We start from the raw sequence: 72089 nt of genomic DNA, 5'->3' as shown, positions 1-72089 counted from the left end.
AGGAAGTTGTATACTTAAGCTCAGATAGTATTATGAAAGATGATAGGGAACATGTATATATTTGATGACTTGTACTCTATAGATTTTTTAAATTCAATTTCAATGTTAGGCCTCTTGAATCATGAATAAGGCTAAAAGTGAGTACTCTAATTATTTTAAAATAAGATATTGATAAATCTATAGCATCATGCAATGGTACACATCTCATACATATATGAACTAGAAAATATATTATTGAGGTCCAAGAAATTTTTGGATCAAATGTGTGGATGAAAGTATACATATCGCGTACTGATGTGTCCATCTAAGTCTAGGTTGCCATTTACTACGATAACGAGTGAGTTTTTCATAATGTTGGTTGTTATTATGACTATTAATAAGAGCGAGGGATCGAGCCAATGTTATGTTGGTTTGTACTTTCCTTATCATATTCTTATCCATGTCCATAATTATACATTTTTGTTTCTCATGTTTGAAGGAATGAGGTTTTAAAAACATTGATTCTTGATAAGGATAGTTGCTCCACATATAAAACTTCTAATGTATTTTATATGGAAGTCTTAGATAATTTAATTTAAATAATCATGAATTTTTGTTAATTTACTTCTCATGACATCCATTTATACCATATGCATTTTTTTTTATCATTTGCTTTACTCTATATGCAGATTTGATATCAATGACAATAATTAGATAGCTCTATTGCATACATGATGATTCGGAAAATGTGTCCATTACAAGTTATTTTTTTAAGAAAGGTTTTCCCATAAAATTAACACTTATTTATAAAAATTGTGATATATGACCCCTGCATTGCACAAGTATTTTACTAGTTAAAATTAAAAAAAACGGCTGTTAATATAAGAGAGGCCAGATGTTTTGACATTTGACCTATAGTTTGGGCTGTGATGTAATGTCACATGTTCGAACCTAGGCCCCCTCACTTTTAAAGTAATGGACATTTTTCAGTTTTAACAATAAGAAGAGATTGTCATGATTTTAAATATTTTAAAGAAATAAATCAAAAACAAATTTATATTTTACACGCCCCTATAGTTTAATGACCAAATTAAACTATTTTAACCTTGAAAGTATTGAGAGCAATGTTAACATAAAAAATTAATACACCAATTGAAAAATTGAACCATATTAAAATATTAGACTATTTTCTAGAATATTATTGAACTATATATATATTGTCAGTGCTGAAAGAAGTTTTTTTAAAATTCAAAATTGTTTAAATCTTATTTAAGACTATCAAAATACTTGAAAAGTTATATGAAGATAAATAAATTACAACATATATTAGGCATCTCTAAACATTTCGTCTTAAACCGCCAAATCTTGTTCCCACGGCTTTGAGAAATAATATACAATAATCAAACTAGAAACTAAAACTGATGCACTCTAAAATAAGATCACACAAAAAGTGCACTGATCGAAGTTGTAATACAAAAATATATTAAGGTAATTGATAAATAGCAATTTTATATATTTTTATCTTTTTAATTTAGACTTTTAAATATTTATTTAAGGCTAATTAAGTTTAATCAGATATTATTTGATTTTATTAGCCAATATTCAGTTTTAAAATTTTAACTATCTAAATTTATGATTTTAAAATATAAATGATATCTTTAATATTTGTACACAAGTGCTATTTAATTTTATTTTATTTGTGCAGATTTTTTAGATTCAATTTAGAAGATATTGATAGAGATTATTTTGGATAAGAAAAATATGGGCATGCTTGGAAATCAAATTAAAAATTAAATCTTTAAAATTTTATTTAAATTTATTTTGAGTTATTTAGTGTAGTTTTTAATTAGGGTTATTTAGAGTAATTTTATCATTTTATTATTAGCTTTTATTTGGCCGTATAGAATTGCATCACTTTTGTATTTATAAAGGAAGCAATGCACAAAACAAAAAAAAGAACGGAGTTAGCATATAACAGAGCCTACGGACGGGATAGCTCTTCAAGCATGGCTTCTCTTTTTCTTGCAGTATGCTGTTTGATTTTTAGTTTTATAGAGAGCTAAATTTTTAGTGTAATCAATCATAAATTATGATCTTAAATTTTAATTAAAGTCTTTAATATTCAGGAAAGATTTTATTTTAGGTTTATTTCAATTTTCTCTTCTTCTCTGTACCTCTGAATTTTATGTTTTAACTATTATTGTTGATTAGAGTAGCTTTAGTACATAATTTTTGGGTTATAAGTTTTATCTGAGGTTTTACTTGCTATAATCGATTGATATAGTAACATAAGAGTAATTTGACTTCGCTTGAGTGATTACTCCTGCTTTGTTTTTTGTGTGGCTAACATAAAACAGTTGTTAGGTTATAGGTTAAGGGAGATTTTAATTAATCTATAACTTAATTTTTTGTTTAATTCTTGAATAATAATTTGACAAATAAATAATAAAGTTAGAATAATAAAGTTAAATAAAATTGATTTATTTTGTGGATGAGGAAGATTAAGTTTAGGTGATTGGGATCGTGATTGATTGCATTACTTGTTCTTGGTAATTTTCTTAGTTGAATTTCCTTTATTTATTTACTTCTAATTTAGTTTTTAATTTCATAATAAAAAACCCACCACTTTTTAGCTTTTCATAATCATAATTTAAATAATTACTCTATTGACTCTTAGGGAGACAACTTAGGTTGCGCTTTACTGCAAAATTTAGTTTTTATTAATTTTGCTACTATTTGACAGTAGTGTCAAAATTTTGGTGCCGTTGCTAGGGAGTCAAAGGTGTTAACATTTTGAATTTGGTTGTTAATTTTTTTTCTTTTTCTCATTTTTTTGAATTTTCTAGAATTTTTTTGGGTTCTAATTTCATTTTTTCAATTTTTAGGTTATTTTTCATTCTTTCCTAGATTTAATTTTTTTTATTTTTTTCCTTACTTTTTTTAGGTAGTTTCTTTTTTTTATTTTAGTGAGGATAGGGTCCACCAAAAAAAATTCATTATTTTGATCATATACTTGAGAGGACTTTGTGTTTCCTTTTATTTTTCTTTAGTTTGAGTGATTTTATTTTGGCTGTAAAGATGGCTTGGAATGGTTATCACTTTGATACTAATTTTTCTCCATCCATGCTTTATCATGATACTCATAATTTCGAAAGGAAAATTGATAAGTTGACATATATTGTTAAACAAATGCTTGCTGAACAGGCAATGGTACAACCACTTGAATTGGCCCCTTACCATCCTCATTATTACCCCTTTAAGAGTTCCCCGACATATAATGAGCAATGGTCACACTACCATCCGCACCATCACTTCCACACCTATCCTTACGAGAGTACCCCAGCTTTTGTCCAATAATACCCCTATATGCAGCTTAATGATTTGTTTGAGACTACACAACCTCTACAACCTATAAGCCAACCTATACCAACACTTGAGTCTAATGAAGGGAGTAGTTTTAAAGTTATAAAAAAGCAGATATTAAAGAATGGCATGCAATTTCAGCATCCTCAATAGAGCAGTCAACAATTTCAACATAAATGTCCTGAGACTCAAAAAATAGTAAACCAAATATGCTCCCCACTAGAACAAGTACAGGAAGACTCTTCATTTGATAATGATATAAATGAGGACATTATTGTTGAATTTCCTAACAATGATAAGTCCAAAATCACTAAACCATGTTCTAGTGGTACTGATGAATTAGGTGCACACAAGAGTGGCGTTGAGACTGATATATCCTCTCCTAATTCTATTGACCCTTCTTGGTCTAAAGAATTTATTAAATATGTTAGCAATCTTGCACTACCTGATATTATTGTTTCTGATGGCATTATATATTTTACAAATGATGATGCTTGTGATAACATTGATTTAGAGTGCTCTGAGACAATTGAGTCCAAGAATGTTGAGACATGCATTGATTGTGTTAATATTGATGAATGTTTACATTATTCTTCCTTTAACTTATCTGCTTCTATTATTAAGCTTGCAATTGTTAGTAGAACTAAATTTTCTAATTGTTTGGGAGATGATATGATAGAAAAATTACCTATAATTGAGAACAAATGTGAGGGTGACTACGAGATTAAAGCGAATATAGGTAGTAAGAGTTCTCAAGAGGGTGATATGCTTAAAGAGCACATGTTATCTTGCATTAATGATGATCTTAGTAAGGAAAGTCGATATGATTATCTTTCATTCATGAACGAGCAATGTGATGAGACATGGGATGATTTGATTACTGGGTTGCTTAATGTGGTGAATTATGAAAACAATATGCATTGTACATCTAATGGCTTACATAATTGTGATGCTTGTGTTGAAATAGATAAATTCATAAACTCTGATGATTCTTTGGATCCTATTGTTTGCATTAACTCTATTGAGTGTAATGATCCACTTAACTGTATTGATTCTACTGAGGCTATTAGCCCATCTATTTATGCTAAGCCTCCTGATTATGATGATACTTGTGAGATCATACAGTCGATTGGTTGCTTAAATAGCATTAATTTTGTGATCCCTATGGCCTTTTGTGATGGTATTGATAATACCAAGAGTCATGGGATTATTAATTATATTATGCATTTTGACTCTAATGGTCCTTGTATAGAGGATTTTGCTATTTCTATTGAGTTTCATGAGTAGGTACCTGTGATTAAGAAAATTCTTTCTACTACAATGAGGCCATTTTCAATGGAGATATTGTCATGCAACCTTCAACCAGATAAAGGAAAACCATTGCCTAAAGGAGCTTTTGATGAGCTTTGAGAGAAAAATATTTTGAACAAGCATCTATTCTCCATTAAAGATAAGAATTTTAACTTTAAAAGTTTATAGAGATTTAAATTATCTGGTTGTTTCTTTTCCTTTCACTTTTACCTTGCATTTTATATTTTATTCTTGGATTAATTGAATTATTCTAAATTGAGTTGCATTGAAAACAATGCAAGATTTAAGTGTGGGGGAAGGGATTTGTCTTTATTTTGAATTTTTTTAAAAAAAATAGTTGGTGTTTTCTTGCTTTTTTTAATACTTTTAGTGTCTTTTTTTTTCATGTGTGTGAAGTTGCGAGTTTAAGACAATTTTAGTTTGGATGCATTTGAGCATGATAAGTAATTGATCTTATATTTAAAAATTCAAGTTAAGTGGTAATGAATTTAGTTTCAATGGATTAATGTGGTAGTCTTTAGCTTGTGAGGTTTGGGCCTAATATTATTCTCTTCTTGTGTGTATTCTCCTATCACTACTCTCACTCTAGAACTTGTCTTAATTCTTAGTTGAGACTATAATTGCATATGCTTCGAATGAAGATGATTTAAGTATTCTTTTCTTTTAACCTACTTAGCCAAATAGCCATCTCATGCAATTTATCCCTTGTTAGCCCCTTTGAGCCTAGACCTTTTTTTTTTTAAATTTTAGTCAACTGAAAATATAACCTATAAAAATCTTTTCCCTTCATTTTTCTTACCCCACTTTAGGTGATGAAAAGTGTATCATTATATTTTTTGGAATGAAAAGATATGCTCGAAGAGAGATTTGGGTTATTTTGAAATAGAGAGAGAGAGAGAGAGCCAAAAAGCAAAGAGAGAAAAAAAAGAAGAAAGGAAGGGAAAAAAGAAAAGAAAAGAAAGAGCATAAAAGGTAGAAAGTAAAGAAAAAAATAAAAAAATAAAAATGTGCATGAAGCAAAGAAAAAAAAAGTAGAAAAAAACAGAGAGAAATAAACCCAAATCAATTTATTTTGTCTCTTTCATTCTATATTTTTTATTTTAAACATGCTTTTCATTTTTTTAAAGTTTATTAGCCTTCATTTTCCTATACTATACCTTTACCTAAACCTCATTACAACATAAACTAAAGTCCTATTGATTCTTGCATTGCATATGACATAGATAGTGGAGACCTAGATGATAAACAAGCCTATGGTAGTGAGGTTTTGATAGGAAAACTTGAGTGAAACACTTACCTATATACATTTAAGAGTTGAAAGTTAAACACTTTACCTTTATGAGGAGCTATTGCTTAATTTATTCTTACCAAATGAAATTGTCATGATACTTATTATTTTAGATATAAGAGATATTGATTAGAGTGTTAAAATGTTGAAGAGCTATGATTGTTTCTTATTATTTATTGCTTCCACATTTCTTTTCTTGAAATTTGAGATTTAAGTTTTGTCCAGGAGTACAAAAATCTAAGTGTGGGGAAATTGATAAATAACAATTTTATATATTTTTATCCTTTTAATTTAGACTTTTAAATATTTATTTAAGGCTAATTAAGTTTAATTAGATATTATTTGATTTTATTAGCCAATATTTAGTTTTGAAATTTTAACTATCTAAATTTATAATTTTAATATATAAATGATATCTTTAATATTTGTGCACAGGTGCTATTTAATTTTATTTTATTTGTGCAGATTTTTTAGATTCAATTTGGAAGATATTGATAGAGATTATTTTGGATAAGAAGAATATAGACATGCTTGAAGATCAAATTAAAAATTAAATCCATCAAAGATGGGAATTTAAACTTTAAGAGCTTATGGAGATTTAAATTATCTGGTTGTCTCTTCTTTTTTCACTTTTACCTTACATTTTATATTTTATTCTTGAATTAACTAGATTATTCTAAATTAGGTTTCAGTGAGGACAATGCAAGATTTAAGTGTAGGGCAAGGGATTTATCTTTATTTTGAAAAAAAAATTTAAAAAACTAGGTGTTTTCTTGCATTTTTTTGAAATACTTTTAGTGTCTTTGTGTGTGTGTGTGTGTGAAGTTGTGAGTTTAAGGCAATTTTAGTTTGAATACATTTGAGCATAATAAATAATTGATCTTATATTTGAAATTCAAGTTAAGTGACAATGAATTTGGTTTCAATGAATTAATGTAATAGTTTTTAGCTTGTGAGGATTTGGGCCTAATATTGTTCTCTTCTTGTGTGTATTCTCCTATCACTACTCTTACTCTAAAACTTGTCTTGATTTTTAATTGAGATTATAATTGCATATGCTTTGCATGAAGATGATTTAGGCATTCTTTTTTTTTAGCCTACTTAGCCAAATAGCCATCCCATACAATTTATCCTTTGTTAGCCCTTTTGAGCCTAAATCTTTTCTTTAAAATTTTAGCCAACTGAAAACATAACTTATAAAAATCTTTTTCCTTCATTTTTCTCACCCTACTTCAGGTAATGAAAAGTGTATCATAATATTTGTTAGAATGAAAAAATATGCTTGAAGGGAGATTTGGCTTATTTTGAAAAAAAAAAAAAGAGGGAGCCAAAAGGCAAAGAAAGAAAGAAAAAAGAAAAGAAAGAGCCAAAAAGGCAAAAAGCAATAAAAAAATAGAGAAAAAGGTGCATGAAATAAAGGAAATGAAAACAAAACAAAGAGAGAAAAATAAACGCAAATGAATTTATTTTGTTTCTTTCATTCTTTATATTTCATTTTAAATATGCTTTTCATTCTCTTAAAGTTTATTAGCCTTCATTTTTCTATATCATACCTTTACCTAAGCCCCATTACAACCTAAAATAAAGTCCTTTTGATTCTTGCATTGCATATGACATAAATAGTGGAGACCTAGACGATAAACAAGCTTATGGTAGTGAGGTTTTGATAGAGAAACTTGAGTGAAACACTTAGCTATATAAATTTAAGAGTTGAGAATTTAACACTTGACCTTTATGAGGGGCTATTACTTAATTTATTCTTACCAAATGAAATTGCCATGGTACTTGTTATTTTGGATATAAGAGAGATTGATTAGAGTGTTAAAATGTTGAAGAGCTATGATTGTTTCTTATTCTTTGTTGCTTCCACATTTCTTTTCTTAAATTTTGATATTTAAGTTTTGCTCAGGAGTGCAAAAGTCTAAGTGTGGGGAAATTGATAAATAGTAATTTTATATATTTTTATCCTTTTAATTTAGACTTTTAAATATTTATTTTAGGCTAATTAAGTTTAATTAGATATTATTTAATTTTATTAGCCAATATTCAGTTTTGGAATTTTAACTATCTAAATTTATAATTTTAAAATATAAATGATATCTTTAATATTTATGCACAGGTGCTATTTAATTTTATTTTATTTGTGTAGATTTTTTAGATTCAATTTAAAAGATATTGATAAAGAATATTTTGAATAAGAAGAATCTGGACATGCTTGGAGATCAAATCAAAAATTAAATATTTAAAATTTTGTTTAGATTTATTTTAGATTATTTAGTGTAGTTTTCAATTAGAGTTATTTAAGGTAGTTTTATCTTTTTAATAAATTATTAGTTTTTATTAGAAAAAAGAAAGAAAGAGAGATGGAGAACAGGAGGAAAACGCATCACTCATATATATAATTGGAGAGCAGAGGAGGATCAGGATACTTGGACGGAGAAGAAAAAAAGAGGATAACAGCGATCGCGATTTACTTTTTCTTCAATTTCTCCAGCGATGGCCTCTCCTATTCACATCTCATGTTATTTAATTTTTAGTTTTATGGATAGCTAATTTTTTTTTAGTGTGATCAATCACAAACTATGATTCTAAATTTTAATCAGAATCTTTAATATTTAAAGAAGATTTTATTTTAGCTTTATTTCAATTTTCTCTTCTTCTCTTTACCTCTAAATTTTATACTTTAACTGCTATTGCTGATTAGAGTAGCTTTATTGTATAATTTTTGGATTATAAATTTTATCTAAGGTTTTACTTACTATAATCAATTGATATAGTAACTTAAGAGTAATTTGGTCTGGTTTAGGTAATTATCCATACTTTGTTTCTAGTGTGGCTAACTTAGACCAATTGTTAGGTTGTAGGTTGAGGGAGATTTTAATTAATTTATAACTTAATTTATTATTTAATTCTTGAATGATAATTTGAGAAATATATAATAAAACTTGAATAATAAAGTTGAATAAAATTAATTTATTTTGTGGATGAGAAAGATTAAATTTAGGTGATTAGGTTGTGATTGATTGTATTGCTTGTTCTTGATAATTTTCTTAGTTAAATTTCCTCTATTTATTTATTTCTAATTTTATTTTTAATTTCATCATAAAAAAACCCCCATTATTTAGCTTTTCATAATTATAATTCAACTAGTTACTCCATTGACTCTTAAGGAGACGACATAGGTTGCGCTTTATTGCAAAATCTAGTTTTTATTAATTTCGGTGCTATTTGACATTAGTGTCAATGGAGTCAATGGAGTAAAGCACAACCTAGGTCATTTCCCTAAGAGTCAATGGAGTAACTAGTTGAATTATAATTATGAAAAGCTAAATAATGGGGGTTGGCACTGCATTCCTCCATGGAATAAAGCCAATGCACTTCTTCCTAGATTGACATTCTCATTAGCTTTAAATCTTCTCTTGTTTGTGCATAGGTTTTTCAAGAACTTTTCATATTTAAGAATTTGCTTTACTGCCTCCCAAAGGGGAATATTGACTTCAACCTTCTTGAAAACATCAAGCACTTCTTTCTCCAATTCAACTTCCTTTAACTTCTTGCTTTAAGTCTCCCTATTTGGAAATGGAAGGATCTTCCTTGGTTCCTTTTCTTCATTAGACTCCTCAAGTGTGACTTGTATTTTTGCTACAACCGACTTATTCTCGATAGATGTTGTGGAGGGCTCTAGAAGCTCCTTTCCACTTCTAAGAGTGATGGCACTAACATTATTGCAATTAGGATTTACAACTATTTGAGACAGCAACTTTTCAGAACCTTGAATCTTTAATTCATTAATGGAGGTGGACAACTGCCCAATTTGATTCTCCAATTTTTGGATTACTGTTTCAGTGCATTGTTGAAATTGAATGTTATTAGTTGCCATTTACTTCATTAACTCTTCCAAACTTGGTCCATCATTTTTAGACCCTTAAACAGGAGTAGATTGCCTTATTACTTGCATAGGCTATGAATTTTTACCTGTAGCATTATATTGGTGTTGTTGACTTCCTCCATATCTAAAATTAGGGTGATCACTCTGTTAACCTCTAGAATTGCATGTTATTTCATCACATTTTTCTTAGATTATAATCCATTTGGCTCAATTGTATATGTTTTTATTGCCCAAATTAGTAAAGTGTGTATTTTATTTTGGGTTTGTATTCTTAGCTTTGATTTGTTATTTTTGGCCTAATTTCATGTTATTTTGGCTAAATTTTGATTAGAAGCATTTCTGGAGTTTTGTGAATGTTTTTGGAAGGCTTTTGGATGAAGAAATCAAGTACAAAATGAATAATTTTCGTTAGCTGCAAAAATAGTGCAAAACTGCCAAAGTCATTCCAAAGTCGTGACTTTCGTTCACGAATTTCGCCACTGTCAAAAAAATGCTACATTTCATTTATCATAAATTGGTTGGCTAGGACATATATATGCTAAGAGCTCGACCTAGAACACATTCTTCAGACTTTTAGACACATTTAGAGCTTGGTTGTGCTAGGGTTTGGGCATTGGAAGAATTGGGATCAAGAGATTGAAGCTTTAAAGACATTTGGAACTCTTCTTCTTTGTTTTTCTATTCCTCTTCCCTTTCCTATCTTGTAATCTAAAAAGGGTCCACTTATTTTGTATATTTGTAACTTGTGGATGATTATGAGTGGCTAAACCCTTTGTTCTAGGATTATTTGGAACCCTTGTATAGATTAACATTATGTTCTTCCTCTCATTTTATGATTAATGATATATATATGTTTATTTTACTCTTTTCTTAATGCTTCTAAGTGATTGGCCACCATTTAAATATTGGATTCACTTAATTGATGCTTGAGAGGGTTAGGTTAAGTGTAGAATTTAGGTAAAATAGTACAAGAACTTGATATTTGCATGTTGAATGGATGGTTTTGCTAGTAAGATAGAGATATATTTGCTAGCCTTGCATAGCCACATTAGGGTTGGTGTTTAAAATTGAGTTTTATTAATTGTAATAAGAGATTGGGCAATTAATTTAACTAAACACTTGTTCATGACTTGAGAGAGCTTATTCAAGTATTTTTAAAACCCTAAGTTAACACTTATTTTCATTAAAAGCGTTTATGAGAGGAGGTAATTGTGGTGTTGTGAAATGCAAGAGAGATAAATAATCCTAGGTCCTAATTTGTGTTTGAATTTTATAAATCAATCACTTTTCTTTATTTTTTAGTGTAAGTTTCATTTGCGAAATTATTTTCACCTAATTATGTGTGGCTTAACTTAATTGAATTTACTTAGTCTTTTGTTTGATCATTGTTTTTGAACAAATCCTCGAGAAAACGGTACTTTATTCATCTTATATTACTTGCTACGACCCATGCACTTACGATGAGCAACACTCTCCACCTTGGATTATAAATGTTGGAGAAAGGATCATATTTTTGGCCCTGTTGCATAGGTCTAGTTGGAAAAATCTCAGCACAATTTTCAACTCTATCATCCAACTGTGGGCATTAATCAGTAGTGTGTGTAGCCAAACAATAGATGCCACATAGAGGCCTAACTAAAGCAGAAGATGTGGTAGCTTGCTGAGGATTATAAAATTGAGGTTGTGCACACATCTATGAAGGATACGCCTGTGGAAAAGTAAGCATTGCTAGTGAATTTATTAATTTTTATTGTGTTAAGGCAATCTGCCTAACCATGCTAGAGAGCTCCTCCATCTTATTCTCAAATTTAAGATCATATTGTGGTGTTTGAATCTCATTCACCCCTTTGACTACTTGGTTAGCTCGTGTCCCACATTGTTGAGAATTCATTGCCATCTTAGAAATGAGATTTATGGCATCAGTTAAAGTAAGTTCTACCAAAGCACCATCAGTTGCGTCATCAACAAACCACTTATCTATTGGTAAGAGACCTTCATAAAAATGTTGAACTAGCTGCTGATCATTGATGGTGGGGCAACTTGCACATAATTTCTTAAATCTCTCCCAATATTCATGAAATGTCTCCCCAATCATATAATGAATCCCATAAATATATTTTTTAATTGTTGCTGTGGGAGAGGCAGGGAAGAATTTTTCTAAGAATAACAGTGTCATTTGATCCCAAGAGGTAATGGCACCTGGTTGCAAGTAATACAACCAATCTTTTGCCACTCTATCCAATGAAAAAGGAAAAGCTCTCAATTTGATTTACTCTTCTGAAACTCCTTGAGGCTTCATGGTGGAGCACACAATATGAAATTCCTTCAAGTGTCTGTTCGGGTCCTCTCCTGCAAGACCATGAAATTTAGGTAACAAATGTACTAAACCAGATTTCAATTCAAAACTAGCATTTACATCTAAATTAGGATATTGGATCCATAAATTTTGATAGTGCATATTAGGGGCAGCCAATTCTTTAATTGTCTTATTACCATTATTATTTTCATCCATATTTTTCAACTTAACTGTAGAGTCAAAGTCAGATTTAGAATTACTAATAACATTATCAATCAATTCAGATAAAATTTTAGAAATCACACTATTCTTAATTTTACACTGCTTTTGATTCTTATGGTTATTACAAAAAGTTCTCTCAATCTCAGAGTTCAAATCAATTAATTTATTTTGAAAAGACCTTTTCATGCACTAATAAACTACAAAAACAATGAAAAACACCTAAAACAAGTAAAGAAAAAAATAATAATAAATCTTGAAAAAAATAAAAATAATAAGAAAAAAAGAAAAAAAAACTAACAACCAAACTCAAAAAGTTAACACATTTGACTCCCTGGCAACGGCACCAAAATTTTGACACTATTGTCGAATAGCACCAAAATTAATAAAAACTAAATTTTACAGTAAAGTACAACCTAAGTCGTCTCCCTAAGAGTCAATAGAGTAACTATTTGAATTATGATTATGAAAAGCTAAAAAGTGGGGGTTTTTTATGATGAAATTAAAAACTAAATTAGAAATAAATAAAGAGAGGAAATTTAACTATGAAAATTGTCAAGCACAATCAATCACAACCCAATCACCTAAATTTAATCTTCCTTGTCCACAAATTAAATTAATTTTATTTAACTTTATTATTCTAATTTTATTATATATTTTTCAAATTATCATTCAAGAACTAAACAAGAAATTAAGTTATAGATTAATTAAAATCTTCCTTAACCCACAACCTAACAACTGTTTTATGTTAGCCATACCAGAAATAAAGCATGAATAATTACCCAAACTAGGCCAAATTACTCTTATATTACTATATTAATCGATTATAGCAAGTAAAACCTTAGATAAAATTTATAACCCAAAAATTATGCAGTAAAACTACTCTAATTAACAATAGCAGTTAAAGCACAAAATTTAGAGGTAGAAAAAAGAAGAGCAAATTAGAATAAGGCTAGAATAAAATCTTCTCTAACTATCAAAGGCTTTGATTAAAATTTAGGATCATAGTTTGTAATTGATCACACCAAAAAAATTAACTATTCATAGAATTAAAAATTAAGAAATATGAGATGAGAAATTGACAAACCATCACTAAAAAAATTAAAGAAAAAGTGAACTGCGGTCACTGCTACACTGTTTTTTTTTTTCCATGATGCCTCCATCCAAAATCATCCAAGTCGTCTCTTTCATTTATATAATATATATATATATATATAAGGTCATGCACCTTTTGTGCTACGTCTCTTCCAAAACAAAATAAAATCTAATAATTTACTAAAATAATTAAATTATCCTGAATAATCCTAATTAAAAACTACACTAAAATATGCAAAAAAAATTTAAACAAAATTGTAAAGATTTAATTATTAATTTGATCTCCAAGCATATCTAGATTCTTCTTATCCAAAATATTCTCTATCAATATCTTTTAAATTGAATCTAAAAAATCTGCACAAATAAAATAAAATTAAATAATATATGTGCATAAATATTAAAAATATCATTTATATTTTAAAATCATAAATTTAGATAATTAAAATTTTAAAATTGAATATTGGCTAATAAAATAAAATAATATCTAATTAAACTCAATTAGCCTCAAATAAATGTTTAAAAGTCTAAATTAAAAGGATAAAAATATATAAAATTATTATTTATCAATCGTTCTCACAAAGAATAAATTAAAATAGTGATTAGGGCAATCGAATTCTCATTTTTCATTTAAGCAATTTAATTTGAAGTCATCGAGTGTAAGGAATTCAATTACAACAGTAATTGTAAATTTCTTTACAAAGCAACGATAATATATAAATAGCAACCTAGAGCTTTTAATCTCTATTTGCTTTTTAGATCTTATCCATTTATAGACCTACATATACATCAATTAATAATTTGCAATATGTCACACAATTAATCACCAGGCGCAATCTACCACAATAACTTTATGTCTATTCTAGGTGCAAATTAAATTGCATTAAAATCTAATTTCATATTATTTAATCCCAAGATCAATTTAGGACTCACTTTGACAAGTTCAAACCCAAACCCCCCAAATCATGTTCAATGCTGGTCAGTCATACACCAAATAATACAATGAGACAAGATTATTAAATAAAATAAATTAAGATAAAGAATATAAAAACGGTGAAAATAATATCTAGTACAAAAATAAGTTCATAGATATTTTAGGTTAAGAAGAAAACTGGCCATTCGTGGCTCTAACAATAACCAAATTGAATGTTAAATAAAGAAGAATAGGTAGCAAAAGAGAATTTTATCATTCCCCAATCCCACCCAAATTTTTCCATTTGAGTCCTACTTGATAGAGTGTTTTTGCAGAAGAACCATCTTCTCTCATGGCATTAGCAGTATAATCTTGTAAATGCTTCATTCTTTCATGAATCTCTTTACCTCCTTCCCCTTCCATCAAACTCTTTATCAATTTTGCTATTTCATCCCTTTCCACTATGCCCTTTTCGTTAACCTTTGGTCTTAATGCCACCTTCAAACCATCCGTTAGCAAAACAGCATTCATTTTTTGCTCTCCAAACAAAGGAAATGCTATCAATGGCACTCCTTTCTGCAAACTTTCAAGGATAGAATTCCAACCACAATGGCTCAAAAATCCACCAGTGGAATTGTGGCTAAGTATTTGAATTTGAGGTGCCCATGAAGGAATAACTAAACCTTTCTCTTTGATTCTCTTCATGAACCCTTCTGGTAAGAAATTTAATGGATTCTTATTTTCTAAAGCAAGATAAGCAGCACTAGCAAAATTACTTGGGGCTCTCACAACCCATAAGAACTTTTCACCACTTAGTTCCAACCCTAAAGCCAGTTCATTGAGTTGATCTTGAGACAGTGTTCCTCCACTCCCAAATGAAACATAGAGAACAGATCTGGGTGGTTGATTGTTCAACCATTTTAAACATTCCAATCCATGTGGCTCACTACTTGATGACCCACTTTGTAAAATAGGTCCTACAGAATAAATCTGGGGCTTGTCTTTGAAACCTTCCTGTAAGGCTTTAATTGTCTCAGTTTCCAATTCTGGGAAACTATTAACAAGAATTCCATCAGCATGATTGAGTCTTCTGCAACGTTCAAGAAATTGCTTGTAAACTAAGTTGCTTCGATCTTGAACAGAGTCTATGAGATCTCTTCCTTGTATTGGCGCACAACCTGGCATCTTTATGGGATCTTGCAAGTCTCTGAACTCCATAGAGATTGTCTTCTCCACCAGATCTGGTGCATACATGAAAAGAGATAAAGCCATGGCAGAATAGGGGCAGTACACATACGATAATATGTTGAGTTCTGAACCAATATCTAATGCTTCCATTGCAAAAGTATCAGTAACTAAAGCTGCAAGGCCATTTCTTGAACTCAAGGACTCCAATTCCTGACGAATATATGGCAGTGAGAGAGTCACTACACGTTGAATTTGGACTGCAATATGAACTGGTTGATCATTTTGATGAGGCATAATGTCCTCTTCATGAACCGGAGGGAGAAAATTGTAGTGTAAATTTGAAGGAAGAGATTGAAGGTAGGCTATGGTGGCAGAGGAAGGAGACCCAAGTGTGGGAATGATGCAGGTAACATGAAAATCTGGGCAAAGCTGAAGCATTTTCTTTGAGAACTCAATGATGGGGATGAGATGGGTGAGCCCTGCACTGGGAATGACAGCTATGTGAATTGTTTTCTCCATGGAAGCTAAGCTTAATTCTGAGCAATAATTGGCTTTCTAGCTTCTTGCTAAGCTATCGATTGCTCTGGTGGGAAAGGTATATGAATTTATTTATGTGAATAAACATGAGGAGAAAATGAATAGTTCGTCTGCAGCTTCTTTGCATCTTCCTGAAATGCCATCGCATGCATAAGTCAAAGTGAAAGCTCTTTTTTCTTTATTGTTGATTTGTTGCTTCTCTCCACTTCCTTTATTTCCTCTATTCTTCGATCTTAGTTGAAATTTCAGTCAAAAATTGTGGCTATCATATTTATCAAGCACAAAAATTCAAACCAATATGAGGATTAATGACGAAGCCATTTACAAAGTGAAAGCTCAATCACATTGAATTAAGAACCATTATCTAACAAAAAATTCAAATATTTGTATTATATTGACAGACAAGTAAAAGGAAATTTAATATCATAAAAATAATGTCATTTTTATGATTGTTTGTATATCTAGTATGTTTTGATCTTATAAATACTATAAATTATTGGATATGTTGGATATATGGACCATAAATGTCTCATGAGCATATGGTAAGACTATATTTTTATTGAGTAAAGTAGGTTAATGGCTGTGAAAAATATATTAACAAAAAATTATGGAAGAAATTTTTTAAAATTCTAGAATGTGGCCCATTTGCAATCAATTGGGGTGCAGTTTTACCTATAATTGAATGATCGTAACCCATTTACAACTATATATTGCTTCAATATTTGAACACTTTTGAATATTTCACCATTAGCTTAGTGGACATAATATATTTTAAATTTAAAAATGAAAAGGAAATTTCAGATTTCAGGAGAAAGGGCACTATTATCATTTCAATTTAACTTAAATATTAATCCAACCACATTGCAAAATATTTGAAATGTTGGGTTGTTATCTTTGTTTGATTCTATTAAATAGGCTATATGTGCAAAAGTTCTTATTTTTACTGACTTTATTAAATGTCCGTTTGCTTCAGCTTAATTATTTTATAAAAAAATCATTTATTTCTTGAAAAAAAAATTATTTTATGACTTTTTTATAATGTTTGTTTAAACTTTTAAAAATAATCAGAATCTCAAAAAAGAGTAAATTTTTTATTATTTTAATAAAATACTTTGAGTAGCTTCTGAAAATTATCTAATACAGTTGAGGAGAAAAATATTTTAAAAAGGTAAAATAGGCAAAGATATCATAAAATTTTAAAATAATTAAATAAAACATCATTATATTTTTATGAAAAAATCAAAGAAGATATTATAAAATTTAAAAATAATTAATTAATAATTACTTTTGTATCATTAGAATCAAATATATAAAATAGTGTTTTCTTTTTTTACCATTTCTACATAATAAATGTCTTTTTATAAAATTTTTAAATTATTTAAAAATAACTTATTTTTTAATCTTAAATAAACGGGCCATAAATGTCGTTATGTCATGTATAGATAAATTTTAAATTGGACGCAATAAACTATTGGCGTTTAAATATTCAAATTAAATCTTTGATGTAGGGTTGTTCAAAAAAAAAAACAAGAGTAAATAATGAAGTGAATATAAAATGAGCATATCAATATCATACTCAACTTAAAAGATATATCAAGCATATGATAGCAGCAAATAACTGAAATTTCAACAAGCGCACTTAAGATTTGGAAATTTGATGAGGTGCATTAAAAAAAAAAAAACCATTGAAACTTTATAGGTATATTTATCATAAGTTAGTATTTTTCTTTTTTTAATTATTTTTGGTAAAATTGAATGGTCTAGTTTTTTTTCCGTCTTATAAAAAAAATTGAATGATCTAGATTTGCTTTAATTTCATCAGATCAAAAAATTTTCGTTGTCAAAATACATGTTTTAAAATATATATATCATAAAAATGACCTTTGAGCAAATAAAAAAAATCGAATGATATTTGATCACTATTTTCATAATGTTTCACAAATTATATATCACTTATTTCAATATAAAGGGGACTCAAATGTTTGTTTAAATACAATTCATTCATTAAAAATGAATTTCAAATGAAAAATGTTTTAACTACGTACTCAAAATTGAGTTGCGGGATATATATATATAGATTTAGCACAAGATTATGTTTTAACATTTTGTCACTATTTTGGTTATATATTATATATACATACATAATACAAATTAATTTGATACTGAAAATTGTGTAACCGGGAAACACTAATGAATTTTATACCTTCTCGTGAAACTTGTTTATTCGGAAAACACTTTTTGTTACTGTTGATTGCCTAAATGAATGTTCTAACGGTGGGCCATTTCCAAGATAACAAGTTGAATATATGCCTAAAAAATAATGCCGTTGACTAGTGAGATGCAATGAATCTAGACTCGATGATTATACTTAATACAAGCGTTGAGTACCTATATCATTTAAACCATTAAAATTTATATTAAGGATTATAAATTTATACTTCACTTAAAATTAATAAATGAGTGAGTGTATTTGAATTATTGATATGAATTTCAATAACTCAAATAATATAATACTAAGCATAATCATTGAATTCAAATTCAAGATTGCAATAGTTGACAATTGTGTGGAAAACGTTGCATAGTTGTTCTACGTTCTATCATCATGTTTGCCAAATATTAGCCTTTGAATAGTCAACTATTATTTATCACATTTGTTTCAAATAACTGTCCCTCATAAAGTTGATATTTATTTTCACTAGATAAATTTTTTTCATTAATTAAAAAAATAATTTAGTCCCAATTTTTTAATTTAAATATAATCATTATATTTAATTAATTTTTTAAACTGTGTAAATTGATTATCTTTTTCTATAGTATTTGAGAATGGGGTATTATTTCAATAGGAAATATTGAATAATATAAAAGGTAACTATATATTTTTTGTTTAATTTATAAAATATTATTGATGATATCAATAACAATATACCATTGGAATTTTTTTATATCTAAAATTGCCTAAATTCCATCAAAAATATACAATATTAATATATATGTATGTGTGTGTGTATTGAAGAAGGGATAATGACATTAAATGACCAAAATACTAAATTAGACTTAAATAAGAAATAAAATATTTGAAAATTTAAAATAAATATGTGAATTTGTCTAAAAATTTGCTGCTTTCATTTCATAATTTATATGGATTAAGTGTATTATTTATTGAGAGTAAAATGTCAGAATTATTTTATTATAAAATACTGATAGATAATTTTACAGCTTAACAAGATATATATAATAATGATATGGAAATTCATGAATTACATGATTTTGCCTAAGGTCTTGAAATTTTCACACATAGCCCTATCCCTTTTTTCATATGATTAGATAACCTCTTAAATGATACTCATATTTTTTTAAAAAAAATTATTTTAATAACTGGCAGCTGTTATGATACCTTGAAAAACTAATATATATATATATATATATATATTATTGAATATTGATTATATTGATATTTTGAAGTTGAAATGGAATAAATTTTGGGGAGAGGGGGGATGGGAATTCTACAATGATATATAAAATAAAACATATAAAATGAACTAACCTTAGCTTCTTTCTTAGCATTGTGCCCTGTATTCTATCCTCTAATGCTCAATGTTATTCTCTCTCATCAAACAATTTTCTTTGATTCTTTTTTTTTTTAGAAAAAATGACTTTGATATAAAAATTAAAGTTCGTGTTTTCTGTTGTTTGATGGCAACCACACAAGGATCAAAATCAGCAAACATATCCATATACGTTTCAATCTTAGCCACAACTTCTACAAGAGTGTATATCCTATACTTACAGTAATAACACCCTTTAGAGCTATAAATAATTCCAAGTCACATAACATAACTTCAAGTGAGTGAGAGAAAATGAATCTGAAGTTATCTGCAAACATTATCCTCTCTACGTTCCTTATCTTCTTCTTCTTCACTTGTGTGGTAGGCCACAATAATCTCCCATGCCCTTCAAGCACTTGTTCTTCTTCTTCATCTGAGAAATGCCCCAAAGATACTCTCAAGTTTGGGGTTTGTGGAAGCTGGTTAGGGTTAGTCACTGAGGTTATTGGAAGCAAACCAAGCGAGAAATGCTGTACTGTTGTGAAGGGTCTTGCAGATCTTGAAGCTGCTCTGTGTCTGTGCACTGCCATTAAAGCCAATGTTCTGGGAATAGTCAATCTCAAGCTGCCTGTTGCTGTTAGTTTGATTGTTAATGCTTGTGGGAAGAAAGTTCCTGAAGGGTTTGTTTGTGCTTAAATGTGGAGTGGCAATCAGATTCCAGGTCCTGATAAATTTGTTTAAAGAGTGGGTTGCAAATTTTGATTTAGATATGTAATTGTAAATTTAGAAATTTCAATGATAATAAGACATTAAGTTAAATATATATAGAACTACTCTCAATTTATAATAATTAACATTTTTATTTACTAATGTCTGAATCAATATTTCCGGCTTGTTTCTTTTAAAAAAAAAAAAACTATCAAGGAGTACTAATTAACTGTTATTTAATCAATCTCTTGGACTTAAATGTCGTTTCCCATTCCTAATTGCATCTGAAAAAGAGTAGAGTTGGTGAAGTCGACGACTCGGTGTTTCGTTTCAAGAGAAAATCTAGGGTGTTTCAAACTTTTATTTATTGGCTTAAATATTTAAGTTAACTCAATTTGGATTCCATCACCTGAAAATATCTTGATTGAGAATAGTAAGGGAAAAATAAATGATTTAAAATTGATCTTCCTATATCTAGTGTTATATATTTATATATATATAGAATTAAAAATAAAATGGTATTGTGAACATTATATTTTGTCCAGACATTTTTTAAATTTAATAAAAATAATAATAAATAACTAAAAAATATTAAAATATAAAAATAAAATTTAATCCTTTTTTAGGATTATATTTTCAAAAAAAATAATAATTTAACAAAATAAAAAAAATGTTAAATCTTAAAAAATCTCTCTCAAATTATCTCAACCATTTAAAAATATTGGAACTAACTTTTGAGCGTTTCACCACAGCCAGCATTTCACCAAAGCCAAAAGAAACAAATCCTTCTCGGTCAGGCTCTGCATGATGGAAAAGAAGAAGAAAGCAAAACACATAGCCAGATGCAGCAACATGCACACACGAAACACACGCAGAGAAGACCCTAAAAGCAAGCTGTGACCGCAATGCACGTCACAAAAGAAGCAAAGGAAACAGAGCAGAAATGCATGCAAGTAGCAGAAGAAAAGAAAAGAAACAAAGCCAAAGACGCACGAGCAGAAACCAAAGGCGCAGAAGAGCAGACGAAAACATGCAAAAAAAAAAGAGAAGAGCAGAAATGCAGCCATGCAAAGACACACACTCACACGGGCAGAGAAAAGAGATGAAGGTACAGCACCTTTATCTCCTTTCGACTGCAAGGAAGCATAGAAATGCCAATCATGCATAACAACAGACTAGAGAAAAGAAGCAGAGAATAGATAGCCACATGTAGAAAGAAAGCTTCACACAACCAGACGACACACACAAAAAGGCAGAGAAGAAAAGAGAGAGAGAGAGAGAGAGAGAGATATACACGTCTAAAAAAACACATGCACGTTTTAAAGGGTAAAGGAGAGCAGAAACACTAAACTTACGTACGGAGAAAGAAATGCATAACACATGCACGGCAAGAGGAAGAGCCCGAGCTTCAATAATAAAGGGATCTTTCATGCAAAGATCTAGAGGAGGATCGAATTTTTTCTCCTGGAGGTGAGAACGAACGAGAAAGAGACAAAGGCCGAAAATTAAAGAAAGAATAAAGCACAGAGAGACGAAGAGTGAGAGAGGAGAAGTTGGAGGGAGAGTGAGAGAGCACAGACGCAAAATGGAGAACGAGAAGGAGACAGAGAGTGAGAGATGAGAAGGAGACTGAGAGTGAGAGAACAAACACACGAAAAAGAAAAGAGAGTAGTGGTAGCTGAACAAGGACCGAGAAAGAGAATAGGAGGCGGTGGAGTGTTTAAGTGAGAGAGAAGAGGGAAGTCTGGACAAAGCACTAAGAGCAAGGGAAAGCCGAAGGAAGGCCAAGCATAGAGTCTCAAAGCTGGCTCAGCTAGTGTTGCTGATGGGTCGAAGCGAACTATCATGATTTAGCTTCATTTTGATTATCGTTCTTCCAACATACATGGAATGGGCTGGTGTTTCTCATGAATATCATCCTCTTGAGGTGCATTCAACTCGGTTTATATAGTTTGGCTAATCTATTCTAGAAGGTACTTGATAGATTCATTCTCCTTTGGGACTAATTGAGGCTTTCACTTCTAGCGTTAATCCAAATTAAATGTGTACTGTGCATACCTGTCAGCCAATGAAATATAATGCATGAAGGAGACCTCATAACTGCAATATGCACCTTCGTAATGGATATTTCTATGTTTAAAAAAAATTGCTCTCTTTGCCTGTAAGATTGGTGGCTATGTTAGCAAAGGTTTAAATGATATGTTCTGCTAGTAGGATTTGTTAATGCTGTGATGCCTATATGTCATTATAATAGGTTGCTCACTGGGTTTATTTTGTACGTAAGGAATGTTTGTTTCACCTTGGCGATTTATGCATGTTTAAAGCTTTTTATGTGCTTGAAGATGTATTGGCAATATATTTCCTTTCTCAAAATTATGATTACTATTTTTGTTATGAGGGTGTCTAAAATAAGGCCTTCAAAAATGAGAACATGTTCTCTGTTTTGAGACTTTCAAATAAAGGTCATGGTTCCAATCATATTTTTCCTTTTTCTTTCTAAGCTTCTATGCCAGTGACATAAGTTGGCTTGGATCACTAACTTTTTACTAATAAAATTCTAAGTGATCTTGTGTCCTTTAATGGCCAAAGGGATAGTTCTATCAAATTTTAGCTTCTAAGCACTTGAGAATCAAACACTGGGGTTGCATCCTAAGATCACATCTTTGGTTTACTTGTGAAGAGTGTTTGTATAAATATACTTGACATCTCTTGTTGATTGAGACACCACACATACATGGGTATATATCAACTTTTGATTCCTTGTTCCCCTTGTAATCCTATTGATCTTGAATTCAATTGAATGCTAACTTAATTTTGGTCCTTGTATTAACACAAGTAGTGCAGGATGAGTTAGAATAAGATATTGAATTAAATATTGTGGTTGAGTGGTTTTGATTATTAGCAATTGTGTAAGCATGAAGGAAGATAACGAGAGACAAAAGATTGCATTTGAAAATAATGTTGCTTTTCAAATACACTCCAAATCATTGATTAAATCCAAAATATATGATGACGACGATGATAATCTCATACTGTGTGAGATTTTAATAATAATGACAAAAAAACATATTTATGTTTATTTATTTTCCATGTGAGATTTTAATAATCTTTGTAAAAATTTAAATGATTTGATATCATGTAAATCAATAAAATTTTACAAATATGAGAATAAGACTTGTATGTATTTATATGGGTTTCAAAGGTCCATTATTAAAATTAATTCTATTTTTATAATAAATATTTAAGTCTCATGTGAGATTTTAAGAATCTTCATAAAGACTTAAATTAATCACATCATCGTGTGGGATAATATATCCTTACAAATATCATGATTCTCAATTTGTATATATTACATAAATAAATAATTTTTGTAAATAAAATAATAAATGTTTTTTATTAATTAATTAAATTAATAAATTTAAATTATAATTATATTGTCTAATTATATCTTTTGGTCACGTGAGACTTTTAAAATTTCATAGACTTTTAGGATAATCGTACTACCATGTGAGTTAATAAGACTTTGTTGGTATAACGATTAAGATCTCTATATTTAAAAATAAAAATATACGTTGTATAATTACACATTAAAATATATTTAAAGTAAATATTATTTAATTCTTTTATTGTGTGAGACTTTGAATCTCTACAAATATTTAGGATAATCTTGTATCATGTAAATCAATAAAGTTTCGCAGATATGGGAGTAAAACTTATATGGATTTCAAAGGCCCTTCATTAAAATTAACTCTATTTTTATAATTTAAATTAATAATTTATTTAAGTCTCATATGAGATCTCAAGAATCTTTATAGAGACTTAAATTAGTCACATCATTGTGTGGGATAATAAGTCCTCACATATGTAGTGTGTGTTTGGATAGGGGAAAAAATCGATTGTCCCCCTCCAAAATCGATTCTTCAGTAAATTAGCCAAACGGTCAGAAAAGGTGAAAATCGATTTTGACCTCCATACGCACGTTTCCCCGTAAGCTACTTCGATCAGCTTCCTGATAAACGTTTGTAAAAAATGTTGGGAAAAATTACAAAAACAGGCCCAAGAAAAAATTACAAAGAAAGCACATAATTTAATAAAAATAAAATTAAACTCTCTTTTTTTCCTTAATAAAATTTAAACTTTGTATATTTAAAAAATTAATATTTGATATTTAAAAATTAAATTATATAGTAATTTATATAGGTAAAAATTAATTTTGATTAAATTATCCAAATATCTTCAATTTTGTTAAAATCAATTTTAAAAAAATAATATCCAAAAAGATTGCGTTATAACATAATCAATTATGATTAAAATCTACCACTTAATCAATTATTTTTATAATCTATTATATCCAACTAAAATCCAAACGGACCCTAGTGATTCTCAATTTCTATAATAAATAAATGATTTTTGTGAATAATGATATAATACACAATTTAGAAAAATTAATTAATTAAATTATTGTATTTAAATTGTAATTATATGTACTGATTATATCTTTAGTCATGTGAGATTTTGAATCTCCGTAGACTTTTAAGATAATCATATTATCGTATGAGTCAATAAGACTCTGCAGATATAACGATTAAGTTTTTAATATATATATATATATATATATATGTATAAATTATATATTAAACCAATCAAATTAAAAATGTACTTAAATGTATATTATTTAATCTTTTATCGTATGAGATTTTGAAAGCTCCACAGATATTTAGAGCAATTGCATTACCGTATGAACCAATAAGATTCTACAGGTATAGCGATTAAATTTTCAATCATAAAATATAAATAATAATAATAATAATAATAATAATAATAATAATTTTAAACTCTTTTCTTTCCTTATTCCAAAAATTGAAAAATTGAGAAAATAATTGAAATTAAATTCTTTTTGTAATTTAAAACACACGTATCAAATTTCAGAAAATTATTTTATTTGCAAAATAGTGAATTATTTATAATTAATTTTTCTTCAAAAAAATATTTTCAACAACAACTTTGAAGTCCAAACTATGTGAACTTTGAACCCTATCACATAATATGTAGGCCTTAGAGTCAGATTCTGAGTCAAGTCTTCTCTCATAAATAAATAAATATTTTTCATTTTATTATTATCATTTTTTAAAACACGTGAATAAAAAAGGAATAATTAAAATAATTTTAAAACTATATTAATTTAGCACAACAAACTTTAGGTAACCGTTCTCACAAAAGGGTGTTGTGAGGTGCTTAACTTCTTTCCCACACTCAATCGACTCTTGAACTTATTTTCTATTTTCGCAGACCATCCTTATTCTCTTTTAATTGGTTTCTCAAGATTTATCTCAAAATTTTGATGGTAACTCCCATTCCATCCGGTTCTCACCCAAAAGGCTAAAACCTCCATTCACATGCCGTCCACGTCACATTTTCAGGTGCGATAGGTATATTTGTCATTCAACTATTTACACTCAAAAATGTTTGGTATCTTAAATTTATTTGTAATGCAATTTTCTCCTTCAACATAACATATGAAAACGGTGCATCAAACACCCTACGCAATAAAGGCTAATGAATTGACAAAGGCATCAATGTTAAAATCTTGCGAAGCAGAGTTCGAAAAGCCAAATCATGAGGCAAGAGTGATAAGAAGAGTGAAGGGAAGGAAGAAGCGAGATTAAGACTATGTTATTAAGAGATTTTATTTCAAAGTGAATGGAATGGAATAAGATGATTTAAAGACTTGGGCCATTATTTGAGAGTTTTTTTTTAAAAAAAGGAGTGAAATGGCAAGAAGTGGACTCTAAAGCTACCCATTGTCATATGGAATTTTTTTTTTTTACCCCTAAAATAAGGCAGGGGTTGCTCTCCTGGTCCCTTCCTACCCTCACATAGTGGGGGGTGGGGCTCACTTTACAGAAGCTATACCCCTAATTGAGGAATTAAAGATAGAATGGTATAAAACAATTATTTTATTTATAAAATTATCCATAACCTCCAGTGCTTTTTAAAACATATATATCACTTATTATTTTCGCCTCTTGTCATGTCTCCCTCGCTTCCTGCTATATCTCACTCTTGCCTCCTAAACCTCCTAAGCTTTTCTCTCTTGTATTAGGTATGTTTGCTTGAAGGTCGCTTTTTTTATTATTATTAATAAGCATTTTGAACTTTAAAGTATTACGTGAAAAGCACTTTGGATCTTGAACTTCTAACATATGTAAAATGAATCCTAAATCTAGAGCAAATTACCTCCTACTGTTAGCTTATAAATAATGTAATTACTGTTTACTTTGTATGTCATTTGTTAATGAGCACCATAAACCCTAAACTATTGCATGAGTAGCATTTGGTACCTTGAATTTTAAAATTCAAAGCAAATTACCCTCACCATTTAGGTGTAGAATGTTGATTGTTATGTAAACCAAATTAGTCTTAATGTAGTCCACTATGACAAATGCATCATTGGCTGTAGTGAACAACTAAAAATTTTGTGGAATGACTTTTTTTGCCTCTTTTTTGTAATATTTTTCAAATGATTAGTATTTCATATTTTCATATACTCTATGACTATGATTTAGTGTTATTTTGAATAATGTTTATTTATTTAATGATGAAAACTTGAGATCCCATTTAAAAAAAGTTTAAATATAAGAGAATTTTAATTAACTGGTTAATTTGGGTTTGAAATTTTTTAATAAAATCATTGGCTTTTGCATTTATTGTTTGTAAAATTTTCTGATACTTAAACTTCTTTTAAAATGGGATCATAAGTTTTCACCATTAAATAAATAAACATTATTTAAAATAAGATTAAATCAAAGTTATAGAGTATACGGAAGCATGTGATACTAATCTTTTAAAAAATATTGCAAAAAAAAGGCAAAAAACTTCATTTCACAAAATCATAGGCCGTTTGCCATGGCCAACAATGCTTTTATCATAGCAAACCATGCTGAAATTAATTTGGTCTACATAACAGTTAACTTTTTACACATAAATGGTGGGGCAATTTGCTTTGGATTCAAAATTCAAAGTTCAAGATGCTACTTACGCAATAGTTTAAAACCTGTGGTATTCATTAACAAATTACACATCAGCAAAAGATTGACCCATCAATATTTGACTAGGCTTATAAAGTGAACAATAACGGCGTTATCTATAAGTTAATGGCAGGAGTAATTTATTTTGCTTTTAGAAGTTTATGATTCATTTTATATATTTTAAAAATTTAAGATCCATAATACTTTTTGCATGATACTTTATAGACTCTAGAATGCACATTCACCTTTTTTTTTTCTATTTATTTTTCTTTTGTTTGAATACCCCTTTGCAATTGCTTCATTTGATTAATCTGCCGACTCCCTTTGTGCGGCTAGATTGCTATAGTGTGTGTGTGTGTGGGATGGCATATCAACCCTCCCATTCCCCATCAATCCATGTGGGTCGTCTCTCTCTTTATATATATATATATATATATATATAAAAATTTCTTTTTTTATTTTGCACCGTTTCTTTCTTTCTTTCTTCCTTTTTTTAATTGGCAATGTTTTTTATATTGTTTTATTCAGATGATCTCTTTGCTTACTTTTTCATTTTAATCAATAAATTTGTATTATTTTTAAATTAGTGAGAGTTATTATTTTCTTTAAATTTCTTTATATGGGTAATATTAAAAGAAAAAATTTTAATTCATTAAATTCCATCTATTTTATAATAATTTCCAAAAAATATCACATAAGACCATTTTTTCTCATTGTAAAACTCCTGGAAAATTTTTGTTCCATTCAATTTTAAACTTTTAATTGCACTCTAAAAACATAGTGAAGATGGAAATAATTAATTACAAACTAGCCAAACCACTCAACCGGTTAGATTTTTCAATTTTTTCCCAAGTTGTCGGTCGGTTCTATTGCTCACTGGTTTCCCAGCATCAACTGAATTGGACAAGTGACTAAGTTTACAGTTAAACCAGTTGGTGGAGTCCAATTTTTAAAATCTTGAAAAAAAAAGTTTTCTCGAATGACTAAGAGCTCTAATAAAGGTAGGTTCTCCTTTGTACTCATCATTTAAACCGTGCCGTTTCAAGCAATTTTTTTCTGAAACCACAAATTATTATAATAATGATAAAAATAAATATTATAAATTTATTATAATATTAAATAAATATATAATTTAAACTATTAAAATTTGATCTAAACAGTTTAGATATAAAATTTAACCTACATAATTTAGAACTACACTGAAAAAATTAGAACTGCAATTAAAAAATATTTTTTCCTTAATTTTATTGATTGTGCAAAAATATCCATCTATTAGAAGCAATATTATTCATAACACAGTCGAATTTTAAATGTAGATATTTCTTTCAATAAAAATTCAAACTTAGTTTGTTGCGTTGTAAAAAATTAAAGCATTTTGCTAAACTCAGCCTTGTTCTAAACAACTTAGGTCATTTTTTTCCTAATTATTTATTTATTTAATATTATAATGGTATTTTTATAATATTTATTTATTATAATAATAATAATAATAATAATTTGTGGTTAAAAAAAAAGAAAAATGTGCTATGAAACAGTGCAGTTTAAATGCTGAGCACAGCTATGAAATAAGCACCGGAACCGAATCCCATCTTTAACGCACCAAGATATCACTGGCCTATATATATATATATATATATATCGTGGAGGAAGTAAAAAAAAAAAAAAAAGTCATGGCGTTTAGGAGGAGTCACCCTCAACCCTCAAGAAATTAAAAAAAAAAATTCTTTATATTTAGTTAATATTACATGTTTGGAGAAGAATACAAAGACTGCCACTTACTTTTTTTTTTTTACCCTCTGTTTAAAAATATAAAATATTTTTAACTAAATCTCAACTCTTAATAAAATAGTCATTTGTTTTTCAACTAACTCTATTTTTTATATTTATCTTTATTAAACACTCTATAATAAATATAAAGTTATTATCAATAAGGGCACTTTTAAAAAAATAATGATTACATCTCGAAAGACTAAAAATACCTTACATTTTTTAATATTCAACTTTTTAAAAAATATCTAAACAGAGGGAGTAATTTTCAATTTGCCCCATTTGCATAAATTTCTAACTGTGTATTTATTTAAATGACAATGTCATTTAGACTTAGCCTTGTTATTTTTATTTTTTATTTGTATTTTATATTTAATAAATCTGAACACTAATATAAATAGTTTAGATTAAATATGGAAGGTTCATATTTATAAAAAAACTAATAAATCTAATCATCAGTTTAGATACTTTAGATTTAACATGAATTATCTAAATTTATAAAAAAAATTAATAAATATGATCACCAATTTGAATAGTTTAGGTTTAACATATTAAAAATTTATAAAATTTATAAAAAAAATTTAATATTAAATCTATACTATCTAGAGTATATGTAGATAATTAATTTATAAAAAATTTTATAATTTTTATGTAATCTTTTAATTGTTGATTTAAGAGTTGCTGTAATTTTTATTTTTGATTGCTCTTGTGATGTGATGATTGAAATAGGGTTGAAATTGGTTAATTGATTCTTCTTGTTGTTTGTTGTTTTTTTTTTTTCTTTTTTTACTGAGTTTTGTGTGGTAAGTTTTATGTAGGTCCTTGTGGAGGCTTTTTTTTTTTTTTTACTTCAGCTATTATTGTATGTATTATTTGTTTGTGATTAATAAAATGAGCTCTTTTTCTAGCAAAAAAATTATAAAATTTTTTAATATTAAATTTAAATCATTTATATTAAACATGAACGGTTGAGACTTGTGTTAAGATTTATTAAAATTTTAATAAATATAAATAAAAATAAAAAAAATTAAATCTCAATCGCCTGGATAAAATTTATCTGAATGATCCAGAATTTTTGGAGGTGGGGTTGTTAGCAGAGCAAAAGCCAAGTCCACGTCATTTGGCCCCTCCGACAGCTTCGTGCAGCAGCGCTCCGTTTGAACTTACGTCATTCTCAACCAGCTGTCTTTCTTGACTCTTGAAAATGGTAATGGGAAAGGAGTTTCCAGAAGATTATTATTAAAATATGGAAACATTATGAATCAAGACTACACTTTTTTTTTTTGTGGCCAGGATCAAGACTGTATATTTAATTTATATATTTTACTCCCTCTATTTTAAACTATAAAATATTTTTAAAGAATTTTAAAGTTTTAAAATATATATTTAAAAAATTAAGTTTTTATTAAATAAATTTATTTTAATATTATACTTTTTTTTTATTTTCATTCCTGTTTTTTTAATATATTAAATGAAATATTTACTTTAAAAAGATAAGATTTAAGTGTATTGTTTTTTTAATATATTAAATGAAATATTTACTTTAAAAAGATAAGATTTAAGTGTATTGAATGGAGTTTATTAATGTGTAAGGTTTTGTCCGAAAATATTTTTATAATTTAGAATGAATAGCTTTTTGTCTGAAAATTAAAGAACTTTTCATAAAAAAAAAAAATTAAAGGACTTCAAATTTATAACCTATTGGTGCGCTCCTTCTTTCTGTTATTCACTTTCGCATTCTTATAGGAACTAAAAAAAAAATATTTAAATTTCATTAACTATATTTTAAATGTTACTTCCTCATATTAAAAATATAAAGTACTTTTTGAAGAGTTAGATATTTAAAAATATAAAATATTTTTAATCTTTTGAAGTATAATTATTGTCTTTTTTTAAAAGTGTTCCTATTAATAATGGCTTTATATTTATTATAGAATGTTTAATAGAGGTAAATATGAAAAAATAAAGTTAATTTAAAAATATATAACTATTTTATTGAAAGTAAAATTTGATTAAAAATATCTTCAACGGAGAGAGTAATAAGTTTTCAATTAGTCATTAAATATATACCTTAAAAATAAAATACTCTGACATATAATAACCTTTTTGACGTTTATTATAGAAACAAAATAAAAATAAAAATGAACACAATAATTATTGATCTATACTAAAAATAAGATTAAAATAAATATTTTTTTTAGTTTTTCAAGCCTAAAAGAATATATATTCTTCTAATTCTCATTACAAGACAGGGAAATACTTAGGGAGACATCTTCTAAAAAAATTCTTTAATACTCAATAATGGTCATTCAATAAGGGATGGTTATTTATTACCATCCATATGGGGGCACATGTATGGATATTTATTATTATTTTTGAATTTTACTCTTGATATAAATTTAATTATATGACTCATCATACTCTTCTATCTTTATAAATAAGGTATTTTATAAAAGTTGTCTTTAAATATAAAAGTGTTAATTATATTTTTAAATAATTAAATAATTTTTTCTTTATATTGAAAAATAGAAAGTGATATTACTTATGTGCTTCACTTACTACTATCATGATATTAATTATGATATTATTAGGAGTAAAATTAAAAAATCATTGTGATTTTATATAATTTTAACTAAATAAAATATTGTTATTGATATGTAAAATTTAATTAAAACATTTTACATATAAAGATGAAGGAAGTATATTGTATATCTCTCTTCCTATTTTCATATAAGAGAAAATTTAATTTTTTTTATTTTAAAATATATTTAATGAGTTAAAACTGTCATTATGTGATTTTAGTTGATGACGTCTTATGATAAGAGGAAGAAGCAATAGAACTCAATAATATATTTTGAAAACAAATTTGTCTCGCCCAATTTATAATATTATACAATTGATAATTCTATAAATCTAGGGTCATCAACTGTACTTTTCTTTCCACGAACAATATCCCCTGCTCGCCGTTGTTTCTCTGCATAGACAGCATAAACAATCGTTCGCAAAACGGAAGCCTGGTCGATCAATCAAGTCAAAGCATAATAATGGAGAAATCGACTCGAATCGCCGTCCTACCCAGTCCTGGATTCAGCCATGTGGTTCCGATTCTTGAATTCTCCAAGCGACTTGTTCATCTTCATCCAGATTTTCACGTCACCTGCATCGTTCCCGCGTTCGGATCTCACTCATCTTCCTCCATAGCCTACCTTCAAACTCTTCCTTCAAACATCGATTCGATCTTACTCCCGCCGATTCCAAAAGAAAAAATACCTCAAGATACTGTGCCAGCGACCCAAATCGAAGGCACAGTAACTCTATCACTACCATATATTCGCCAAGAACTGAAGTCCATGAAATCCAAAACTGGTCTTGCAGCTTTGGTTGCTGATATTTTTGCCCTCGATACCCTGGCCTTCGCTGAAGAACTCAATGTCTTCTCTTACATATACCTCCCACAAGCTGCTATGGTGTTTTCGCTGTACTATTATTCATTAATGTTGGATGAAACAGTTTCCTCAGAGTTCAGAGACCTAAAAGAACCCATAAAGATCCCAGGTTGTCTTCCTATTCATGGCAGGGATCTACCTGTGATATTCCAGGATCGATCCAGCTTAGGCTACAAGATGTTTCTAGAACGCTCCAGAAAGTTCTGTCTTGCTGATGGTGTTCTGTTCAACAGCTTTGAAGAATTAGAACCAGAGACAATAAGAGCCCTTCGAGAAGAAATAGGGAAGAAGAAGCCACAGGTTTACGCTGTTGGACCGATTATACAAAGTGGGTTGAATAGTAGTAACGAGACCACCGATTCAGGCTCAGACTGTTTAACATGGTTGAACAATCAACCACCTAAATCGGTTCTTTATGTTTCATTTGGGAGTGGTGGGACACTATCTCAAGATCAGCTCAATGAATTAGCTTATGGATTGGGATTAAGTGAGACAAGATTCTTATGGGTTCTGAGATCTCCAAGTAAAGTTTCCAGTGCTGCTTATCTTGATACCATTAATGAGAATCCCTTAGATTTCTTACCAGAAGGATTTTTGGAGAGAACCAAAGAGCGAGGTTTGGTTGTTCCTTCATGGGCACCACAGATTCCAATCCTTAAACACAGTTCAGTGGGTGGATTCTTAAGTCACTGTGGTTGGAACTCAACGCTTGAGAGTATTATTCATGGCGTGCCGTTTATAGCTTGGCCACTTTTTGCAGAGCAGAGTATGAACGCCGTTTTGCTGACTCATGGCCTGAAGGTGGCTGTGTGGCCGACGGCGAACGACGACGACGGGATGGTGAAGAAGGAAGAGATCTCAGAAGCCATAAGAACGTTGATGGAGGGTGAAGAAAGTGACGAGATTCGCGCGAGAATCAATGTCTTGAAAGTTAAAGCTGTTAAAGCGTTAAAGAAAGATGGACCATCCACAATGGCCTTGTCTGTATTTGCAGAGAGTTTGAGAAACTAATGGCTCAAAACGATCTGTCGTTTCAGTTTTATTGGGGGCAATAACTCGATCATGAGGACGCAATTCTTTTATCGAAGCCTTGGCAATCCAATCCAATCCGACATAATTCATGTCCAGACAATTTACGTTGTTTCTTCTTCTCTCTCTCTCTTTTTTTTTTTTTTTTTTATCTTTGCTGATTTATGAGCTGTAATTTTTATTAGTTTTAATTTATTTTTGACCCTTTTAAAAAAATCTATGGGTTAAAAAATGTATCGTTTAAAGTTTTTCTTTTATGTTGCATGGGTTAAAAAATGAGATATAATATTTATCAATTGAGAAAGAAATAGTTGGTCTCTATGTTCAGAATTTTCAGATATTTGACCAAAGAAAGAACTTTCAAATTTTATTTGACAAAAAAAAATTGATTAAGGGATACTTTTAATTTTTTAATTTTATATGATATTTTAATTTAATTTTTTAATTTTATAAAATATTTTTTAATCTTTTTAACTCCAACACAATTAATTTTAAATGATTATCTTTTATATTAATTATTATTATTTTAAAAAATTAAATTTAATATATTAACATTTAAAAATATTTTATTAATATCTTTTTGACCATTTATGTAACTCCAAGATGAATCACGTTCCCAAAAATGATAGTTGGGCACACAACATACACGCAAATTAATGACAACCAGTGTGGTCAAAAAAAAAAAAATGAGTGGACAGAAATGCCCAGCAGGCCTAGCTTAGGGACGTGGGCCTCTTCATTTTTTTTTTTCTTTTTCCCTTCACTTTTTCAATCTTCTCCATTCATATCATTTTATTAAAAAAATATAATAAAATTTTTAAATTATATAAATAATATTTTACTTTCTTAAAATATCAAATTTTTTTTAAAGTTTCTTAAAACTTTTCAATCATTAAAAAATTAATATAAATAATTAAATTACTTTTAATTCAAATATTAATTATCATTCATAAATTTTATTTTAAAATTTATAATTTTTTAAATTACAAGAATTCAATAATAATTCACAAGTTCACATTTAAAATTATAATATTCTTCAAGTGTTGTAAATATTAATTTCCTTTCATATGTTTTATCCTATTATTCATCAATTTCTTTCTTAAAATCACAAAAATAAAATAATAATTTATAAATTCGCATTTGAAATTTTGAACTAAGAACAATTTAATTATTTATATTAATTCTTTAATAATAAAAAAGTTTTTAAAAACTTTAAGAAAATTATAACATTTCAAGAGACTAAAATATTATTTACATAATTTAAAGAATTTTATTATCATTTTTTATTAAATAATTTTTTTAATTATAGAATTAATGAAGGGTGAGAATTGGGGAAGTTGAGGGAAAATAATGAAAAAAAAAATGAAGAGACCTGTAGCCCCTAGAGTGGCTATTAGCAGGGAAATATTTGGAACATTCAGTTCAAAATATTTTCTAAAAGAATTACTTGATCTTCAATATAAAATATTTGATAGAGTATTAATTGTATTTTTAATATTATCTTTATTTAAATTTATTAATTATGAAAAAAATATAATAAAAACTTAATTTTTTTCATTTAAATAAGAATAAAATTAAAAATTTATTTTATTTAAACATAATATTCTAACAATAATTATTCTTTATTCTAACAATAATACAATATAATATTGTAAATATTCATCTATACAATTCTTTGATTATTTATATTTAAATATTTTTTGGACATGAGTATATTAAAATATTTTCATTGTAAAAGTATGAAAGAAATAAATAATTATTTAATTATTTATTTTCTCCCCCTCCCACTCCAAATCACTTCCCGCGGGTGCTCCCTTTCCTTAATATAATGTAATATTAAAATTGATGGACACCAATTGAACATGCGAGTCCGATTTGATTTTTTATTTAATGTTTATAACTAATATTAAATACTTATTCATTCAAAATAGGGAAAAATAACCATTAAGAATTTCAGCATGAAAATTATATCAATTAAGAACTAGTTATTGTCAAAATTTAAAAGGATAAATTAATTCAAATTAATCTTTTATCAACGAGTATTTATTCGGATTTTAATAATAATTTATTCTAAGTTAATAACAGTCCATTCGGGTTTTGACAATAATTGATCTTTGATTAATATAAATTTCATATAAGGTTCATTAATTGTGATTTTCCCTTCAAAATAAAAAGAGTTATAGCCACTTAAACACATGATTTTAAGTTGAGTCTGGAATGCACAAAAAGCTTTTGGAAAAGATAATTATTTTTAATTGAGTTTGGCGATGCTTAAATCTAAAATACTTTTTCAAAAGTAAAATAAAAAAGTAAATATCTAAGGGCAGTATATATGCATGTCTTATCTCCTTTAAAGAAAGTCAGATTTTTATTTTCTTAATTTTACGAGCAGTAGGACGACCAGGATTTTTCTCTTGAAGCAATGGCCAAACTTTGTTCATCAACTTCTCTTAATATCTTTACCAAGATATGACCTTAAAAAATTGAGGTTCGTCATTGTTATTTATATTATATTATTATTTATGGTCAAATGTCATTTTTATTTTTAATTATAGATAAAAGATTCCTTTCATTCCCATCCTAGTATTAAAAAGTACTCAACATTAGTTAATTATCAATCAGTTCAACTATTTTTTAAATATTTTTTTATCAAATTAAAAGTCATTTTTATTTTTTAATTTTTATTCAAAGTGTCATTTTTGTATTTCAATTCAAAATATTTTAAAGTTAAGAAATATTTTTATTTCTGAACTATACGTAAAAGTTTATAAATGACCTTAAACTTCACTATGGATTATTTATATTATAAACTTTAAAGATTTTTTGTTTTTTCACCGTGACATTTTTTCTGTTCATTTTTTCGTTACTTGGGCCGAGTTTTCAATTTTTTAAATATTTTTTTATTTTAAAATATCACTTATAAGCGTCATATTATTTTTTTTAAATATTTTTTATCATCTCTCTCCTCTCCCTCTCAGGTATGCAACTCCATCTCACACTCTCTTCTTGTCTCACACTCTTCGTCTCTCCCCTCTTCCTATCTCCTCCTCCACCGTTGCAGCCATGATCATCATCTCTATCCTAGCCTCAGTCCGTGATCTCAGGTCTCAGCTCCAGCAATCGAAAGAGGTGCAAGTGGCCAATGAGCGGTAACTACGGCCAATGACTTGACTGTATCACCTCCAACCAGCTAGTCTTGCACGTCATGATTGCCCGGGTCTGCATGGATGTTGAAGACCACAACACGTGCCAATGGAGGCTGAAAGAAGTGCAGAAGAGCTAACTGAAGAGGTTGCTCGTTTGACGACGATGACCACAGCACAATGTTGAAGACCACAGCTAGAGCAAGTCTTTCCGGGCTTCACTATAAAACTATCATACCTCAAGAAGAACTCCACCAAAAAACCCGTAGAACAAAGGTCACTAGATTCTTCCCTACATACTGCTTGTTCATCGCCGCCAACTCCTCTATCTCCAGCCCATTTGACCAATACATGTACTTCAACAACTTCTCTCTTTCTTCTTTGATGAACCTATCCTCCAAAAATTTCTCTGCATCCTTGAACACTCTCTCATCCTTTACAGAAAATGGCTAAACACTAACAACGTCTCTCCTTTCATCACCAAAAATGCAGCGTCGAGTCGAGTCCAGAACCACCAAGCCCACACACATAACCACGTAAATGTGGTTGTAAGAATAGAGAACCAATTGGTGCCGTCGTTGTAAGGAAGATCAATGATTCTTGTTTGCCACACTAGAGCAGCGGCTCCTACGAAACCTTGTTTCACCACAACAACGTGACCTTCATAATGATCGCCTCGTCGTCAATGGCTTCGATCTTTGCCTCCAGTCAGTGAATGAGCGGATAGCGTGCTGAAGAATAGTTGAGAGAGCCGATGAAGAGGATGGCCAAGGTAGGGAAGCGAGAATAGTGAGAAGTCTAAATGCCTTGTTGATAGGGCACGCCGAAGCAGAATCATGCTAGTTTAGGGATAAAACCTTGAAACACAACAAAAACACAAGAACAAAAAGAAAGGGATAAAAATTATGATAAAAATAAAGAAAGATATTAAATAAACAATGGGATAATGATCAAGAAAAAGATCCTCTAAAGCACCTGCCTCTGGGAACTTCAACCTTCGAAAACACCATAAGAGTTGATCATGCTCTTGATCACGTTTGTTTCTCATACGGGATGCCACTATAAAGCACTAAGGCTCACAAGAGTTATAAACTCTAAAATGAATAATTTCATTCAACTTCTATTCTGTTTACAAGAAGGAGCATGCCTAATATATATAGACTCATAGAGAAGACTATTTTCTAAATTTAAAATCCTAATTTCCTAATTCTAAAAGGAGAAATAATATAAAATAATGAAAAAATATTCAGCCACATAATTTAGGAGATGTGATTTTAAAATTATGGGATTACAAACTTTAGTAAGTAATTCTAATCTTTAACTAGACTCAAAATAGAAAATCAAATCAAAGAACCATTAAAATAGAAAATAATTTAGGAGACAATCAGGAGATCATAAAGGATTTAAAATCATGTTACCCTTGACTTCTTCACTAGGGTTTCATGCTTTCTTACTTACAAGAGGCTCAACTTGTAGTCTTCCTTACATTGGGTTAAGGTTTGCATCTTTGGGCTTGGCTTTTCATAGATTTGGATCTTAAGCACATTATACACGTATAGATGCTCTCCTTTAGGCTTGAGAGGAGTGCCCTAATACTCTCCAAGCTCTTGAACTTCTTGCACAAGATTGAACAAGGCTTGCTTCATGGCTTTAGTTCGAGCTCTTGTCATTGGACCTCTAATATGTTGTAATGGGTCTTTAGGTACATTAGATTAGAAGTATTGGGCTCCTTGCTCCCTGTCTTGGGCTCCTTCCATGTCACCATACTCATTATTATCATCCTCAAGCTTCGTTGCCATTAATGCGACGTCATCCGTGCCATGGAGTTTATCATTTCCTCTCAGTTGGAAAGGATTCATCCTCGAATCTGCAGAATCATATAAAGATAGATCAGAAACATTAAATGTGGCACTAACATTGCCATAAGAGCTGGGCAAATCAATCTTGTAAGCATTATCATTAATTCTTTCCAAAACTTAGAAAGCTCCATCTCCTTGAGCTTAAAGTTTGGATTTCTTTTGATTAGAAAATCTCTCTTTCCTTAAATGTAACCAAACCCAATCTTCGGGCTCAAAGATCACATGTCTCCTGCCTTTATTAGCTTGCTTGGCATATTGCTCATTCTTTTGCTTTATGTTTTTTTTAACCTTAGCATGTAAGTCCTGTACAAACTCAGCTTTTTTCTTACCATCAGTGTTAGCATGCTCAGAAAAAGGCAAAGGTAAAATATCAATAGGAGATAATGGATTGAAACTATAAACAATTTTAAATGGAGAATAAGAAGTAGAAGAATGAACAGCCCTATTATAAGAAAATTCAATATGAGGTAAACAATTCACCCAATTCTTCAAATTCTTCTAAATTATTGCTTTTAGCAGTGTAGTCATAGTTTTGTTAACTACCTCAGTTTGACCATCAGTTTGTGGATGGGCAGTAGTGGAAAAAAGTAACTTAGTCCCTAATTTATGCCATAGGGTATGCCAGAAGTGACTAAGAAACTTCACATCCCTGTCACTCACAATAGTCTTAGGTAAACCATGCAAACGAACAATCTTTTTAAAGAATAAGTCAGCAATGTTAACAGCATCATTAGTTTTAGCACAAGCAATAAAGTGTGATATCTTAGAGAACTTGTCAACAATAATAAATATGGAATCTTTTCCTGCAGAAGATTTAGGTAATCTAATTACAAAATTCATAGAGATATGTTCCCAAGGGTGAGAGAGGACGGGTAAAGGAGAGTAAAGTCCATGAGGTTGGACCTTAGATTTTGCCTGTCTACATTTAATGCATTTATTACAAACAGATATGACATCTTTCTGTATGTGAGGCCAAAAGAAATGATCAGACAAAATAGCCAAAGTTTTCTTTACATCAAAGTGTCCCATCAAACCACCACTATGTGCTTCCTTAGTAAGCAACTCACGCATAGAACAAATAAGAATGCATAATTTATTTTTCTTAAAAAGAAATCCATCAAATCTAAAGAAATCTCCAAATCCATGATTTTCACAAGATTTTCAAATATTTTCAAAATCAGAATCAGTTTTATAAAGATCTTTTAGAATCTCAAAGCCAAGCAATTGAGCATGCAAATAGGAAAGTAATGTATACCTTTGAGATAAGGCATCAACAATGATATTTTATTTACCTTGCTTATGCTTATTCACATAAGAAAAGTTCTCAATAAATTCCATCCAGCGAGCATGTCTCTTGTTCAACTTACCTTAAAACTTGAAAAACTTTAAACTTTCATGATTAGAGTGAATGATGAATTCCTTGGGCCACAAATAATGTTGCCATGTTTCTAAGGCCCTCTTTAGAGCATAGAGCTCTTTGTCATACGTGAAATAATTCAAAGCTGCACCATGAAGTTTTTCACTGAAGTAAGCTATGGGTTTAGAATCTTGTATTAAAACAACACCAATACCAATACTCTAGCATCACATTAAATTTCAAATGCTTTAGAGAAATTAGGCAAAACAAGTAAAGGGGCATTAGTCAATTTGTCCTTTAAGGTTTGGAAAGCCCTTTCTTGCGTCTCACCCTATTTGAAGGTTACATTCTTCTTAACAAGTTCATTAAGAGGGGCAGCAATACTAGAGAAATCCTTAACAAATCTCCGATAGAAGCTTGCTAAGCCATGGAAGCTTCTCACTTCACTTGCATTCTTAAGGTTTGGCCATTCACGAATAGCCTTAACTTTCTCCTCATCCACACGAATTCCTTGTGATCCAACAACAAATCCCAAAAAGATAATAGAGTCCATGCAAAAGTAATACTTTTGAAAATTAGCATGTAGCTTATATTCCCTCACAGTGTCAAACATAGTTTTAAGATGATTCATATGATCAGTTAAAGATTTACTATAAATCAAAATATCATCAAAGTAAACCACAACAAACTTGTATATAAACTTTCTAAAAACATGATTCATTAATGCCATAAAAGTACTAGGAGCATTAGTCAAACCAAAAGCCATAACTAACCATTTATATAATTCAAATTTAGTTTTAAAGACAGTTTTCCATTCATCACCCTCTTTCATACGAATTTGATGATAACTACTTCTAAGATCAACTTTAGAAAAGATAGAAGCACCATACAACTCATCAAGCATATCATCAAGTCTAGGGATAGGGTAACGATACTTTACAGTAATTTTATTGATTGCTCTACAATCAATACACATCCTCTAAGATCCATCTTTTTTTGACACCAAGATAACAGGGACAGCATAAGGGCTAAGGCTCTCACGCACAAAGCCTTTCATCATCAATTCCTCTACTTGGCACTGGATCTCTTTAGTCTCTTCAGGGTTAGCCCTATCAGCAAGCTTGTTTGGAATAGCAGCTTCGGGTAAAAAATCTATCCTATACTCAATTCCTCTTAAGGGAGGAAGTCCATCAGGAATCTCATTAGGGAATAGATCTCCATAATCCTGCAACAAAGAGACAATACTAGAAGGCAAAGTAGGGTCAAGAGTGTCTGTAGAAAAATAAATATTCTTGAGAATTACAATAAGAGCTTACTCACTCATCAAAGCCTCTTGAATCTCACTTTTTCCACATAATAATATTTTCTTTTCACTTTTTTCCTTCACTCCCACCATTCTATTTTTTTCTTTTCTTACCTTCTCACCACTCTTTTTCCTCTCTTTTGATTGATTTTCAAATAAAGTAATACTCTCTTTCTTTTCTCTCTCACTCATGCCACAATCAAGGAGATCTCTCCTTTGCTTGTAATCTTGAGCAATCTTTAGTTGATCTTCATAGGCTTGGATAGGCCTAAGAAGATTTAATACAATAGTCTTGCCTTTAAAAGACACCTTGTAACAATTTTTAAAACCATCATGAGTAGCCTTACTATCAAACTGTCAAGACCTACTTAATAACAAGTGTCCAGCAAGCACAGGGGCTACATCACATAATACATCACAAGTAGAAATCCCAATAGAAAAAGTAATCAACACTTGCTTAGAAACCCTAATTTCAGCACAATCATTCAACCATTGCAATTTATAGGGCTTAGGGTGTGGAATTAAAGGTAAAGATAATTTATCTACAAGTAAAGTACTAGCTACATTAGTGTAACTACCACCATCAATTACTATATTACATACTTTCTCTTTGATGAAGCATCTAGTGTGAAAAATATGCTCGCATTGCTCATGTTCATCATCCTCCTTTGGTTGAATATTGAGAGCTCTTCTTGCCACCAAGATAGAGTCAACTACACCATTGCATTCAAGCTCATCATTTGATTTATGGGAGGTAGAATCATCATCAACATTATCAACATAATCTTTATCACTTTCATACACACTATCATAGCCACCATCATCTCTCAAGATCATAACTCTTTTATTGCTACAATCTTGCCATATGGCCCACAACATGACATTTGAAACACTTAATAGGAGAAGTGTTAGATGAATAAGAAGAAGGTTTAGGGTTAAAAGTTTTACCCTCATACTTGGTCTTTATTTCTTCCTTGGCCTAAGATGTATCTTTGGCTTTGGAATCCTTCCATTTGGAAGTTGTCTTGGAGTCTTTCTAAGATGACTTGGAATGTTTGTTTTTATTTCTCTACTCCAACTTTATAGCTTTGTGTATGAGCTCTTCCTTGTCCACAAAAGTGTACAAGTCAAGCTTATCTCTTAACTCTGGCCTCAAGCCATCCATAATTCTTGACATTGCTTTACGTTTATTTTCTTGAATGTTTGCACAAAACTTCAAGATATTCAACTCGTGCATATACTCCTCCATTGTCATAGATCTTTGAGAAAACATTCTCAATTTTTTATTCAGCTCTATGTAGTAGTAGCTAGGGACATAAGCCTTTCTCAAGTACCTTTTAAGCTTCTCCCATGTTTTAATGAGCTTTTTCCCAAGTTGGCTTCTTTTGTACTGTAAATCTTGCCACCAATAAACAGCATAGTCAGTGAAATTCAAAGAAGTAGTTTTTACCTTCCTTGACTCAGACAAATCAAGAGTCATGAAGATTTGGTCCATCTTCATTTCCCAATCAAGGTATTTTTCTAGATTGTTGCTACCCTTGAATGAAGGATACTTTACTTTCTGGTCCAGTATGTCAACATCATGCTTTGAGGATTTCTTTCCCTTAGGAGAAGGGGGCTCTTCATACTCCTCATCATCGCTGGGGGTCTCACGCTTCTTTCCTTTAGAAAAAGAAGTCTCCCGCTCATATTTATCCTCCTTATAGAACCTATGATCAAGTTCCAAGTAAAACTATTGCAATTGTATTTTGATAAGTTCTAAAACAGAGTTCATATCAATACTAGGGGATTCATCCTTATTATTCATGTTTACAGAAGTACTAGAAATTATATAAGATAAAAAATGGATCCTCACACACACAAACTCACGTGTTTACTCTCAAGATAAATAAAGTCACTCATGTTTTACAAAAAAAATTAATGCCTTTTTTTAATGATGAAAAACACACTTGCCTTTTACCACTCACTAAGCTTGTCGATAGAATCCAATGATGAAACCAAACATAAATCAAGAAACTAAGAAACAATCAAGTGAATATCTTCTAAATTAAGAAAACTAAAAAACAAGCACAAGATGAAAAGAGAATTTTTTTTTGGCAATTTTGAAACAAATAAGAAAGAAAAATTTTCAAATAAAATTAAGTTTGCAAAAGGAAAAACCACACGTGACAACAAAAATAAGAAAGAAAAAAAATAAAAGTCAAAGAGTCAAATACTCAAAGACAAAAATAGAAAACTAAATAAAATAACAGAGTAGCACAAATAGCAAATAAGGGAGTAGAGAATTTGAAAAGTGCTTCTAAAAATTAAAAAATAAGAAAGTGATCAACGTAGAAGACTTTCTTATCACCCAAGTTGACTTTTCTCTTTAGGCAACCTTTTGGTGATTTGAAGTTCAAGAATAGCCATTTTCTACAGTCATAACTCACAGCAATATTTTTTTTTATAATTTTTTTGAATTTTCAGATTTTTTTCTCTTTTTTTCCAACACACTAATACTTTTTTTGTCTTTTTTTGCATGAATTTCTAAGTATTTTTTTTGAGAAGGCTAATAAAATGAAAACTCACATAAGATGAAAAAGTCACAAATATGAAGAAGAAAAAAACCAAAAGATAGGAGTAGATGGGGTAGATAAGAGATGATCATAAAAAGAAATAACTCAAGATGAAAAAGAAGAAGAAAGGACAAGAATTTGAACCAAAACTAGCAACCAAAACTCTGATACCAATCTGATAGGAGACGTGGAAGCAAAATCGTGCTAGTTTAGAGACAGAACCCTGAAACACAACAAAAACACAAGAACAAAAAGAAAGGGACGAAAATTATAATGAAAATAAAGAAAGATATGAAATGAACAATGGGATAATGATCAAGGAGAAGATCCTCTAGAGCACCTGCCTCTAGGAACCTCAACCTTCGAAGACACCATAAGAGTTGATCACGCTCTTGATCACGTCTGTTTCTCACATGGGATGCCACCATAAAGCACTAAGGCTCACAAGAGTTATAAACTCTAAAATAAATAATTTCATTTAACTTCTGTTCCGTTTACAAAAGGGAGCATGCCTAATATATATAGGCTCATAGAGAAGACTATTTCTTAAATTTAAAACCCTAATTTCCTGATACTAAAAGAAAAAATAATATAAAATAATGAGAAAATATTCAGCCATATAATTTAGGAGATATGATCTTAAAATTATGGGATTACAAACTTTAGTAAGTAATTCTAATCTTTGACTAGACTCAAAATAGGAAATCAAATTAAAGAACCATTAAAATAAAAAATAATTTAGGAGACAATCAAAGGATCATAAAGGATTTAAAATCATGTCACCATTGACTTCTTCACTAGGGTTTCATGCCTCCTTACTTGCAAGAGGCTTAACTTGTAGTCTTCCTTGCATTGTACTAAGGTTTGCATCTCTTGGGCTTGGCTCTTTATGGATTTGGATCTTAAGCAAATTATACATGTATAGATGCTCTCCTTTGGGCTTGAGAGGAGTGGCCCAATGCTCTCTAAGCTCTTGAACTTCTTGCATAAGACTAAAAAAGGCTTGCTTCATGGCTTTAGTTCGAGCTCTTGTCATTGGACCTTGAATATATTATAATGGGTCTTTAAGTACGTTAGATTAGAAGTATTAGGCTCCTTGCTCCTTGCCTTAGGCTCCTTCCATGTCACCATGCTCATGATTACCATTCTCAAACTTCATTGCCATTAATACCACGTCATCCGTGCTATGGGGTCTATCACTTGCCGACCCACTTGAAGGCTTTAAAGAACTCCTTATTTTTCAGTGTTGGAGTTGGCCATAAAGAAGAGAGGGAGAGAAGGCGAGGGAGAGGAGAGGGAAGCAGATAGAAGGGAGAGTGAAAATATACTAAAAAAATAATTTGTGAGACCACTGTAATATTTTATAGTAAAAAATATTAAAAAAATTAGATGCGGGATCGACTTAACAGAAAAATAATTTCAGGGGCTGTTGCTCACCGCAAGTGTATGGGTCGTAGCAAGTAATATGAAATGAGTAAAGTATCATTCCCTTAAAGATTTGTTTAAAAACTATAATCAAGCAAAAGACTAAGTAAATTTAATCAAGTTGAGCTACACAAAGTTAGGTGAAAATGATTTTGCAAATGAAACTAACACTAGCAAATAAAGAAAAGTGAGTGATTCACAAACTTTCAACATAATTTAAGACCTAGGATTATTTATCCCCCTTGCATTTCATAACACCAAAATTACCTCCTCTCATAAATGCTTTTAATGAAAATAAGTGCTAACTTAAGGTTTTAAAAATACTTGGACAAGCTATCTAAAGCCATAAACAAGTGTTTAGTTAAATTAATTGCTCAATCTCTTGTTACAATTAATAAAACTCAATTTTAAACACCAACCCTAATGTGGGTATGTATGTCTAGCAAGTATATCTCTATCTTACTAGCAAAACTATCCATTCAACATGCAAATATCAAGTTCTTACACAATTTTACCTAAGTTCTACACTTAACCTAGCCCTCTCAAGCATCAATTAAGTGAACTCAATATCTAAATGGCGGCCAATCATATAGAAGCATTAACGAAAGAGTAAAATAAACACATAGATATCATTAATCACAAAAAGAGAGGAGAAATATAGTGTTAATCCGTACAAAGGTTCCAAATAATCCTAGAACAAAGGGTTTAGCCACTCATAATCATCCACAAGCTATAAATATACAAAATAAGTGGACCCATTTCAAATTACAAGATAGGAAAGGGAAGAAGAATAGCAAAACCAAAGAAGAAAAGCTCCAAATATCTTCAAAGCTTCAATCTCTTGATCCCAACTCTTCCAATGCCCAAGCCCTAGCACAACAAAGCTCCAAGTGTGTTGAAAAGTTTGAAGAATGCGTTCTGGGTTGAGCTCTCAGCTTACATGTGTCCTAGCCAACTAATTTTTGATAAATGAAACGCAACGTTTTTCTGACAGTGGTGAAAATTGCGAACAAAAGTCATGACTTTGGGAGGACTTTAGCAGTTTTGCACTATTTTTATAGCTAACAAAAATCATTCATTTTGCTCTTAATTTCTTCATCCAAAAGCCTTCCAAAAACATCCACAAAGCTCCAGAAATACTTCTAATCAAAACTTCAATCAAAATAACATGAAATTAGGCTAAAAATATCAAATTAAAACTAAGAATATAAGCCCAAAACAAAATGCACATTTTTCTAATTTTGGCAATAAAAACATATACAATTGAACCAAAATGGATTAGAATCTAAGAAAAATGTAATGAAATAACATGAACTTCTAAAGGTTAACAGGGGCATGGGTGATTGAATTCATAATGTTTAAGGATATAATTCATCCATAATTGACATTAGAGTTATTTGTGAATCTATGCTCATTATTTAGAGATAAAAATGACCCTTAACTCAATATTTTATAATAAAAAATATTAAAACTATAATGAGAGACTTATTAATAGTCAACCAACGATGAGAAAACGGTAAGGTGATGAGGAGTGGAAACTTTAAAGTTGAGGGATAAAATTAACCCACAGTTGAGTTTAGGAGTATTTGTAACTTTTTGTGTATAATTTAAGAATAAAAATGACTATTAATCCTAGTATTTATTACTCTCTCTATTTAGAAATGTCAAGCATTTTTAGTGTTTTAAGGTGTAACTAATGTGTTTTATTTTTCAAAAGTGCCCTTAATAAACTAACCATTTTATATTTATTTTTAAGTGAAATACCTTTTTTTCCAAAAATGTCCTTAATAAAATTAACCATTTTTTCTCATTATAAAACTCCTAGAAAATTTTTGTTCCATTCTGCTCCATTTCATTACTGGTCATTCATTTCCATTCAATTTTAAACTTTTAAATGCACTCTAAAAACACAGTGAAGATGAAAATAATTAATAACAAACAAGCCAAACCAATCAACCGGTTAGATTTTTCAATTTTTTTACCAAGTTGTCAATCGGTTCTATTACTCACTGGTTTCCCTGCATCAATTGAATTAGACTAGTGACTAAGTTCACGATTAAAACAGTTGGTGGAGTCCAATTTTTAAAATCTTGAAAAAAGTTTTCTCTTATAACAAAGAGCTCAAATAAAGGTAGGTTCTTCTTTGTACTTAGCACTTAAACCGTGTCGTTTCAAGCAATTTTTTTTTCTGCAATCTCAAAAAAAAAAATAAAAATAATTTGTCTTTAAAAAAAAGAAAAATGTGCTATGAAACAGTGCAGTTTAAAAAGGATGAGCACGGCTGTGAAACAAGCACCGGAACCGAATCCCATCTTTAACACAGTATGATATCACTGGCCCAAAAAAAAAAAACAAATATTTGATAGTGGAGGAAGTTAAAAAGAAAAGAAAAAAAGAAATGTTATTGGGTTTAGGAGGATTCACCCTCACCCCTCTAGAAAATTAAAAAAAAAAATCTTTATATTTAGTTAATATTATATGTTTGGAGAAGAATACAAAGATTGCCACCAACTTTTTTCTTAATTTTCAATTCGCCCCCTTCATCAATTTCTAACTCTCTCTGTATTTATTTAAATGACAATGTCATTCAAACTTGGCCTTGCTGGTCCAAATTTAATACTTTTATTTTTATCTTATGTTTAATAAATCTGAACACCAATATAAATAGTTTAGATTAAATATGGAAGGTCCATATTTATAAAAAAAATTTAATAAATCTAATCATTAATTTAGACAGTTTAAATTTAATATGAATTATTGAAATTTATAAAAACACTTAATAAATATGATCACCAATTTGAATAATTTAGGTTTAACATGAATGATTGAATTTAATATTAAAAATTTATAAAATTTATAAAAATATTTAATATTAAATATATATTGTCTAGAATATATTTAAATAGTTATAATTTTTATCTGATCTTCTTATCTAGTCTTTCAATTGTCGATTTAAGAACTGTTAGAATTTATATTTTTGATTGTTCTTGTGATGACTGAAACAGAGTTAAAATTAGTTAGTTGTCTCTAGTTTGATTTTTTGCTGTTTTGTTTGTTCTTATTATTTTTTTGGTGAGTTTTGTGTGATATGTTGTATGTAAGTTTATTTGAAGTTTTTTTTTATTTTGATTATTAGTGTGTGTATTATTTTTTTTATAATTAATAAAATGGACTCTTTTTCTAACAAAAAAATTATAAAAATTTTTAATATTAAATTTAAATCATTTATATTAAACATGAATTGAAATTTGTGTTAAGATTTATTAAAATTTTAATAAATATAAAATAAAAATATTAAACCTAAACGTCTGGATACAATTTATCTTAACGGTCCAGATTTCTTCGAAAATGCAGCAGTGCAGAGGTGGGGTTGTTAGCAGAGCCAACGCCAAGTCCACGTCAGTTGGCTCCGACAGCTTCGTGCAGCAGCACTACGTTTGAACTTACGTCATGCTCAACCAGCTGTCTTTCTTGACTCTTGAAAATGGTAGTGGCAAAGGAGTTTCTAGCCAGATTATTATTAAAATATGGGAACATTATAAATCAAAGGCAAAGGAGTTTCTAGCCAGATTACTATTAAAATATGGGAACATTATAAATCAAGACTATTTTTTTTTTTCAGTGGCCAGGATGAAGATTATGCATTTAATATATATTTTATTCTCTCTATTTTAAATTATAAAATACTTTTAAAAAAATTTAAAGTTTTAAAATATAAAATATTTTAAAAAATAAAAGTTTCATTAAATAAATTTATTGTATTACTATCCTTTTTTATTTAATTTTTATTCATGTTTCTTTTTAATATATTAAATGAAGTCTATTTTTAAGGTTCATACATTTATTTTAAAAATAAAATTATCAAGTGTATTAAATAAAGTTTATTAATATATAAGGTTTTGTCCGAAAATGTTTTTATAATTTAGGAAGAACAAAGTATTAAATTAAATAAGTTTTCCTAAAAAAAATTAAAGGACTTCAAATTTATTACCCATTGGTGTGCTCCTTCTTTTTGTATTTCACTTTAGGCATTTTTATTTGAACTAAAAAAACTTAAATTTTATTGATTGTGTTTTAAAATTTAATAAATTTCTAACGTTATTCATTAAATATATACTTTACAAATAAAATATTCTAACATATAACAACCTTTTCAACATTTAATATAGGAATAAAAAGATAAAGACGAATACAATAATCATTGATATATATTATAAAGAAGATTAAAATAAATATTTTTTATCATTTTTCAAGACTAAAAGAATATATATTTCATCTAGTTCTCATTATAAAACAAAGAAATATTTAGGCAGACATCTTCTAAAAAAATTCTTCAATACCCAATAAATTAATGGTCATACAACAGGGGATGGTTATTTATTATTACCATCTATATGGGAGGCACATGTATGGATATTTATTATTATTTTCTAATTTTACTTTTGTTATAAATTTAATTTTATTACTCATCATATTTCTCTATCTTTATATATAATATATTTTTAGAAGTTTATTTTATTTTTAAATATAAAGGGTGTCAATTATATTTTTAAATTATTAGATAAGTTTGCTCTTGTATTGAAAAATAAAAGAGATATTAATTTTATATTTCACCCTTCACCATCACGATATTAACTGTGACATTATTAGAAGCAAAATTAAAAAATTATTATAATTTTCTATGATTTTAACTAAATAACATATTTTTATTTATATGTGAAATTTGGTTAAAAAACTTATATATAAGAATGAAGAGAGTACATTATATACTCTTTTCGTTCAAAAATATAAGGTATTTGTAGAGGGTTAAATATTTAAAAATATAAGATATTTTTAATCTTTCAAGATATAATCATTATCTTTTTTTTAAAACACTCCTGTTGAATAAATCACTTTATATTTATTTTAAGGTAAAACATTATATTAAATAAGAATAAATATGAAAAGATAGGATTAGTTTGAATACAAGTAATTACTTATTAGAATAAGATTTGATTAAAAATACCTTATATTTTTTAACAGATAGAATATCTCTCTTCTTGTTTTTAAGGTGAGAAAAGTTATTTTTTTTCATTTTATGATATTTTTAATGAGTTAAAAATGTCATTCTTTAATTTTAGTTGATAGCATGACTTATAATAAGAGGAAGAAGGAATATATAACTCAATAATATATTTTAAAAACAAATTTGTCTAACCCAAATTATAATATTATACAATTGATAATTTTATAAATATAGGGTCATCAACTGTAACTTTTTTCCATGAACAATATCCCCTGCTCGCCGTTGTTTCTCTAACATAAACAGCATAAACAATATTCCGCCAAACGGAAGCCTTGTCGATCAATCAGATCAAAGCATAATAATGGAGAAATCGACTCGAATCGCCGTCCTAGCCAGTCCTGGATTCAGCCATCTGTTTCCGATTCTTGAATTCTCCAAGCGACTTGTTCATCTTCATCCAGATTTTCATGTCACCTGCGTCGTTCCCGCGTTCGGATCTCACTCATCTTCCTCCATAGCCTACCTTCAAACTCTTCCTTCAAACATCGATTCAATCTTGCTCCCACCGATTCCAAAAGAAAAAGTACCTCAAGATACTGTTCTAGCGACCCAAATAGAAGGCACAGTAACTCTATCACTACCAGATATTCGCCAAGAATTGAAGTCCATGAAATCCAAAACTGGTCTTGCAGCTTTGGTTGCTGATATTTTTGCCCTTGATACTCTGGCCCTCGCTGAAGAACTCAACGTCTTCTCTTACATATACCTCCCACAAGCTGCTATGGTATTTTCGCTGTACTATTTTTCATTAATGTTGGATGAAACAGTTTCTTCAGAGTTCAGAGACCTAGAAGAACCCATAAAGATCCCAGGTTGTCTTCTTATTCACGGCAGGCATAGAACCCATAAAGATCCCAGGTTGTCTTCTTATTCACGGCAGGCATCTCCCTATGGCATTCCAGGATCGATCCAGCTTAGGCTACAAGATGTTTCTAGAACGCTCCAGAAAGTTCTGTCTTGCTGATGGTGTTCTGTTCAACAGCTTTGAAGAATTAGAACCAGATACAATAAGAGCCCTTCGAGAAGAAATAGGGAAGAAGAGGCCACAGGTTCACGCTGTTGGACCGATTATACAAAGTGGGTTGAATAGTAGTAACGAGACCACCGATTCAGGCTCAGACTGTTTAACATGGTTGAACAATCAACCACCTAAATCGGTTCTTTATGTTTCATTTGGGAGTGGTGGGACACTATCTCAAGATCAGCTCAATGAATTAGCTTATGGATTGGAATTAAGTAAGATAAGATTCTTATGGGTTCTGAGATCTCCAAGTAAAGTTTCCAGTGCTGCTTATCTTGATACCATTAATGAGAATCCCTTAGATTTCTTACCAGAAGGATTTTTGGAGAGAACCAAAGAGCGAGGTTTGGTTGTTCCTTCATGGGCACCACAGATTCCAATCCTTAAACACAGTTCAGTGGGTGGATTCTTAAGTCACTGTGGTTGGAACTCAACGCTTGAGAGTATTATTCATGGCGTGCCGTTTATAACTTGGCCACTTTTTGCAGAGCAGAGAATGAACGCCGTTTTGCTGACTCATGGCCTGAAGGTGGCTGTGTGGCCGACGGCGGACTACGACGACGGGATGGTGAAGAAGGAAGAGATCGCAGAAGCCATAAGGAGGTTGATGGAGGGAGAAGAAAGTGACGAGATTCGCGCGAGAATCAATGTCTTGAAAGTTAAAGCTGTTGAAGCGTTAAAGAAAGATGGACCGTCCACAATGGCCTTGTCTGTATTTGCAGAGAGTTTGAGAAACTAATGGCTCAAAACGATTTGTCGTTTCAGTTTTATTGGGGCAATAACTCAGGACACAATTCTATTATCAAAAGCCTTGGCAATGCAATCCAATCCAATCCGACATAATTCATGTCCAGACAATTTACGTTTTTTCTTCTTCTTTCTTTGTTTTTTTTTTTATCTTTGCTGATTTATGAGCTGTAATTTTTATTCGTTTTAATTTATTTTTGACCTTTTAAAAAAAATCTATGGGTTAAAAAATGTATAGTTTAAGGTTTTTCTTTTATATTGCATGGGTTAAAAAATGAGATGTAATATATATCAATTGAGAAAGTTAGTTGGTCTGTGTTTAGAATTTTCAGATATTTGACCAAAGAAAGAATTTTCAAATTTTATTTGACAAAACAAATTGATTAAGGGATATTTTTAATTTTTTAATTTTATATGATATTTTAATTTAATTTTTTAATAAAGTATCTTTTTAATCATGTAACTCTAACACCATTAGTTTTAAATAATTATTTTTTATATCAATTATTGTTATTTTTAAAAAACTAAATTTAATATGTTAACATTTGAAAATATTTTATCAATCTCTAAAAGTTTAATATAAAAATTTGTTATGATAAAACAAAATGGGTTAGAATTAAAAGATTAAAACAATACTTTATAAAATTAAGAATTTAAGATAAAATTTTACATAAAGTTAAAAATTAAATGCATGCTTTAATAAAAAAATATTAGTACTTTGAATTTTTCCATTTATGTAATTCTAATCCCAAAAATGATAGTTAGGAACAGAAATATACGCGAATTAATGACATCCAGTATGGTTAAAAAAAAAAAAAAAGAGTTAATAACAATGAATGAGTGGGCAGAAATACCCATCGATGGTCCGGCATGCCTAGGTTTGGGATCAGGGCCTCTTCATTTTTTTTTCCTCCTCTCTTTCCCTCCACTTTTCCATTAATCCTCACCTTTCATGTCATTTTATTAAAAAAAATAATGATAAAATTCCTTTAAATTATATAAATAATATTTTACTCCCTTAAAATATCATAATTTTTTTAAAGTTATTAAAGACTTTTATGTGATTAAAAAATTAATATAAATAATCAAATTACCCTTAATTTAAATATCAATTGCCATTCACAAATTTTATTTTAAGATTCAAAACTTTTTTCTTTCCTAAATTGTAAAAATTTAACAATAATTCGCAATTTCACATTTAAAATTCTGATATTCTTTAAGTGTTGTAAATACCAATTTTCATTCACAAATTTTATTCTAATATTTATAATTTTTTTCTTAAAATTGCAAGAATACAACAATAATTTACAAGTTTGCATTTAAAATCCTAAATTAAGAGTAATTTGGTATTTACATAATTCCTTAATGATAGAAAAGTATCTGGGAATTTTAGAGGAATTATGACATTTTAAGGGACCAAAATGTCATTTACATAATTCAAAGAGATTTTATTATTTTTTTTTATTAAATAATTTTTTTAACTATAGAATTAATGAAGGGCAAGGATTAGGGAAGTGGAGAAAAAAGGATGGAAAAAAATGGAGAAACCCCAAGTCCCTAGCATAGCTATTAGCAAGGAAATATTTGAAACATATTGTTCAAAACATTTTCTAGAAGAATTACTTGATCTTCAATATAAGATATTTGATGGAGTATTAATTACATTTTTAAATATTATCTTATTTAAACTTATTAATTATGACAAAGAATATAATACAAATTTAAATTGTTTTCATTTAAACAAGAATAACATTAAAAATTTATTTTATTTTTAAATAAAGTTGATAAAGTAATCACCTCTTCTTAATTTAAATAAAATAATTAAAATTGATTTATAACAAGAACATGACGGAGTGTGTTCACGCAAGTTTTTGGACCTACAAACCAACTCTTCATTTTTTTAACCTTTTTCATTTCGCATCTTTCTATGAACTTATCTTCTTTTGGCCTTGCTTGTTTTTGGACTCAAATATTAATGATAATAATGCTTTCTAATGTTTATAACTAAAATATTAAAAATTAGATCAGTCGTTAAATCAATCAAGATATCAAGTAACAAGTTAATAGTTCAACCGGGGTTCAAATCATAGGTAAACGAATCATAATTAACATAATAAAATTTAATTAAAAATATATTAATCATGAAAAAATTCATCCACATTGGAGATTAATGTTTCATACAAAATAGAAATGCAGCAATGATTTTTATATAAAAATATAATAATAATTCTAACAATAATAAAATATAATATTTTAGATATTCATCCTTACAATTCTTTACTTATTCTTTAATATAATATAATAATATTAAAATTAAAATTGATGGATACGTTAGGGAGAGATTGTGACTTACTCCCTCCCTTTTTATTTATAAGAAAAACTGTTACTTTTAGTTTATTTTTTTATATAAAAAGAATTACATTTTTTAATGGGCATTCATTATAAATTTTTTAAATTACTTCTCATAATTTCATTATTCATAGCAGGGCCGTGTGAAGATGTTTTGAGGCCTAAGGAAAAATTATTAATATAACCTAGCATGTATAATTGTCTCTTCAAAAAAAAAAAATGCACACATAATTTTTTACAAAATTATATATTAAAATTTTATAATATAGTGATTCTAATAAAATACTAAATTAATTCAATAGTTAAATGAAAATTAGTATTGACAAAGTGCTCTACCCCATTTTATATATTGGGATAGAATATTAACAATGATATGAGATAGAAATACATTTTTAACAAAAGAGATATAATTAAGACCAATAATATCAAATATTAGTGTGAAAAACTAATAATAATTATACAAATTATAAAAAAAATTTAATAAGGTGTAAAGGTATCACATTTATGGTTTAAAACTACAAAAGTCTTGATGCTAATATTTTTTAATGTTTTAGGCTTTAGAATAAGAAAATGAGAAAATAAAAAGTGAGACCATAAGAGGAACTTAACGCAAGCTAACGTAGTGTAAATTAATATTTTATGAATCTTATTATTCTATTTTATGTAGATAATGAACTTAGTTCAATAATTAATGTTATAATGAGAATAATTAAAACTTTTCAATAGGAAAACAATCAATACTTTTTATTTTCTTTTATCTACAATTAAATATATGATAATACAAATATCAATTACACACACATATATAATAGGGGTATTAATAATTTTTTTTGGAGGCCTAAGGCAATTCCTCACTAGCCTTATGGCTTCCACGGCCCCAATTCATAGTCATAAGAAACAATTAATAAAAGTTTGATTAATATAATTAATAAATGATATTGTAGTCTAATTTTTTTATCTTTAAATATAATTAATATAGTTAATTAATTTTTTTAAGTTGTGTGATATAATTTTTTTTTTACTCCAAATAAAAATGGAGGAAGAATGTGCTAATACCTGAAAAGCAAAAACTTAATTGACTTCTTGCTCTTGCTTCATCTGCTTGTCGCTGTGCGCCACGCTACGCCTTTGTTTGCTTGGAGCCGTGCATCTCAAGAAGCTTTGGCACTTCAATTTTCACCTTTCGTGGAAGATTTGGTAATTTTGCAATAGAAAAATCATATTTAAGGTGGAACCTGACTGCAAAATGTCTTCTTTTCTCAACTTTTTTTTTTTTTTGGATCTCTTTCATCTTTCTCATCCTCACAAGAAAAACGATGAGCACTTGAGCAGAGCATCGTTTGGTCCTGACGCCACCATAAATAATGTTAGTCAATCAATTCTTACTCTCACTATATCTAAACTTATTCATCACTTAATGCAAAAAGTCAAACAAACAAACGAACAAAAAAGTCGTCCCACGCAACACTGTTAATTATTAAATTAAATTTAACTCTTTATTGATGATTAAGTTAGTGTTTGTGAAACCTAATTCACTAATAGGCTTCATTGGAATTTCTGTGTTGTTGAGATTTAAAGTGATTTTAATAGATTCCACCCCCCCCCCAAAAAAAACATTGTTTTTTCTGTTGATTTTCCAGGAACATAAAGGAAAAATATATAAGATCTATCTATGCTTCATTTTAATGTGTAGAAATATTAACGAAACATCTAAATATTCGGTATATGTCATATATTTTTGGTAAATATATGACATTGTTTAAATTATTCTTGTTTTTAGTCTAACAAAGAATCATGAAAACTATATAATATGATTATTTTTATGACTTTTTTATAAGAATATTAAAAAATAAAAATAGCATTATTTCAAATATGATTGCGACAGTACATATTTAATTTTTGATGGTATAATAAACAATTATAAAACTTTACATTATATATATATTTAGATATTTTGTAAGTAATAATTTTAATTTAAAAATCATACATTTGGAGAATCGATTCATGTTTTAAGAGTAAAAAGTTTATTGACATAATGTAACTTTTAATTTTCTTAATGAAAAATGTTTGTTATGTCAAATTAATGATAAATGCTGGCCAAAAAAATTATTGATAACAGACGACGCAGGAAACAATTGTCAAAAGTTGAAAAAAAATGTAATACTTTAGTTAATTCACAAATAAAAAAGAAAACCATGAATTATCAATAGATATTCAAAAGGTTTAAGGTTCAAGTTAGTACCGGTGCTGAAGTGAGACCGCTACTACGAAAAAAGATATATAAAAATAGTTTTTTTAATAATATTAAACAGTTATGAACCATTAAATAATAAAGTGCTGAATATTCTCGATCCATATATTCAGCGGTTTTTAACCGCTGAACATGTCCAGTATATTCAATGGTTTTATTATAAAATCATTGAATATATCTTAATATTCAACGGTTAATTAGTTACAACCGTTGCATATTATTTAAATATTAAATGATTTCACATATATAACCATTTAGTATTTAAAAATATTCAACGCTTTTATTTCAAACCGTTGAATATTTTTGTTAAACGGTTTTCTAAAATAACCGTTTAATATTGTGATCAATTTTTTTTTCTATTCGTTTTCTGTTTTGAACAGCCTTCCTGCATTGAACATTTATAAAATATAATTCCAGCATCAGAACAGAATCTCAATAGCTAACAATAATTATATACATGAAATTTATATTATGAATTCCTACACAAATTATATAAAATTTGATGTTGCTTATAACTTAAAACAATTAATGGCCAAAATAAAGCTCCAAATCCCAAAAAGTTAGCAAAGTACACCTATGTCTAGTTGTTATAACTAAACCACGGTTGGAAAATACTACGTGCCAGCTCTTTAAGGACTTCTTCCATTTCAGCCTCAGTATATACGTCACAGTAAGTGTCCTCATAGTACTGATCAATGAAAAAACAACAAATTAAAGTCATATTAATTAATAAAAATAATATAATGATTATAATGTTAACAATATACATACATTGTTTGGAATAGTTCCTGTAAGAGCATATTGGATTATATCCTTCATAAACTTCATGACACCATACCCAAAATCTCTGGCTTTATCATGTTGTTCTGGGCACTAAAATCACGCAATGGATAAAAAAAACTAATCAATGACATAACATGAGTTATAATTATGTTGTTAACATAATTAATGATAATTAATTATGTATACCTTGATAATTGTCCATGATGTCACTGTATCAAAGTGGCCACTGCCCTTTATTAGTTGTCGGAATTGCTGATCAACCTTAGTACGGTACATGACAATGGCCCTAACATGTAATATAAAAGTTGATATAAGAAATAATCACATAAAAAGAACTAGTTACATACATATAAGTATAAAAATTAATGAACTTTCTAATTAATCATCTCTACAATATGTGGCCTGTTATTACGATCGCCACCCCTAATATGGTCAAGGTACCATACTCTTCCTATGATTGGATTGATGACAAGTAACATCTAGTGTCCCCTATGAAAATGATTACAATTAGGAAATATCACAATTTAATTTTGAAAAACATAATAAAGTATTATAAATTGACTTACCCTTAACAATAAGGAACTAGGAATATTCTTTTTTTATCGGTGACACATAGCTCAAAGTACTTAGAAAGCCTTTAAGCTATTTCTAATCCTTGTTTAGGAGTCATTATCTCATGGCCATGAGCAGAGACTAGGTAGGGACTGACGAGTATTACCCTCTGCACTACATTGCCTCTCCCAGTAAACATGGTGGTGTACAGGTTCCTCAAATGCCAAAATAAGTAGATTAATAAATGATTGAAGCATATGTATATATACACATACCTCATACATAAGTTACATAAGGCAGTGGTAGCCTATGCATGATTGAATAAGTCCATCAATACCTCATTGTTGACTTGATCAACAGACTCTGAATCTGCATACATCTCCATAGGGAAGGGAAGCAATACTCCTTCTTGTGTCTCCGAATAAGTCTTGAGCAACTTCTGGTGTTTGTCGTGAACAATTGCACGCTAAGATGCTGACTGAGAGGCTTTAGGAGGAGGGAGAGCCTCTGGTGCCTTTTTGGGAAATGTGATAGACTCCTTGGATATATCGATGGAGTTCTTATTATTTTCCTTCTTTCGCTTAGTCACCAATGCTTTCAAAGGCTCTGATACTTTCTTGACCTCTGGTGCTTTCTTAGCCACTAATACTTTCTTTCCCACATGCTTATTAACAGGCTAGTTTTTTCACATATAGATGGTTAGAGATTAACTATAAATACATGCAAGATGAAAATTAAATTTCAATTATGAATTTAAATATTATACCTTTAGAGATGGTGCTAAAATACGTATGAGATGAGCTGGCCATACGACAAAGCTTCTAATCGTATCTACTATTGTCCTTGTGTCTTTAATGGGGTAAGGTAGATCATAATTAGGCTTCTCAGCTATCTTCAAATTGACTTTCACAGTCCCTTCAGGGATAGGTTCATTGTGAGGCATGATTTGTCTAGCAACATTGTACATATGTCCCTGTGCAACCACAGTGCCATCTTCCCTTAAACAATCAACGTCGACCTAACCCTAAAAAAAGAAAAAATCATTATATAATATGAGTAATATTAAAATGAATAAGGCTAGTAACATGAAAAATATTATCTCAGGTAAGAGCTGAGATGGGACTGTACAACTGTCATTCACACTAAGGCTAGCATCGCCCAGTGGAAGCCCCAATCTGTGATGATTTAGCAGCATGTCAATAAGTCTAGATTGTTCTTGTAATTGCTGCAACTGTGCTCGTATTTGTTGTTTCTGTTCTGCTAGCCCCTACCTCAATTCTTGAATCTTAATCAATAAAGCAAACTTTTTACTATACCTTGACCCCTCTCTAAAGAATTCTTTTCTTGTGATGCCAAAACCCACACCTCGAACACGACCAGGATGGTCAGTATTCTCCAAAGCCTTCTCTAAGATATCCTCATCAATAGTAAGAGTGCCTGTTGATGCCTCCTGTGTCAAGCTCTCCTGTGAAATAGGAAAAGTAAAGTAAATAACTAAAAGCAAATAAATAATAATATTATATTATTAATACTTACTATTGTGTCGACAACTGCTTTTGTTTTGGGATTGTCAATATTGCCTTCTTTATTTTTTCGAGCCTTAGCCTAAATCCTACCACGGGATATAGAACCTTTAGGCACCTGCTCTTTTTCAATCAACCCCTTCTCAACACCCGCATATTCCTTGCATCCAGCCTTATAGGTATACTCATTTTTCTTTGCCAACTTTTTGTTTTTGGCGCTTAATGCCTTGGGAAACACAAAACATGACAAATAAATTAAAGTAAAAGCTAAAAAAATCAACCTTATATAGATATAATGTTAGAAATATTACCTTGAACTCAGGATTGCCGCGTGAGTCAAGAAAAGCTTTCCATTCATCTAAATTGACAATCAGCCTAATAAGGGATGGAACTATATTTTCAATACCCTCTATGTCAAGGTTTGGCAAGAATTTACGGGTGACAAAACTTCTAAACACTCTGAGGGCTATCCCAGCCTTTTGTAAGAAAAACTTCTTACGTCTCTCCTCAATCTCAAATCCCGACTGCATAACAAACAAGTCAACTTATAAGGACATATGTAACAAACAAGGTTAAAATAATAATCAAAGTGATAGTATCTTACTGTTATAGTATTCCACACCGCATCCCTCATTGCTGGCACTGCATTCTTCCATGATTTTAAAGTGATGGGCATAGAGGATTTTGCTACCACTCCGATATAACTGATGAAGTTATTACTATCAACTACTTGATTTTTATTATTCCATTTGATAGTAAACTTCTTGCCTTTATTCCTTGCTTTTGTAACTTGCTCCATCACAAACAACCCCTTCTTTAACTGTTCTTCCTCTCTTTTGAGGTCATTCTTCTTAGTCATGTTTTGCCCATTATCATCATCTTGCCTACTAGGACAACTGGATCTAGAGCCAGTGTTAGGATGATCACCCTCAATAGCCATTTACCTATAAAGATAATAATAATAATCAATTAACAATTAGTCAAAAATAATCAACTAAAGATAAGTTAAAAAAATCAATGAATAATAGGTAAAAAATAATCAACTAATAATCATTTACCTGTTTATTTTGTTCCTTTTCTTTTTCTTGTTCTAACTACTTTCTTAACAATTTTTTTTAACTTTAACTGTTTTCTTCTTTATGTGAATTGATTTCCCTCTTTTAGAGATCTAAATACCCTCATTATGATCATGTCTTACATAAAATGTGTCATCTTTAATATTATCTAAACCATTATCATTTTCAAATTGTGTCCCACAAAATGGATTAACCTCAACTTCATTTCTTTACTTACGATCGAACCGTGTCCATTCAGGAGAATCAACTGGATGGCGAATCTTGTCATCTTTAATCCTCCTATTTGCATGCCATGTTAGATTATTTGCCTCTTCACGTATGCTATACAAGCGCTTGAATCTTGGAATAATAAGAAAATTACACATTTCCTTCTCCGTACTCTTTCCATTCTGCTTATAGCGTGACACCTCATACTTAGGACAATGAGTTAGCTCTTCATATTCATTCCTAAACAAGATGCAATCATTGGGGCAAGCATATATCTTCTTATAGCTCAGGCTAACTGTGGGTAACACCTTTTTTGCATCATATAGCTAGCTCGAGAGCTTGTTATTCTTCGGTAGCATTAGTTTCATCAAAGAGAGCAAGCTTGAGAAGCTCATATCACTCCACCTACTTGTAGCTTTCAAGTTGTATAATTCTAGCACAGCAGACAATAGAGTGAACTCAGTACACCCTTCATATAAAGGTGTCTCTGCATTAATTTTTAACCTTTCCAACTTCTCTAGGAAATCCTCGAGTTCCCCTTCCATCTTATTGGCCAATTCTTCAAGACAGTGGTCGGCCTCATATGCACTTGTGTTGAAATCCGATGATGATAAACAACTTTCCATGTGCCCTTAGCTACTATTATTTACATCATCCGGTATCTCTCCATGCTTTACCTAATACTTGTAACTCTAATTAATTCCATACTTAAACAAGTAGAGCTCACATGTTTCAGGAGAAACTGATTTCACATTACCATAGCTTAAACAAGGGCAAATAATTCGGTCACGATCTTTTGCATGATTTATTACAAATTTGACAAAGTCTGCCACTCCATCCTAATATTTTTTAGATAAACGATTGACAGACATCCACTCCTTATCTATGCCCTTATTTAAGAAATATGTTGAAAATAAGAAAAACATTTAGTGAGTTATAAGTTGTCCATATAAAAAAAAGTTTGTCTGCATATTTAAAAAAAAATAATTACTTTTAAATTGAAGTGGGAGGTAATTAGTACCACTATCTTCACATTCTATTTAAGTTTAATTTTGTACTACTTATTTGTTCTTTTTAGTTGTTGTTGTTCTCATTGTTGTGTTGTTGTTATTGTTAATTAGGTTGACTTTTTTATTGCAAAGGTTAGCATAATAGCTTAAAATTGGTGGTTCTTGAGCCTTATGTCCTCAATTTATACTAATTTAATCAAATAAAATGATAGACAATTTCAAAGAACTCAACAAAAAACTTCAAGTTGTTCTACATAAAGCCAAAACCAAAATTTTAAAAAAAATTTGACAGCATAATAGCATAAAATTGAGCATTTTCTAGGCTAAATGCCTTCTTTTCACAAATTTAACATCAAATTAATAACAATTTCCAACCAACATTCACATAATGCATTTTCATATATCAATTTCAGAACAAAATACTAAGTACAACTAAAAGGAAACTCTCAATAACAATACCAGAGAAACTTCATCAAAACAAAATAGTAACTAATAATGTATGAGCAAACTAACTTTGAAGTCTGTCTAATTCTTCAAAGTTTTTATGCTAATCATATTTTGAGGCTACCCATTATTGGAAAGTGTAATTAAAAAAATAAATTACAAATATTTTTTGCAAAAAATAACTTACCTTTGTTCAGACCAACTTCAGCTAAATGAGGGAACATTTATCAAGGGGGCAATTGAGTGGTGGCTGGAGAAATGACCAAGACCCACACCCAGACCAGAGACGTCTAACCCACAAGTTGGAGTAAACGAACACAGCCACTAAAAATCTATAGGAAGCAAAACTAAAAATGAGAACTTAGAACCACCCACGAGCACCAACGGTGACAACCTATGGCAAAGGAAGGTGAGAAATGGCCGAAAACATAGATTGACAGAAAACAAACCCAGCCACCGAAAACCCATAGGAAGCAAAACTAAACTTAGAACCACCCACGAGCACCAACGGCGATGACCCACAGCGGAGGAAGGTGGGAAATGGCCGGAAACATGGATTGACAGAGGTGGAAGATGAGAAAGACAAGAAAAATAAATGGCAAATACGATTGAGAGAAGAAACAGAGACTTCGGCGTGAGAGGAAAAATGAAATGGAACGTATGGGGGAACCGATTTTAAATCCTAATATTAAATAGTTTCATTATGAAACTGTTTAATAAACACATATAAAATGGTTTTCTAGAAAAATCATTTAGTAAATGCCTACAAAGCTGAACGGTTCTGTCAAAAAAATTGATTTGTATGTTCAAGCATCATATATTAAACAGTTATATTAAATAATTGTTTAATATTTTTTAGGTATATGCAACGGTTACAATTTAGAATCGTTTAATATTGATATTCGAATTTCTCACCTCCCTTATTCAATGTTTTATACCGTAATCATTTACTATACACTGCTATATATTTAATATTTTGTAGTAGTGGACTTTGTTAGTGAATAATTGTAAATATATTTATAAATAAAATTAGAATGATGGAAACTCTCTTACTCATTTAGCTTAATTTCTTTTATACTTACCTTCTTTTAGAAACTATCAAGAAAGTCAGATATTTTGTTATGAAACACTGGACCATCACCTTCTATCACATGTTTAAGGAAGCTAGTAGATACATTGACATGCTTGTTCACCAGGCTACCCAAGAAAATTTAAATCTTATTATTTTTAGTCGTTCGCCTTTAGAATGCAGATTCCTCATGAAATCTAATGTGACTTATTTTTGTATTTCTCTCACACGAGATCTCTGTGATCTTGTATTAAAAAAAATTGATGACTTCCACTATTTTAATGAATTTAATAGTGATTTTAATGCAATTGGAAGTCATCTTGTGAAATTAATTAGCAAATATGTGATTAAGTAGATAATTATTTGTGAGATTTGAGGTCGATAAAGTCTAAGACAATTGTTGAAGTTAGTGGATCAATTATGGCATTAAATCTGAGTTTTATTCATATAGGGAGGCCCAACTTATGGGCCCAAAGTTGATAATTTTGAAGCCACAAGAAATTAAATTCTGCCCAGTGATGCTGCAGCACCAATTTTGGATGTTGCGACATTAGACCAGTTTTTAGCAAAACGCATAGCTTCACTTAAAATCGTGTTTTAAGGGTTTCTGGCTTTCATTTCCATTCTAGTTCATCTTCAACCAGCAACTGCACCTTCAGGGAGCATTCTAAGGTGGAGAAAGAGTTGGAGAAGCTTGGGAAATACTTGGGTCTTGCGATTTGTGATAGAAATCATCCTTTCTGAGCTTTCTTCTCCCTTTTCTCTACATTTTGATGTATCTTTTGCTGAATATTGTTACTTCATGCTGTTTTAATGGCTGTTAGTGGCTGAATACGTTTGACCTAGAGTAACTATGAACTTGTTGGTGGATTAAAGCTTGTTTTTACCCATTGGTTATGCTTAATATTAATTTTGATTGCTCAATCTTGTATTAATTTGTCTATTTAATGTTTGGCCATCATTAAATATGAATTTGGGTGTTGGGATTTTTCTTTGACAAAGAGGAATCTCATTTGAACTCTTAGATTGAGTAATATGAGATTAGATTATGATTTAATTTGTAATTAGGATAAAAATATACCTAATTGCCTCATATAATTAAATTAGAGTGAGTTAGAATTAAAGTTGCCTCTTAGATAATTTTGTTAGAAATAACATAATTAATTTGAGAGAGGGTTATTTGAGGTTTGAAAGGCCCTTATAGCCATTAATGCTCTAGTTTAACAAAATAAGCATTAAAATTAATTAATTGGGTAAAAAACAAGATCTATAAAGCTAGCGAGGGATTAGTGACTCTAAGTTGCATTGGACATTTGTAGTTGTTAGATTGAAAATCTCATTGCATCTCATTCATTTTACTTTTTAATTTTGCTTAATCAATTACTTCTAATTGGTTTTGCTTAACGTGAAAAAAAAAAAAGAACTTTATTGTCTAATTGCTATTTTACTTGATTCCTTGTGGGATCGACCTTGACGCACTATTATATAGTATTTTGAGCCGTACACTTGCGTTGAAACATTTTATGTGTATCAATAACTAAAATTAGAATGTTTGTCATGGTTCTAACAAGGTCATCAGGACAGGATACTACTCACATAATTTTTTTTATTGAAAAATTGATGAATTATGTTAATTTTCACATGAATATGTTCAAACTTCAAAGTCACGTGCATATAGTGAAGAGCAATTCAAATCGAACTAAGCTAGGCAATTGAATATATCAAATTAAATTATACTAGTACGCAATAGTCAAGTATGACCCGCACTCTCATAAAGTTTCTCGGCCGAGTTCAATGTACAGATGGGTCTCCCACCCCTTTTTACGTTTCCTTATTCGATATTGCCATGTATAAAAAAGAGATCTCTAAGTTAGGCCTTAAAAACTAGAGAGAATATTAATAAAAGATCTTGGAAGTGATTTATTATCAAACAATGACTTATATCATGTAAATATTAATAATTGACGAGTGAAAATTTAAGCTTTAACAAGTATTCAATTTGTCTAAATTCTTGAATATTAAATTATTGTAGTAGTCCTTTATTGATATTGTCCCTAAAAATTAAATTTTTTTTGTCCTTTTAAAGTATGTTTGTGTGTTTAAAATATATCCTTGTCTATCGTGATGCACTTTGGGGAAAAGTTGTTTGCATGTGGTTATGATAGATGTATTGTATGGGATTGACATGGGATTTGGTTATAAGAGGTGAGGAAGTAGAAGACTTACTTAAATGAAACCAAGTGAGAATCACCTCCAAAATGCCCCAAGGGCGATCCCTAGCACAGCCTTAAAGGTTCTCCATCGCCCTTCTCCGAATCTCTCCTTTTCTCTTCCTCTTTCTACAGCTCGTGAATCGTGAACTGATAATTTAAAATTTTCTACACTTCTGTTGCATGCATGTATATCAGTGTATGCCTGCTTTACCTTCCAAAGTAGCTGTTATGTTTTATGTCTCGAGCTGATTTCTTATATAAAACCTGAAAATAAAAATTAGCCAGGTGAACCCTGTGGCTTGGTGATGAAGGTCTTTTGTTTTCATAACTCAAGCCCCGAGTTCGAATCCAGTCACTATCAAAATTAGATCCAAAAGGATAGTTTTGTTCTTCTTCTTTGTTTTTGTTTTTTTTCAAAGCAAAAGCATAGTTTTCTTACTATGTTACACCTTAGCTCGTGTATACAAGCATAAACTGTAATTGCTTCAGCTACTTGCCTCTTAATAAGTTCATCGCGAACATTGACAAAGTCATTGTGGAGGGACCATCTTCAAGGAGTGCATTAGCAGCAGCATCTTTCAAAACTTCGATTCTCTTTCGAATTTCATTACTTTCTTCATTTTCATCATCCATCAACCTCCTTATGGCTTCTGCTTCCTTCTTCACCATCCCATCATTGTCGTTTGCCTTCGGCCACACAGCCACCTTCAGGCCCTGAGTCAGCAAAACGGCGTTCATTCTCTGCTCTACAAAAAGTGACCAAGTTATAAACGGCACGCCATGAACAAAACTCTCAAGCGTTGAGTTCCAACCACAGTGACTTAAGAATCCACCCACTGAACTGTGTTTAAGGATTGGAATCTGTGTGCCCATGAAGGAACAAACAAACCTCGCTCTTTGGTTCTCTCCAAAAATCCTTCTGGTAAGAAATTTAAAGGATTCTCATTAATGGCATTAAGATAAGCAGCATGAGAAACTTTGCTTGGGACTCTCACAACCCATAAGAATTTTTTGCCACTTAGTTCTAACCCTAAAGCCAGTTCATTGAGTTTTTCTTGAGAAAGTGTGCCTCCACTCCAAATGAAACATAGAGAACAGATCTAAGTGGTTGATTGTTCAACCATGTTAAACAGTGATGATCTGAGTCTGATCCATTTGTCTGTATGATGGGTCCAACTGGATAAATCTCAGGCTTGTTCTTCCCTTGGATTTCTTCGCGTATGGCTCTAACTGTGTCTGGTTCCATTTCTTCGAAGCTGTTGACAAGAACTCCATCAGCAAGACGGAGTTTTCTAGCACGTTCAAGAAATTGCTTGTAGCCTAAACTGGATCGATCTTGAAATGGGGTAGGAAGATCCTTTCCAGGAATAGGAACACAACCTGGGAACTTGATGGGTTCTTTTAGGTCTCTGAACTCCGAAGAAACTGAATCATTCAAAGATAATGAATAAAAGTAGAGTGAGAAGATCATAGCAACATGAGGGAGGTATATGTAAGAGAAGATGTTGAGTTCTGAAGCAAAGTCTAGTGCTTCAAAGGAAAAACCATCAACAACCAAAGCTGCAAGGCCATTTCTGCTAGATTTCATGGATTTCAATTCCCTGTGTATATATGGAATGTGAGTTGAACTTGGACTCCTGAAATAACCCCTTGAGGTAATTTTTCTTTGGAGATTGGTGGGAGAAAAATGGAGCTTATGTTTGGAGGAAGAGTTTGAAGGTAAGCTATGGAGGAACTTGGTGGAGATTCAAGTGTGGGAATGATGCAGGTGACATGAAAATCTGGGTAGAGATGAACAAGTCGCTTGGAGAATTCCAGAATTGGAACAAGATGGCTGAATCCTGGACTGGCTATGACAGCAATTTGAGTTGTTTTCTCCATTGATGTTGCTTTGCTTAATTATATTATAGCCTCAATCTTGTTTTACAAATGATTTGTACAAGTAGAGAAACATATAAGTGAGATTATATATGATGTTGGGTCAAGAACTTCACGCTAAGAGATGATACATGTGATTTCATTTTACATATTATAGAACTGTAGTTTTTCTTTGACCAACACAGACAGAATTGACGTTGATGAAAATAAGCACCTTCTTTCAAACATGCCTCCAAGAAATTCTTGCTATATATTGTATCATGTCATTCATGTTTATCTAATAAAATTTTATAATTCAATTAAATAAAATATTATGTGAAGAGAAATTTTATTTTTAAATTATAAGTTTCGAAGCATTTGAAATCTTAAACTCATTTTTAATATAACATTTTTCTTTAACTTTTAAAAATAGTGTAATATCGCCTCTACTAATAAAATTAACTTTCACCGATATTTAACCAAAGTACTACAAGAAGGACTTCAAAAATTATTAAAAGAACTAAAAAATTACAAAAAAAAACCCAAAATTATCTGTAATTTTTTTTCGTTCTTGCCAGTAATTTTTTAGTCAATTAATAATTAAAATTAATATTTATTAATGATAGGAACAATATTATGTTGTTTTTAAAATTTAAAAGAAAACATTACATTAAAAGCAAGTTCAAGGTCCAAATACTCATGGACTTATAGTTTAGAAGTCAATTTTTCATTTAATCCTATTTTTAATGAATTTTTTTAAAAAAATATAATCCATATTTAATTTTTTATCTTTTTTCTCTTTACCATCATCATAGAATGAGGGGAGACAAAAAATTTAAGGAAGTAAAACAATTTTATGTGACATAATGAGAGATAGTATATAAGATTAAATAAATTTGACATAACATGATTTTATTCGATAATATACAAATGACATAGTGCATTAGGTTTGTGAAGAATTTCTAATTTTCAGCGTGCGTATTAATTAAGAAAAATTACTCTAAGGTCTCATGGAAGTACTTAAAATACATTGAGGTTTCATGAATTCAAGAAATAGCTGTTAGGTCCTTAAGGACTTAAGGGTGAATAAGTTTAAAAATAAAATTACCTATTTGCCCTCTATTTGAAATACTTGAACATCACTCTGCTTCCTACTAACGCACGAAAGCATAAACGGTTTTGTGTTCCTCATTCTAGCATCTTCTAGAGTTTATCATGACCATTGTTCTCGCAATCGCATTTTGTCAGAGAAGACTATAATGTCTCATGTTGGAGAGTCCAAAACTTGAAGGAGTAAACAAAGAAAGTAGTTCTCTCTTGCTTCATTGACTCAGATCTACCCTAGTTGCCATCATCAGACTATCTCTACAATCCTTTCGTGCCATCTCACCACAAAGGTTCAGCTACCATTAATTATCCCTTTTCTTCTCTCGTTATTCCTTTCTTTGTTCTTTTGTTTTTTTGCTCATATCTCCATTCTTATTGTCATTTTTTGTACAAGTTTGTTCTGCCCTCTTCTCCAAGTGTCGTTGGAGAAAGAATGGAAATTTTTAATGATTGTTATTTTTATTAGGCTCCAATTCTGTGGGGATTATAAGAGAATTAGTTAAAAGCATGAAAGGAAACTGTAGGAATTTATAGATTGTCAAATAATCAGTGACTCTAGAACTAAAGTTCATGTGCAAACTGATACATGAGTTTCTTTTCTGTTTATATATCATTAAGCTTATATTTACATGTGGAAATTGAATTCTACATTATGTTTTTTATTTTGTTTGTAGCCATATTTGTGGGGTGCACATTATAACATGATTACAATCGTCAGACAACACTGTGGACAAGAATGGGTGTATGATGCCAAAATGCTCTCAAGCATGCATTATTTGCTTTACTTTTCACTCTTCATGTACTACATATTTGTTGTTGTTCCTTATAAGACTTACTTGTGGTGCAGGATGATCTCTATGAGAAGAAAGTAGAACTCTTATGGTGGCTACTGAGTCATCGTAACAATGTGAAGGAGCGCGAAGTTATGTCCTTGTTAGAAGGATCCCAAGAAAGGAAGAAGAAGAAATGGAAGATTTTTTATAGAATTTTAGGATATAATTTTACTGATAACCATATCCTTTTGTATAGTTAGCCCATTTTGTATAGTTAACTTAGATAATGCTGTTATGAATGCTGATTACACGTTTGTAAATGTGGCTAACAATTTGTTTTATTAATTGAATGTTGACAAGTGGTTATCACTTTATTGACAAGTGGCTATAAGTATATTAACAAGCTAGTAATTCACCATTGACAAGTGCTAAGGCACTAGGTGCTGTTATTCCTTTTAAAAATCAACTAATTAAAAAAACTCATTGACTACTTATCATTGAAAATTGACAAGTAGTAATAACTATATTGATAAGGTAGTAATTTGCCATTGACAAGTGTTAAGGTACTAGGTGCTGCTATTTCCTTTAAAAATTAACAAGGTGCAAGAACTTGTTGATTACTTGCCATTAGCAATTGACAAGTTATTATAAGTATATTAATAAGCTATTTATTCTTCATTGACAAGTGCTGAGGCACTTGGTGCTGTTATTCTCTTTAAAAATTAATAAGGAGTAAGAACCTGTTAGTTACTTATCATTGTTGATTGATAAGTGATTATAAATATATTGACAAGCTATTTACTTGCCATTGACAAGTGCTGAGGCACCTGGTGCTGTTATATTTATTAAATATAACATTTATTCCCATGACATAATAATAATTGGACTAACCACTTTATTCATGGTATATTATTGAAGATTATCCAATGTGAGTAAGCATAAAGAGGAAGCCATTATTATCATTAGCATGCTTCACTCAAGAATAAAGAACAGAAAGATGAAGAGAAAGATGATCTAAGAAAAGCTTAAGTGAATAAAGATATACAAGTTTGGATCAATCATAGGCTTGATCTTGATGGGCATAATATCTTTAGGCTTTCTAATCTTTATGTTAAACTTATTGTTTTTATTTGCATTTATTTTAAATCTTATCACGCATTTTTGTTTTAAAATAAATAGTGAGGTTTAATCATAATCACAATATTTGAAAATATTTTCTCTTAGATATTATTTGAAAACTAACTCCATAAAATTTTTTAAAGGTTATATTTACTCAAAGTGGAGTTATGTTATTAATACTTGAAGTTTATAATTTGAGTTAAGAGTTTTAGAGATATACGGTTTTGACCTTTATTCAGTATTTTCTATATATCTCTTAATATACAAATGCAATTGATGTGAAAATTATTTCATTTGAAAATAGACTTGTACATCTTTCCAAAGAACTTAATTTCGTTCAAAATGAATCTTATATAAAATTGTTATGAGTTTTCAAAGTTGGCTGTTGAAGCCTCCAATACGTCAGAAAAATGTCCGTGACCTTTGCTCACCTTTTTGATCATATCTCTTAAAATACTTTGAATTTTCAAGTGGGTCTTATTGTGTTGGAAACTTGACATCTAGGGATTTCCAAGGTCATTTGCCTAATTTGGACTTAAAATGAAATGGTTATGACCATTACAAGTTGATGATATTTTATTTCATAACTATGTTCATTATTCCAATATAAACAGTCTTATTCCGATATAAACCATATAACTCTTCCTTATTCCAGTACAAAGCCCTTTGTACCGGTACAAACCTTCATTTTTGAGTTTAGCCTTGTCTTATACCGGTATATAACTCTCTTATACTAGTACAAATGATCTATTACCATATAATCTCACTTCTTTTTGCATAAACATTATTTTTCATGCTATGTTCTTCGTGTATGATTACAAACTCTTTAAAAACTCATTCAATATTAGTTTCTTTCACTTTTTATGAGTTGTGTTAACCTTATAACCATTCTAAAATCATTTTAAACACAACTTTAGCTGGGATTAAACCCTTAATGATAATTTTTCATCATCCCATGTTCCCATATTGTCAACAAACTCAAAAGCTTAATCCGTATATGATTTGATTGAGTTTTTTGACAACATGTAGAGTTATTCATATTAAATATTTGTCAACGTATCAGTGTTGCACCAAATTATTCCATATATTAGTTATGCAAATTGAATGATCGTGGGTATACCCAGAAAGCATTATCCTACTCTTAAATAATAATGAAATCATTAACGCACAAGAAATTGTTTACCCAACCAATAATGGATATGTTGCTATCAATTGGTAATTTACACAATCATTTACAGCCAATAATCATGATATGAGAAAATGAAAATTACCCTACTGTGATTGACAATTATGGATATGCAGCAATATTCAATATTGCTAATCATATGTTTTGTGAGACATGCTAGAGGGTAAATGGGTAATTTTATTTTAGATTTATTCACCCTTAAGTCCCTAGGAATTTGACAGCTATTTCTTAAATTTATGAGACCTCAACGTATTTTAAATGCTTTCATGGAACCTTAGAGTAATTTTTCCTATTAATTATGGACAAAAAATATATTTGACACCAGATTAGGTATCTGATTTTATGTCCTTTTCTTTATCTTCTTTTACTTTATGAAAACCCTTGGAATGAAAGAAAATCAGTAACTTAATTAATCTGCATACTTTTCTATTTTCAAACAACTTGAGGTTCAAGGCGGCCAATTTTCTAGAAGCTAAAATGGGAAGTACCAGCTGGAA

At 29.8% G+C, this 72089-nt stretch overlaps 4 protein-coding genes and 1 pseudogene across 4 annotated transcripts; 3 read left to right on the top strand and 2 right to left on the bottom strand.

Moving 5' to 3' along the window:
• Positions 1 to 14400: 14400 nt before the first annotated feature.
• LOC129291153 (hydroquinone glucosyltransferase-like) lies at positions 14401 to 16102 on the bottom strand. The gene has a single exon (XM_054928368.1). It carries the CDS (start codon positions 16055 to 16057, stop codon positions 14624 to 14626), a length of 1434 nt encoding a protein of 477 aa, XP_054784343.1. The 5' UTR covers positions 16058 to 16102; the 3' UTR covers positions 14401 to 14623.
• A 3811-nt stretch (positions 16103 to 19913) lies between these two features.
• Positions 19914 to 20486, top strand: LOC129291157 (putative lipid-binding protein At4g00165). Its single transcript, XM_054928371.1, has one exon. The coding sequence runs from the start codon at positions 19933 to 19935 to the stop codon at positions 20314 to 20316; it is 384 nt and encodes a 127-aa protein (XP_054784346.1). The 5' UTR covers positions 19914 to 19932; the 3' UTR covers positions 20317 to 20486.
• An 11564-nt stretch (positions 20487 to 32050) lies between these two features.
• LOC129291155 (hydroquinone glucosyltransferase-like) lies at positions 32051 to 33919 on the top strand. The gene has a single exon (XM_054928370.1). It carries the CDS (start codon positions 32168 to 32170, stop codon positions 33578 to 33580), a length of 1413 nt encoding a protein of 470 aa, XP_054784345.1. The 5' UTR covers positions 32051 to 32167; the 3' UTR covers positions 33581 to 33919.
• Positions 33920 to 50523: 16604 nt separating this feature from the next.
• On the top strand, positions 50524 to 52376 carry LOC129291154 (hydroquinone glucosyltransferase-like). Its single transcript, XM_054928369.1, has 2 exons — positions 50524 to 51117; positions 51164 to 52376. Exons 1-2 carry the CDS (start codon positions 50607 to 50609, stop codon positions 52063 to 52065), a joined length of 1413 nt encoding a protein of 470 aa, XP_054784344.1. The 5' UTR covers positions 50524 to 50606; the 3' UTR covers positions 52066 to 52376.
• A 10125-nt stretch (positions 52377 to 62501) lies between these two features.
• LOC129291156 (hydroquinone glucosyltransferase-like) lies at positions 62502 to 67647 on the bottom strand (annotated as a pseudogene).
• Between the last annotated feature and the right edge of the window lie 4442 nt (positions 67648 to 72089).

This window comes from Prosopis cineraria, unplaced genomic scaffold (genome assembly GCF_029017545.1).
Source record: "Prosopis cineraria cultivar Desert tree isolate PC_DT_omini unplaced genomic scaffold, ASM2901754v1 PC13, whole genome shotgun sequence".
In the NCBI taxonomy this organism is placed as follows: Eukaryota; Viridiplantae; Streptophyta; class Magnoliopsida; order Fabales; family Fabaceae; genus Prosopis; species Prosopis cineraria.
This window is presented reverse-complemented; position numbering and strand designations above follow the sequence as displayed.

Bases quoted from the DNA above. Each gene is read 5' to 3' on its own strand.
- LOC129291153 (XM_054928368.1), bottom strand. From the start codon at position 16,057: ATGGAGAAAACAATTCACATAGCTGTCATTCCCAGTGCAGGGCTCACC.
- LOC129291157 (XM_054928371.1), top strand. From the start codon at position 19,933: ATGAATCTGAAGTTATCTGCAAACATTATCCTCTCTACGTTCCTTATC.
- LOC129291155 (XM_054928370.1), top strand. From the start codon at position 32,168: ATGGAGAAATCGACTCGAATCGCCGTCCTACCCAGTCCTGGATTCAGC.
- LOC129291154 (XM_054928369.1), top strand. From the start codon at position 50,607: ATGGAGAAATCGACTCGAATCGCCGTCCTAGCCAGTCCTGGATTCAGC. The intron at 51,118-51,163 runs GTTGTCTTCTTA...TAAAGATCCCAG, and splicing joins AGAACCCATAAAGATCCCAG to GTTGTCTTCTTATTCACGGC.